A 60,150-nucleotide genomic window follows, 5' to 3' on the forward strand; every position below is an offset into this window, starting at 1 on the left:
GCGCCGTTAGCCAGCGGCTCGCACCCGGAGCAGCAGCTCGGTGCTGTCTGGACCACTGGCTGGCACCATAGAACAGCAGAGATTCAAGCTCCCCTGGGCCTCGGGCACCTGTAAAGCTCCCAACCTCCGTGGCCAAGACACAAAGGGCGAGTTGTTACCCTTGGTTACAGCTGGGGGGAAACTGAGGCGCAGGGTGCTATAGAGGATGGCCCCTTAGCTCAGTGCTTTTCAAACTTTTTTTCTGGTGACCCAGCTGAAGAAAATTGATGGCTATGACCCAACAGCGCTGGGGATGAGAGGTTTGAGGTGCAGAGGGGGCTCCACATTGGGGGAGGGGGTCAGGGCTCTGGGCTGGGGGTGCAGGCTCTGGGGTGGGGCCAGGGATAAGGAGTTTGGGGTGCGAGAAGGGGCTCTGGGTTTGGGTGGGGCAGGGGATTGGGGCGCAGGCTTAACTCCTGGTCAGCAGTGCAGCGGGGGTGCTAAAGCAGGGTTCCTGGCCCCGGGGACCACGCTGTTCCCCAGAAGCAGCCAGCAGCGGGTCCCGCTCCTAGGCAGTGGAGCGCAAGTGCCGTTCCCCCCCAGCTCCCATTGGCTGGTTCCTGGCCGATGGGGGTCTGGAGCCGCTGCTCGGGGTGGGGGCAGCGCGTGGAGCCCCGTGGCCCCCCTGCCTAGGAGCCGGACCTGCTGTTAGCCGCAGCGCGGTGTCAGAACAGGTAGGAACTAGCCAGCCTTAGCACCAGCGAGAGGACTTTCAATGGGCCGAGCGGTGGTGCGGACCAGAGCCGCTGTGAGCCAGTGCCCGCCGTTTAAAAACCGCTGCCTTCTATCATCTGCATGGCACCGTGTGGGGGCTTCCCCCCGCTCCCTCTGGGCCACATTTGGCTAAAGCGTCTCTGCCAGCCGGGATTCGAAGACCCCGAGAGACGAACCATCGGCCGCTTACCCGGCTCGTCGGTTCGGTGGCCTGTTGTCTGCCCAGCCCCGCCTGCCCCTCACCACCTCCCACGGGAGCCTCTGCTCAGCACAGGGTGGGGAGCTGCCCTCCGGTGCTCCGGCTGGTGACAGCCCTTTCCTGGCAGCGAGCTGGGGGTCCAGCTCGGTTCCCTCCCTCCCCACAGCTCCTGCACTGCCCCCCAAGCCTCATAAACCCTTTTATACATCCTGCAGCACATGGGCAAACAGCCAGGCCCAATTCCCAATGCATCCCTCACGCTGCAGCCGGCTCCGGGGCGGCCCTTGCTGAGTGCCGCCCATGCCCCACACGCCAGGGCTTTGTTCTTCGAAACCTCCCAGGGAGCTGCGCAGGGCAGCGGTTGGTGGTTGCTCAAGGCTGGGTGCCAAAGGGCGGGTGGGTGCTGGGCCGCCGGGGAAGTGAAACTGAATCGCGAGACTGAGGGGAAGAGGAAGAGACGGCAGCTGCGTGAAGCGCGCCGGGGCCGCCTGCCCTACAAGTCCCAGCCCGGGAGATGCTCGTGAGGGCGGCGTCCGAGTCCTGCAGAGGGGGTGCAAAATGAGGGGTCGGAGACCAGCCCCAGACCGCACGAAAGGCCTGGAGAACCTGCTGCCGGTGTGGGGTGACTTGATCCCGGCCTGTCAGTACCATCGATGGACCAATATTCACTACCGGGCTACCCAGAGCCGAGGGCTGCCCCAGCCCGCCAGGAACCATGGTGTCCATTTTTAACAGGGTCGTTCTTTCCCCAGGCTCGTGCTGTGGCCGAGTGGCTCCGCTCTAGGGCTGATTTCAGGGCCGTTCTCTAGCGGGTGAGAGCCAGAGGGTCAGGCTGGGTGCTCACTGTGGTCCCCTTGGCCCGGGGCTCCATGACCCCAGCGGCTCAAGAAAGCCCAGCTGCCCTGGGCCTTCCACCCCGGAGGCCTGAGGCCCCATTCTCCTGTTCTGGCCGCTGCTCCCGTCCCCTTTGCTGGCATAAGGTGTCAGAGCCGCTCTGGCTGCGGGCGGAAGGCCTTGCCCTGTTTTCTAGCCCCCTCCTCGGAACCATTCCTGGACATTAATGTAAAGGGATCACGGCGCCTGCAGGGAAGGGCAGGGACCCCAATGCTTAACAATTGGCTGCAGTAGATACGGGGGCAGACCCGGAGTCGCAGAGATCGGGGCCCGTCGGGCCGGGCGCTGCCCAGACACAGAGTCGCCGAGAGCGGAGCCCCGTCGGGCCGGGCGCTGCCCAGACACAGAGTCGCCGAGGTCGGGGCCCTGTTGCGCCGGGCACCACCTGGACAGACTCAGAGACTCTCAGTCTAAATAGGCAAAGTGGGGGAGGGGAAACTGAGGCACAGAGAGGGGCTGTGTCCTGCTAAAGATCACACAGCAAGTCAGTGGCAGCGTTGGGGTGAAAGCTGTTTTCCTGACTCCACCCCCCTCTAATCTCTAGACCCCACCCCCCTCCCAGACCAGCAGAGAGAACCCAGGAGTCCTGGGGACAGCCCCCCTCCCCCGGACATCCAGCTGTATGGAGGCGTGCAGGAGCGAAACAGGCACTGTCAGCATCTGGCTGTCATGTCCTGGGCTTGGAGCCACTGGGGGTGGGGGGCTCATGTGCTCTTTCCCCAGTGCCCCAGGCTGTGTCTTGCTGCCCTACACGCAGCCCCCCAAGGACAAGATGTGACTCTACAGGGGTCTGGCCAGCTTGAGGGGGCAGGGAATGGGGCACGGGGCCTTTCCCCTCCAGGGGGCGCCGGCTCCCATCTGGCACCAGGTGGGGGTCAATGGGATAGAGCCAAGGGCCATTTGGGCATCAGGACTCCTGGGTCCCGCAGGATGCCTGGGGTGCAGCTCCCCGCCCCGACAAGGCTCGCTGGCCTGTGGCCCCATGGCTTGGGGGTCCCTGGGTCCTTCGCCTAGCTGCAGTGGGGCGGCGCCAGGGGGGTCGCCAGGTTGGGGAGATTAGTGGGGTCACAGGGAGATGCACATTGGGGGGAGTATAAGGGGGATGAGCTCCCTGTTCCCCCAGCATCCCCTTTGGGCCCTCAAGCTGGGGGGGAGGGGCTCAGGCACCCCAATTCCTGCCCAAGGCACCCGATGGAGCCAGCTGGACACGGCGCCTGGGTTTAGTTTTCATCTGAGTGTGTGTGTGGCGGGGGGAGGGGACGGACAGATTGTCACAGTGGTTCCCCATTCCCCCCACAGGCCCCAAGTGATACCCCCATCCCCTGCCCCACTCACCCCCCACTGACTCCATCCCACACCCCACCAGCCTCCAACCTCTGCACTGATACCCCCATCCCCTGCCCCACTCATCTGCCCACTGACTCCACCCCACACCCCCAACCTCCGCACTGATACCCCCATCCCCTGCCACACTCACCCCCTCCATCCCACACTCCTCCAACCTCCCCACTGATACCCCCATCCCCTGCCCCACTCACCCCCCACTGACTCCATCCCACACCCCACGAGCCCCCAACCTCCCCATTGATACCCCACTCTCCCCCCACTGACTCCATCCCACACCCCTCCAATCTCCCCACTGATACCCCCATCCCCTGCCCCACTCACCCCCCACTGACTCCATCCCACACCCCACCAGCCCCCAACCTCCCCACTGATACCCCACTCTCCCCCCACTGACTCTGCCCCCACTTCACCAGCCCCCAACCTCCCCACTGATGCCCCATCCCCTGCCCCACTCACCCCCCACTGACTCCGCCCCACACCCCACCAGCCCCCAACCTCCCCACTGATACCCCCATCCCCATCCCCTGCCCCACTCACCCCCCACTGACTCCATCCCACACCCCACGAGCCCCCAACCTCCCCATTGATACCCCACTCTCCCCCCACTGACTCCATCCCACACCCCTCCAACCTCCCCACTGATACCCCCATCCCCTGCCCCACTCACCCCCCACTGACTCCATCCCACACCCCACCAGCCCCCAACCTCCTCACTGATACCCCACTCTCCCCCCACTGACTCCGCCCCCACTTCACCAGCCCCCAACCTCCCCACTGATGCCCCATCCCCTGCCCCACTCACCCCCCACTGACTGTGCCCTACACCCCACCAGCCCCCAACCTCCCCACTGATACCCCATCCCCTGCCCCACTCACCCCCCACTGACTCCGCCCCCACTCCACCAGCCCCCAACCTCCCCATTGATACCCCCATCCCCTCCCCCACTCACAAACCACTGACTCCACCCCACACCCCTCCAACCTCCCCACTGATACCCCCATCCCCTGCCCCACTCACCCCCCCACTGACTCCATCCCACACCCCTCCAACCTCCCCACTGATACCCCCATCCCCTGCCCCACTCTCCCCCCACTGACTCCGCCCCACACCCCACTAGTCCCCACCTCCCCACTGAGCCCCATAACCCCATCCCAGAGACCCCCGCCTCACCTCCCCCCCCGCTGCCCAGCGCGGCGTATTCGGCGTAGCGGAATCGAAACCGAACTGGGTCTGAGGAATCGAAACGGGGCGGGGCGAGCTGGGGGGGGGGGGGCGCTATAAAGCCAGAGAAGCGGCGGGGTCGCGCTCCTTCGCCGGGTCCCAGACCGTGCCCGGACCCGGACCCGGACCCGGCAGCACCGACCTACGCCGGCACCAGCCCAAGCGCGAGCGAGGTGGGAACCAGCCGGGCCCTGGGGGGGCAGGACGCCTGGGTTCCCTCCTGGCTCTGGGAGCGGAGTCGCGGTCTGGTGCTTCCAGCGGTGGGTGGGAGCCAGGACTCCTGGGTTCCCCCCTTGGCTTTCCCACTGTCCTCCTGGATGTCCTTACACAATCCCCTGCCCCGCCTCAGTTTCCCTTCCCCACCCGGGGCCCATTTCCATCGGGAGGGCGCTGGGGGCAGGGACCGGCTGTCGCCCTATGCCAGGGGATGGGGTTGGGTTTATGTCCACGTGTTTAATGCTCGGTTCTGTTTTCTGTTCTGCAGATTTACCCATGGCTGCCACAGAGCCGAAGAGGTGGGTGCTTGGGGGTGCTGGGCGTTTGGGTTGGGGGTGCTTTTGGGTAGTGGGTTGTTGGGGGGTGGGTGCTTTTGGGTAGGGGGGTGCTGGGCGTTTGGGTAGGGAGCAGAGGGGGCTGGAATATCCCAGATTTGGCCGCTCTCACTCAGTCTGGGGAAAGCCGGGACCCCTCAAGGGGACAGGGGGGCAGCTGGCCTGGCCTGCAGGGCTTGGCCCTGTGTGAGAGGTGGGATAACGAGCCAGGCAGATGGCACCTTTCTCCCTGGATGACGGCGCCTCCATCAGGACTGTGTGGGTAGCACCAGACTGGGATAAGGCCCCCAACCCTTCACCCTCTCTCGCCAGGGTCGCCCTTCCAGCAGAGACCAGACCCTGTCTGTGGGAAGACCTGCCTGAGGTAGAATCCCCGGGGCTCATAAGAACCACCAGACTGGGTCAGACCAAAGGTCCACCTAGCCCAGTATCCTGTCTGCCGACAGTGGCCAGTGCCAGGTGCTCCAGAGGGAATGAACAGAACAGGGAATCATCAAGTGATCCATCCCCTGTCACCCATCCCCAGCTTCTGGCAAACAGAGGTTAAGTCCATTAATGGCTTTAATAGCCATTGATGGACCTATTCTCCCTGAATTTATCTAGTTCTTTTTTGAACCCTGTTGTGGTCTTGGCTTTCACAACATCCTCTGGCAAGGAGTTCCACAGGTTGACAGTGTGTTGGGTGAAGAAATACTTCCTGTTGTTTGTTTTAAACCTGCTGCCTCGTTCGGTGATCCCTAGTTCTTGTGTTATGGGAAGGAATAAATAACACTTTCTGATTTACTTTCTCCACACCAGTCATGATTTTATAGACCTCAATCACATCTCCCTTTAGCCATCTCTTTTCTAAGCTGAAAAGTCCCAGTTTTATTAATCTCTCCTCAGACGGCTGCCGTTCCAGACCCCTCATCATTTTTGTTGCCCTTTTCTGAACCTTTTCCAATTCCAATATATCTTTTTTTGAGATGGGGTGACCACATCTGCACGCAGTATTCAAGGTGTGGGCGTCCCATGGGTTTATATAGAGCCCATATGATATTTTCTGTCTTAATATTTATCCCTTTCTTAATGGTTCCCAACATCCTGTTTGCTTTTTTGACTCCCGCTGCGCATTGAGTGGATGTTTTCAAAGAACTCTCTCGAGTGGTACCAGTTAATTGAGACCCCATCGTTGTATATGTAGAGTTGGAATTATGGCCCCTTGCGCAGCTCCCAGCATCAAGCCCCAGACTGAGCAGGGCCAGTTGGGGGGTGGGTGCTGGGCATTTGGGTTGGGGGGTGTTGTGGGTAGGGGGGGCTGGGCGTGTGGGTTGCGGGGGTGTTGTGGGTATGGTGGGGCTGGGCGGTGTTGGGGGGTGCTTTTGGGTAGGGGGTTGCTGGGCGTTTGGGTTGGGGGGTGCTTTTGGGTAGGGGGTGCTGGGCGTTTGGGTTGGGGCATTCTGGGCATTGTTGGGGAGAGCAGAGGGGGCTAGAATATCCCAGGTTTGGCTGATCTCACTCAGGCCAGGGAAAGCCGGGACCCCTTGAGGGGACAGGGGGGCAGCTGGCCTGGCCTGGGTTCTCTCCCGCACTCTGGGAGAGGAGTGGGGTCTAGTGGTTAGAGCGGGGGGAGCTGGGAGCCAGGACTCCTGGGTTCTCTCCCTGACTCTGGGAGGGGAGTGGAGTCTAGTGGTTAGAGCAGGGGGTCTGGGAGCCAGGACTCCTGGGTTCTCTCTGTGGCTTTGGGAGGAAAGTGGGGTCTAGTGCAGTGGTTCTCAATCAGGGGCACACATACCCCCAGGGGTACACAGAGGTCTTCCAGAGGTCATCTAGATATTTGCCAAGCTTTCCAACCGGCAAACTCCGTGTTCATACCGACAGTGACTTACTGCTCTCTATACAATATCAATGTTTCTCAGCCTGGGGGTGGGGGGTGTGATTTTATAATGATGTGGTGGAAATGCAGAAGTCAGCCATTCGTCAGTAACACTGTGGCTGTGACACTTCTGTCGTTTTATGGCTGAGTTTGTGAGCTAGTAGTTTTTAAGTGAGGTGAAACTTGGGGATATGCAAGACAAATCGGCCTCCTGAAAGGGGTACAGTACTCTGGAAAGTATCAGGGGGTAGCCGTGTTAGTCTGTATCTACAAAAACAACAAGGAGTCTGGTGGCACCTTAAAGACTAACAGATTTATTTGGGCATAAGCTTTTGTGAGTAAAAACCTCACTTCTTCGGATGCATAGAGTGAAAGTTACAGATGCAGGCATTATATACTGACACATGGAGAGCAGGGAGTTACTTTGCAAGTGGAGAACCAGTGTTGACAGGGCCAATTCAATCAGGGTAGAAGTAGTCCACTCCCAATGATAGATGAGGAGGTGTCAATTCCAGGAGAGGAAAAGCTGCTTCTGTAATGAGCCAGCCACTCCCAGTCCCTATTCAAGCCCAGATTAATGGTGTTGAATTTGCAAATGAATTTTAGTTCTGCTGTTTCTCTTTGAAGTCTGTTTCTGAAGTTTTTTTGTTCAATGACAGTGACTTTTAAATCTGTAATAGAATGACCAGGGAGATTGAAGTGTTCACTTACTGGCTTATGTATGTTACCATTCCTGATGTCCGATTTGTGTCCATTTATTCTTTTGCGGAGGGACTGTCCGGTTTGGCCAATGTACATGGCAGAGGGGCATTGCTGGCACATGATGGCATATATAACATTAGTGGATGTGCAGGTGAATGAGCCCTTGATGGTGTGGCTGATGTGGTTGGGTCCTCTGATGCTGTTGCCAGAGTAGATATGGGGACAGAGTAGGCAACGAGGTTTGCTACAGGGATAGGTTCCTGGGTTGGTGTTTCTGTGGTGTGGTGTGTAGTTGCTGGTGAGTATTTGCTTAAGGTTGGGGGGTTGTCTGTAAGCGAGGACTGGCCTGCCTCCCAAGGTCTGTGAGAGATAGGGATCATTTTCCAGGATAGGTTGTAGATCGTGGATAATGCGCTGGAGAGGTTTTAGCTGGGGGCTGTATGTGATGGCCAGTGGTGTTCTGTTATTGTCCTTGTTGGGCCTGTCCTGTAGTAGGTGATTTCTGGGTACCCGTCTTGCTCTGTCAATCTGTTTCCTCACTTCCCCAGGTGGGTATTGTAGTTTTACGAATGCTTGATAAAGATCTTGTAGGTGTTTGTCTCTGTCTGAGGGGTTGGAGCAAATTCGGTTGTATCTTAGGGCTTGGCTGTAGACAATGGATCGTGTGATGTGTCTTGGATGGAAGCTGGAGGCATGTAGGTACGTATAGCGATCAGTAGGTTTCCGGTATAGGGTGGTGTTTATGTGACCATCACTTATTTGTACTGTAGTGTCCAGGAAGTGGATCTCCTGTGTGGACTGGTCCAGGCTGAGGTTGATGGTGGGGTGGAAATTGTTGAAGTCCAGGTGGAATTCTTCAAGGGCCTCCTTTCCGTGGTTCCATATGATGAAGATGTCATCAATGTAGCGCAAGTAGAGGAGGGGCACTAGGGGACGAGAGCTGAGGAAGCGTTGTTCTAAGTCAGCCATAAAAATGTTGGCATACTGTGGGGCCATGCGGGTACCCATAGCAGTGCCACTGACTTGAAGGTATAAGTTGTCCCCAAATCTGAAGTGGTTGTGGGTGAGGACAAAGTCACAAAGCTCAGCCACCAGGCTTGCTGTGGCCTTATCAGGGATACTGTTCCTGACAGCTTGTAGTCCATCCTCATGTGGAATATTGGTATAAAGTGCTTCTACATCCATGGTGGCCAGGATGGTGTTTTCAGGAAGAACATCAATGCATTGTAGTTTCCTCAGGAAGTCGGTGGTGTCTTGAAGATAGCTGGGAGTGCTGGTAGCATAGGGTCTGAGGAGAGAGTCCAAATAGCCAGATAATCCTGCTGTCAGAGTGCCAATGCCTGAGATGATGGGCCGTCCAGGGTTTCCGGGTTTATGGATCTTGGGTAGCAGATAGAATACCCCTGGTCGGGGTTCTGGGGGTGTGTCCATGTAGATTTGTTCCCGTACTGTAGCTGGGAGTTTCTTGAGCAGATGGTGTAGTTTCTTTTGGTATTCCTCAGTGGGATCAGAGGATAGTGGCCGTCAGGAGGAGTCCACGCAGAGTTCTTCTTCTTGTAGTGTTGGTAGGAGGGTCGAAATGACAGACTGGACCTCTACATAGAGTGTTTTCGCAGACGTGCATAGGCTGAAATTGTGGACAAACAACATCACTTGTCCCATAACCTCAGCTGTACAGAACGCAATGCCATCCACAGCCTTAGAAACAACTCTGACATTATCATCAAAGGGGCTGACAAAGGAGGTGCTGTAGTCATAATGAACAGGTCAGATTATGAACAGGAGGCTGCCAGGCAACTCTCCAAGACCACATTCTACAGGCCACTATCCTCTGATCCCACTGAGGAATACCAAAAGAAACTACACCATCTGCTCAAGAAACTCCCAGCTCTATGCATCCGAAGAAGTGAGGTTTTTACTCAAGAAAGCTTATGCCCAAATAAATCTGTTAGTCTTTAAGGTGCCACCAGACTCCTTGTTGTTTTAGTACTCTGGAAAGGTTCTAGGCTGGGGTAGTGGGTTAGAGAGGAGGCTGGGAGCCAGGACTCTTATTCCCCCCTCCCCACACTCCATACACATGCAGAAGATGGTGCTGTGTAGTCCCCCCCATCTCTGTAACATGCCCCAGCCCCTCCCCGCCGCATTTGGAACAGGTCCCCGGTGTGGTGTTAGCACGGGCTGTTATACCAATAAAAACTAGCAGGATCTTATTAAAGGGGACAAGATAAAGATGCCACATTTATTATGATAACAATTTGATTTATGACCAATAACTAATATCTTAATTCTTATACACACACATTATACCTAATACACACACACACACACACACACACACACACACACACACACACACACACACACACACACACACACATCCATCAGATGTTCTGCAGCTGCTGCATAGTTACCAGTCCTGCTTGAGTCTGTGGCTTCAGTTTGCAGCTTGGGTTCGTAGCTTGTGGCGGTAACTGGCCAGGAAAGCCGGGCACAAGGACGAGCTGGGTCTCTGTTGGGTGCGCACCGATGCCCTTCCATGTTGGCAGCAGAATGTTACCCTCCTCCAAAGTTTTCCATCTCACCCATCCTTTTTTGTAGGCTTTAGTTTGAATCCAGAGTCTATAGGTCTTGCTGTGTCACGCTGCCTCTGGGTTTGGTGACTGATCACCCGTCAATTGCAGACATGACTTTTAGACAGGGACCGGGCTTTGATCTTCCTTTTATTGTACCTTTTCTTTTTAGGGTGGATTCTTCTTACTTTGTTAGGGCTCTTGTCTGCATCTTCAGCCCTTGGTGTTTGAACGCTATTTAATCAGGACAGGCTGGGGCTGGAGGTTGATTCCATCATCCATCCATACCTCATTCACACATCTAAACTAAACTAATAAGATTACAGCAGGGTTTGCAAAAATGAAGGTTGCAGCAAGCCCTTACAAAATGGAGTAAACGCTTTTAAAATGGGGTTTGAATTACAATATGGCAAACAGTGAACAGAAGTTACAATATAGACAAGTGTAGTGGATGGCAAACAGTGAAGAGAAGTTACACTGTAGGCAAGTGTAATAAATGGTGAACAGAAGTTCCAATACTGAAACAGTGCAAGTCTCGGTGATTTAAGCAGGAATTGGATTGATAGCGAAATTTACAAAGGCAGCTGACTGAACAGCTATGGCTCTGAACAAGCATCTTAACTGTTAATTAGCCAGTTATTGGGGTAACCGGTTTTATGAATGAATATTGTTTCATTCATAAAACTTTACTTATGAAGTTACATTAATAAAGTGAACAATTAAAAACAATTTCATTCATCAGTTCTACAGGGCACCTCTGCCATGCCAGAAAAGGCGGATCTCAGTCGGGGCTGGGTTACCAGCAGCGCCATAGGTCAGCGGTTCTCCGAGCTGCTCCCCAGTTCCACGTGCAGGACCAGTTAGACAGGCAGAACTGCAGGGTCTCAATGCGTGGATGAGACGATGGTGTAGGGAGGAGGGGTTTAGATTTATTAGGAACTGGGGAAACTTTTGGGAGAGGGGGAGCCTATACAGGAAGGATGGTCTCTATCTAAACCAAAATGGAACTAGATTGCTGGCACTTAACATTAAAAAGGTCGTAGAGCAGTTTTTAAACTAAGGGCTGGGGGAAGCCGACAGGTGCAGGGGTATGTGGTTTGGACAGAGACATTCCTTAGGGGAGGATCTACTGATGGAGATTCTCTGTGTCCTAGTAAGGAGGAGAAGATGGAAGATAAAATACAGGTAGGATCTGATGAGAAACAGTCAAATAAAAAAGAATCCCATTCAATTACATCAGGTAATGGCAGGCAGCTAAAAAGTGACAAGTTTTTAAAGTGCTTATATACCAATGCTAGAAGTCTAAATAATAAGATGGGTAAACTAGAGCGCCTCGTATTAAATGAAAATATTGATATAATGGGCATCACAGAAACTTTGTGGAATAAGGATAATCAACGGGACACAGTAAAACCAGGGTACAAAATATATCGGAAGGACAGAACAGGTCGTGCTGGTGGGGGAGTGGCACTAGATGTGAAAGAAAGCGTAGAATCAAATGAAGTAAAAATCTTAAATGAACCGAACTGTCCCACAGACTCTCCATGGATAGAAATTCCACGCTCTAACAATAAGAATATAGCAGTAGGAATATATTACCGCCCACCTGACCAGGATGGTGATAGTGACTGTGAAATGCTCAGGGAGATTAGAGAGGCTATTAAAATAAAAAAATCAGTAATAATAATGGGGGATTTCAACTATCCCCATATTGGCTGGGTACTTGTCACCTCAGGGCGGGATGCAGAGATAGTTTCTTGACATCTTAAATGACTGCTTCTTGGAGCAGCTGGTCCTGGAACCCACCAGAGGAGAGGCAGTTCTTGATTTAGTCCTAAGTGGAGCACAGGTTCAAGGGATGAATATACCTGGACCACTTGGTAATAGTGACCATAATATAATTAAATTTAACATCTGTGTGGCAGGAAAAACACCACAGCGGCCCAACACTGTAGTATTTCATTTCAGAAAGGTTACAAAAAATGTTAGTTAAACGGAAATTAAAGGGTACCGCGCCAAACATGAAATCCCTGCAAGCTACGTGGAAACTTTTTAAAGACCCCATAATAGAGGCTCAACTGAAATGTATCCCCCAAATTAAAAAACTTAGTCGGAGAACCAAAAAAGAGCCCCCGTGGCTAAACCACGAAGTAAAAGAAGCAGTGAGAGGGAAAAAGGCCTCCTTTAAAAAGTGGAAGTTAAATCCGAGTGAGGAAAATAGAAAGGCGCATAAACTCTGGCAAGTGAAGTGTAAAAATACAATTAGGAAGGCCAAAAAAGAATCTGAGGAAGCCAAAGACTCCAAAAGTAATAGCAAATTTTTAAAAAAATACATTAGAAGCAGAAAGCTGCTAAACGACCAGTGGGGCCACTGGACGACCGAGATGCTAAAGGAGCACTCAAAGACGATAAGGCCACTGCGGAGAAACTAAATGAATTCTTTGCATCGGTCTTCACGGCTGAGGATGTGAGGGAGATTCCCAAACCTGAGCCATTCTTTTTAGGTGACAGATCTGAGGAACTGTCCCAGATTGAGGTGTCATTAGAGGAGGTTTTGGAACAAATTGATAAATTAAACAGCAATAAGTCACCGGGACCAGATGGTTTTCACCCAAGAGTTCTAAAGGAACTCAAATGTGAAATTGCAGAACTACTAACTGTAGTCTGTAACCTATCATTTAAATCCGCTTCTGTACCAGATGACTGGAGGATAGCTAATGTGACGCCAGTTTTTAAAAAGGGCTCCAGAGGTGATCCCAGCAATTACAGGCCTGTAAGCCTGACTTCAGTACTGGGCAAACTGGTTGAAACTATAATAAAGAACAATATTGTCAGACATAGAGATGAATATAATTTGTTGAGGAAGAGTCAACATGGTTTTAGTAAAGGGAAATCACGCCTCACCAATCTACTAGAATTCTTTGAGGGGGTCAACAAGCATGTGGACAAGGGGGATCCAGTGGATATAGTGTACAGTACTTAGATTTTCAGAAAGCCTTTGACAAGGTCCCTCACCAAAGGTGCTTAAGCAAAGTAAGCTGCCATGGGATAAGAGGGAAGGTCCTCTCCTGGATTGGGAACTGGTTAAAAGATAGGAAACAAAGGTAGGAATAAATGGTCAGTTTTCGGAATGGAGAGAGGTTAATAGTGGTGTCCCCCAGGGGTCTGTTCTGGGACCAGTCCTATTCAACATATTCGTAAATGATCTGGAAAAAGGGGTAAACAGTGAGGTGGCAAAATTTGTAGATGATACAAAACTACTCAAGATAGTTAAGTCCCAGGCAGACTGCGAAGAGTTACAAAGGGATCTCACCAAACTGGGTGACTGGGCAACAAAATGGCAGATGAAATTCAGTGTTGATCAATGCAAAGTAATGCACATTGGAAAGCATAATCCAACTCTACATGTAAAATGATGGGGTCTAAATTAGCTGTTACCACTCAAGAAAGAGATCTTGGAGTCATTGTGGATAGTTCTCTGAAAACATCCACTCAATGTGCAGTGGCAGTCAAAAAAGCGAACAGAATGTTGGGAATAATTAAGAAAGTGATAGATAAGAAGACAGAAAATATCATGTTGCCTCTATATAAATCCATGGTACGCCCACATCATGAATACTGGGTGCAGGTGTGGTCACCCGATCTCAAAAAATATACATTGGAATTGGAAAAGGTTCAGAAAAGGGCAACAAAAATGATTAGGGGTATGGAACGGCTGCCGTATGAGGGGAGATTAATAAGACTGGGACTTTTCAGCTTGGAAAAGAGATGGCTAAGGGGGGATATGATTGAGGTCTATAAAATCATGACTGGTGTGAAGAAAGTAAAAAAGGAAGTGTTGTTTACTCCTCCTCATGACACAAGAACTAGGGGTCACCAAATGAAATTAATAGGCAGAAGGTTTAAAACAAACAAAAGGAAGTATTTCTTCACACAACACACAGACAATCTGTGGAACTCTTTGCCAGAGGATGTGGTGAAGGCCGAGACTATAACAGGGTTCAAAAAAGAACTGGATAAGTTCATGGAGGATCGCTCCATCAATGGCTATTAGCCAGGATGGGCAGGGATGGTGTCCCTAGCCTCTGTTTGCCAGAAGCTGGGAATGGGCGACAGGGGACGGATCACATGATGATTCCCTGTTCTGTTCATTCCCTCTGGGGCACCTGCCATTGGCTGCTGTAGGAAGACAGGACACTGGGCTAGATGGAGCCTTGGTCTGACCCAGTGTGGCTGTTCCTATGTGAAGACACGGGGATCGTTGTCCTGCTCTGCACGGCAGGGAGTCCGATCCCCCTCCCTAGGGCTGGCACATACCCCAGTCCCCCCAATTCCCTTTGTTCTACCTGCCCCACCTTGCAAGCCATGCAGGGCTCTCGTTCACCCCTGCAGGGAGGTCCCCTCCTCATCCCTCCCCCCCAGCCTGGAGCCTGGCCCGCCAGTCCCCCTTTCCCAGGGCTCGGCCACCCCCACCCGTCTTCCCCATAGGCTGTTAGGGGTCTGGAGGCAGGGAAGGGGGCGGTTGGTTCCTGAGGCAGTGCTGCCCTCTGGTGGCTGGCGAGGAGATCACATCCAAGCCTGGCCACCCCCTGGAGGGGTGTGGGGTGGGGGGGCGCTGATGGACCCAGGGACACCCATTGGTGGGAGGACAGACAGCAATTGGGGGCGGGGTGTGTTTATGATAAAGCAGAAGCCCCTGAGGAGGGCTCAGTGACCCCTCCCATCAGCAGGGGGTGGGAAACTGGGGTAGATGGACCCGTGGGGCTGATCCAGGGGGCAGGATACCGGGGTAGATGGGCCTGTGGGGCTGATCCAGAGAGCAGGAAGGGGGCGGGATACTGGGGTAGATGAGCCTGTGGGGCTGATCCAGGGGGCGGGATACTGGGGTAGATGGGCCTGTGTTGCAGGATGGATGTGAGATTTCTCCTGGTGAGTGATGCGTGTCTTTCTGCCCCCCTCTCCACAGGAGGGGGTTCCGGCAGAGGCCCCCCCCCTTCCTCAAATACCTGCAGAGCATCCTGCGCAAATACCCAGATGGGGGGCAGATTCTGAAGGTGAGTCCTGGGTTTGGGGGGTTCACAGCAGGACACCCCCCCACGCTCCAACCACTAGACCCCACTCCCCTCCCAGAGCCGGGGGTAGAACCCAGGCATCTTGGCTCCAGCCCCCGCTGCTCTAACCACTAGACCCCACTCCCCTCCCAGAGCCGGGGGGAGAACCCAGGCATCCTGGCTCCAGCCCCCGCTGCTCTAACCACTAGACCCCACTCCCCTCCCAGAGCTGGGGAGAGAACCCAGGAGTCCTAGTTCCCCTACTCAGTGGAGCCATGTGCCCAAGCTGGGGGGCTGGTAATGAGCCGGGGGTGGGTGGGATCTGTGCTGACGGGCGCTGTGCCTCCCACCCCACCCCCGCCAGGAGCTGATCCAGAACGCGGATGATGCGGGGGCCACGGAGGTGATCTTCCTGTGTGATGAGCGCCACTACGGGACCCAGAGCCTGGCCGCGGAGGGGCTGCAGCGAGCGCAGGGTACAAGGGGGCAGCAGCCGGGGGCAGGGGGGGGAGGCTGAGGTTGACAGATCTGGGGAAGGGATTTATGTTGGGTGATGGTGGGGAGCCCTGGGGGGCCTAGCAGGATTGAAGGGGTGTGTGTGAGGAGATGGGGGGCTCGGGGGTTGGGGAAGGGGAGCTAGAGAATCGGGGGTCCCACCTCTCATACACCTCCCACCTCTTTAGGGCGGCTGCGGGTCCTGTCCCTCACATAGTGTTGGGGGGGGTAGTTTAGGGGATCAGAGGATCAAAGTCCCACTTCATGTGGTGTCTGGAGGGGATCAGGGCCCTGCCCCTCACGCACTGTCTGCGGGGGTTGGGGGAATCAGGGCCCCGCCCCACACACAATGTCAGGGGGATCGGGGCCCCACCCCTCACGTGCTGTCTGGGGGGGTTGGGAGGATCGGGGCCCCGCCCCTCACGCAGTGTCTGCGGGGGAGGATGGGGGCCCCACCTATCCTTTGCTGTCTTGGAGGGGGTCAAGGCCCCGCCCCTCGTGTGCTGTCTGGGGCGGTTGGGGTATTGAGGCCCCACCCCTCACACACTATCTGGGGGGTTGGGGTTGGGGGTTGAGGCCCCGCCCCTCACGCACTGTCTGGGGGTGTGTGGGGAATCAAGGTCCTGCCTCTCACACACTGTGTGTGGGGGGTTGGGGGGAATCGAGGCCTCGCCCCTCACGTGCTGTCTGGGGGCGTCGGGGAATCAAGGCCCTGCCCCTCACATGCTGTCGGGGGAGGGTGCCTCTCACTCGCTCTCTTGGGGGGGGTGGTCGAGGCCCTGTCCCTCGTGCGCTGATTTGGGGGGGTTGGGGTTGAGGCCCCGCCCCTCACGCGCTGTCTGGGGGGTCGAGGCCCTGCCCCTTGTGTGCTGTCTGGGGGGGGGTTGGGGTGTGACGGTGCTGCCCGTGGGAGCCAGCTGAGGTCACTCAATCAGGGTGAACTGCAAACAAAACAGGGCAGACAAACCCCAAACGCTGTTAGTTATTCCAATACTTAGATTTACCAACCAGCCCAAAACAGCTTCTGTATTACCTCACTGGTTACTCAGAAGTCCAAACAACGCAGTTCCCTTAAAGTGCCCAGCCTCAGGCCTCCATCCAGACACACACGTCAGATATGATGATGATTAATGAAAATCTTATCTCATCATATAAAAGAAAAGGTTCTTCCAATCCCAAAGGAACTGCCAGATACTCAGATTCAATTATAACTTAGGTCCTACCCAAAATACACACTATAGCCAATTCTTATTAACTAAACTAAAATGTATTCAAAAAGAAAAGAGAGAGAGAGTTGGTTAAAAGATCAATCTACAGACAGACTTGAATTCAATTTGTGAGGTTCAGATGCATAGCAAAGGTGAGCTTGTAGTTGCCAAAAGTCCTTTTAGAAATAGTCCAGAGGTTATAGTCCAATGTCCATATTCAGGGTGGTTCCAGTCAGTGACTGGGGATCTCAATCCTTGTGGCTTAAGGTTTCCCCCTCTTGAAACCCAAAGCAGATCTGAGCTGAAGAAGGATCGTGTCCCAGGGTTCTTATACATTTCCAGCAGCCTTTCGGCCTGAGAAAACAATAGGCTTAACTCTCCTTCCAAACATCCTGGCAATTAGCACAGGGTAATTTATCCATTAAACAGTTCAGATACCGGTTACCACAACCTTCAAAGAGACAGAGACAATAATACTATTTCACTCAAGGATTATCATAAATGTTAATATTCCTTTTTGATCTTTGAATCAAAGCTAGAGCAATAGACAAGACTTGTTTGCTTACATCACTAGACCCGAGCAAACATCTCCCCTTCTACCTCTAACAATACAGACTTACATTTCAAAGCTCTATTCATTTACCTATCTTCCTAACCAGTTTCTACAGTTCACCCGTGGGTCAGGTCAGTCTGTGAGCTAATTAACTCTTTCTGGCCCTATCACCTTTCAATGAAATATTATTTTACACTCATAACATCAAACCCCCAACGCAAAATTGATGCAGGAAGGGATGACACAAACATCACTGATTGCATCCCCAAAACTCCCCATCCTTGGCTCTGTCTCATTACAGCTTGTACTGGGTTAGAAGCTGTATCAGGGTAGAACAGAAATGGCTTATTAAAGTCCTGTTCAATAACATGATTGAATCTCTTTATGAACTTACGGTAAAACTTGGTTAGCACCATAGTGGATTGGATCTTCTGTTGCAGCATGGTTCCTGTATGTCTCATGTGATCTTGCCCAGAGCTAAAGAACATAGCTACTTTATCCATACAAGCTCGGGCAAATGTTTGGAACCCAATTAACATCAAATCAACGTCGATGTTAATGTTGTTCACAGTGTAGGAATCTTGGCATTTAGCTGTGAAAGCAATCTGGTAGCGTGTCTCCGTTTCCCTTTTCATACAGCCCATCAAGTCTGGAATGTCTTTTCTCCTGTGAAAAGTTCTAATACTGTTTACAGGCAGTAACGGTGCAACATTAGCATTACAAGCCTTGTAACATAAGGTGTGTTCTTATGTATCACTTTCAACATGTTCAAGGGATTTTCCAATAGATTAGGCACATTGTACATTTTCACAGTTCTTGGTAATAGCAAAACCAAAATTACCATTAGCAACAACAACAAATTCATTGCAAGTGTCCATTTGCTATGCCACACCTTTGGCTCAGTACCATTGGGGTTTGGGCCTTTTAGGGTTACCCTGTGGTTTCCCTTTGCAAAAGTAAGTTTTCTCTTTCCTCCTTCTCCTGAAGGATTAAACCCGGATTTCTCTTGCTTAACAGAATTCACTGGCTGATTGGCTGGGCTCTCTGTGCTAACAGCTATTAGCAGTAATAGCTCAAATAAATTTGTTTGGGCTGGTCTACACTGGGGGCGGGATTGATCCCAGATACGCAATTTCAGCTACGCGAATAGCGTAGCTGAAGTCGAAGTATCTTGGATTGAATTACCTGGGGTCCAGACGGCGCGGGATCGATGGCCGCGGCTCCCCCATCAACTGCGCTACCGCCGCTCGCTCTGGTGGAGTTCCGGAGTCGACGGTGAGCGCGTTCGGGGATCAATATATCGCATCTTAGTGAGACGCAATATATCGATCCCAGGAAAAATCGATCACTACCTGCCGATATGGCGGGTAGTGAAGACGTACCCTTAGTCTCTAAGGTGCCACAAGTACTCCTGTTCTTTTAGCTATTAGCAAGTCTTTCTTCTCCCCATCAGCCAGGTAATTTGCATCAACACAGATGCTAGCGTTTAGCTGCTACCAATTCCAAGGCTGGACTCTGTCTTAGATACCACACAAATCCAAAGAGTCTGAGGGTGAGAGTTTGCTTGCTCTCCCGTGCAAACTGTTCTGCTTTGAAACACCAGTAACCAAATCTGTCCTCAGACCCTGAAGCACAGACTGCTCAATGAAAGAATTAGCATGGAGACAGTCCTGTCCCAACACCATTGTCTTTCCAACAAGCTGGCCACGCCCAGCCACTTGGTCATAGGGCTGTTTAAATTCCTTAACAGCTTTTACTCCATCTGAGACCTTCTCAAAGCTATCCACACTGGATCTCTCAAAAGGAAAGTCAGTGGATCCATTCACAACAGAAAATTTCTGGCTGTTAGGAACTGACGCTTCCTTGATTAAACCACTTTTACACCCTTCAGTTGTAGCAAACTGCTTGCACAGATTACCATGAGGATTTCTTTCCTTAGCAGCTTCTCAAGGCTATGTCTTCACTGGGGGGGAGGGCGGGGTGTCGATTTAAGATACGCAAATATGAGACACGATAAATCGATCCCCGAGAGATCGATTTCTACCCGCCGATTCAGGCGGGTAGTGAAGACGTAGCCTAAGCAGCAATTCACCCCTCACAGAAATTCTGCTCTTACCCTTTTCACCTAGGGCTTGCTCTAAATGAACACTTCCCTGAGCCACAACAGACTCTTTCTGGGTCTTACATCCATGATCATCTTTGGCCCATCAGGTGGATTTCCACACAATCCCCTTTCAGGCAAACTCATAGACTCACTAGATAAAAGGTTAGAGGTACTTGCCTTCCCTCTGCAACTTTCCTCATAGTCACTGGCAACCTGCAAGTTGTTAAGCTCAACACACACAAGTTTAGGAATCATTTTCTCCTTGTGGCAAGTTTCCACACCATCAGTGGGTAAAACAATTAAATTATCTTTCTGCTCTCCTTGTGCCCTGGCTAGGATATCACCCTGATCAGACAGTGCTACACCCTTTTCCAGCCACACATTGGCAACAGGCAAAATATAAGCACCAGAATTGTCTGGTCTCTGGGATTTTGCTAAGACACTAACTGGATGCAACCTAGTTACAGGACCGTTCTCCCCAGCACACACAAACTTAGGACCGTTCCCTTCCTGGGCTTTAGTTGAATTCAGAACCAACTCTGAGACAACTGCACTATTCTCAACCACCGCAGGCTGAAAGGCACCTTGTGTTTGCTCCAAAGCAGAGCTGAAAAAACCTTTCCCTTTAACAGACACAACTCGGGATTTCATTTCCCTTGTCCCAGCACACAGGGCTATTCACAGACACCGGCTTGGAGGCTGGGGTAGCTCCCTCCATAGGCAAGTCAATCCCCCTGACAGACACAGGCACATTTCCTTCACTGTCATTATTCTCCACACAGGAAACAGGTAAGGTCTAGGGACACTGTCACCTTTCAATGAAATATTTTACACTCATAACATCACATGGGGTATTGAGGCCCCGCCCCTGACGCTGTCTGGAGGGTCGAGGCCCCGCCCCTTGTGTGCTGTCTGGGGGGTCGAGGCTCCGCCCCTCGTGTGCTGTCTGTGGGGGTTGGGGTCGAGGCCCCGCCCCTCACACGCTGTCTGGGGGGTCGAGGCCCCGCCCCTCACACGCTGTCTGGGGGGGGTTGGGGTCGAGGCCCCGCCCCTCACACGCTGTCTGGGGGGTCGAGGCCCCGCCCCTCACACGCTGTCTGGGGGGGGTTGGGGTCGAGGCCCCGCCCCTCACACGCTGTCTGGGGGGTCGAGGCCCTGCCCCTGACTCGCTGTCCCTGGCTCCAGGCCCGGCGCTGGTGGCCTACAACGATGGGCTGTTCTCGGAGGCCGACTGGGACGGGATCCAGAGCACGGGCGACAGCCACAAGCTGCGCGACCCCGGCACCGTCGGCCGCTTCGGCCTGGGCTTCAACTCCGTCTATCACCTGACAGGTGAGCGCCCCGGGGGCAGGGACCTCACGTGGTGGGAAGCTCGGGGGGGGTGGGGGATTGGGTCACAACTGGGGGGGGTCCCTGGGGCAGCTCGGGAGGGTCTGCGTCATAGCTGGGGGGTCTCTGGGGGAGCCCAGGGGGTCTGGGTCACAGCCCTGGGGGGTCTCTGGGGGAGCCCTGGGGGGTCTCTGGGGGAGCTTAGGGGGTTTGGGGTCACAGCTAGGGGTCTCTGGGGGAGCCCTGGGGGGTTTGGGTCACAGCCAGGGAGTCTCTGTGGGAGCCCGGGGGGGTGGTCTGGGGGAGCTTAGGGGGTTTGGGGTCACAGCCAGGGGGTCTCTGGGGGGTTTTGGGGTCACAGCTGGGGCTCCCCATCTCTCATCCCCTCTCCCTGCAGACCTGCCGGCGGTGCTGAGTGGCCCCTGGCTGGGCGTGCTGGACCCGCAGCGGGTGGCGTTGGCGGACGGCGGGCAGCAGTGGCACCTGGAGGAGGCAGCGGAGCTGGCCGACCAGTTCACGCCCTTCTGGGGGGCGCTGGAGGTAATGGGGCACGGCGAGGGGTCCCCGGCGGCCGGCCGCTTCCCCGGGACCCTTTTCCGCTTCCCGCTGCGCCACGAACCCTCCGGCATCTCGGACAACCTGTACAGTCCCGAGCGCGTGCGTCAGCTCTTCCTGGCCTTCATCCACGACGCCCCCACCTGCCTCCTCTTCCTCCGCCACGTCCGGCGCCTGGCTCTGAAGATGGTGGATGCCCAGGGGGCCACGACGGAGCTGCTGGAGACCACAGCCGCCCCGCGCCCGCTCAACGGGCCGGGCTTGGTCCAGGACGACGTGGCCGCTGCGGCGCTGGCCACCGCAGCCTGCATCAAGGCCGTGGCTGCGCATGGCACGGCTGCTGACGGAGACGCAGAGCGCGAGTGGCTGGTGGTCTCGGCCGTGCCAACCGAAGGTGCCTTCCCGGAGCTGGCGGAGCTGGCGGGCGCGCTGGGGAGCTTGCCTGGCGTGGCTTTGGCGTACCCGCTGCGGGGCGGCTGTGCCGGGCATCTCTGCTGCTTTCTGCCGCTGCCAGCCACGGAGGAGAATGCCACAGGACTGCCCCTCCACATCAACGCCCCCTTCCACCTGACGGACGACCGGCGGCACGTCCAGTGGGTTGAAGAAGACTGCAGCCGGGACCACGCCGCCCGGTGGAACCAGCTGCTGACCGAGGTGGTGCTGCCGCTGGCCTACCGCCAGGCCGTCGTGGTGGCGGCGGCTTGTCCCGGCGACCCCTATGGCGCCTGGCCCGACCCGGAGCTGAGCCGGCACCAGCAGCGCTACCGGAGCCTGACGGAACGGATCTGCCAGCAGCTGTGGGGCATGGAAGCACTGGTGCCGGCCGGCCAACCCGGCACATGCCGGCTCCGAGCCACGGACGCCGTGTTCCTGCCGCAGAACGGGGCCGGCGAGGCCACGCTCCGGGTGCTGGAGGACGCCCTGGTGCAGGCGGGCGAGCCGCTGGCCACGGTGCCAGCCCATGTGCGCCGGGCGCTGGCCGCGGGCGGCCCGGCAGTGAAGGAGGCCACTCCGGCCTATGTGCGAAAGGTCCTGGGCCGTGTGGGGCCTGCCCGATACCCGGCCGACAAGCGGCTGCTGCTGGAGTACGTGGCCGGAGACAAGCGCTACGGGGGACTGGCGGGCCTGGAGCTGCTGCCACGTGCTGATGGGGGCTTTGCCTGCTTTGGGGGTGCCAGCGGCACGGTCTATGCTGACAGCGAGGCCTTCCCCAGGTAAGAGAGCCCCTGGCCCCTCCACCCGCCTCCCGGGCCAGAGGACACCTAGTGAGCGCGGCTTCGCCAGCCCGCGGCACCTGGGAAAAGCAGGTTCTGTTGGGAGCTGGGCTGAGACGCAGGGACCCGGGCCACGAATCAGCCCATGGAACGGGGATCCCACTGCCCCCGCCCAGCCAACCAGCCCCCTGGTGTGGGGCCAGATGGGAGCTGGTGCCTCCTAGAGGGGAAAGGCCCCATGTCCCATTCCCCACCCCCCTGAGCCAGCCAGTCCCTGCCCTGGGGCCAGATGGGAGCAAGCACCCCCTAGAGGGAACAGGCCCCATTCCCTGCCCCCCCCCCACCCCTCCCAGCCTACTGTCTTAACTCTCTGAATTCCTGGTTTCCAGGATTCTGCTCCCTGGCCTGGCTGACAGTTTTCTGCCGGAGGATCTGACACCCGCCCTGCTGAGTCACCTGCACCGGATCGCGGAGCAGGGTAAGTGGGAACCGTCCGTCCTTAGGTGCCCGTCTCTGCCCGGTGTGCCTGGGACAACATGAACGTTGCTGGGCCCCGTTACCCAGCCCCTGCACCCCATCCGAGAGGCAGCCGCATCTCAGTGCCGGGTGAGGGGTCCCCGTATAACTAGCCACCCGCACCCCACCCCAGAGGTGGCTGCATTTTCGGTGGACTGACTATATTACGCTGCTCTGGGTTTGCCTGCGGGACTGGGAGCCGACGTGGTTCTGGTCCGGCTGTGATCCCGGGTGTCTCTGGTTCTTGCAGGGCTGTTCAGGAACCTCGTCTCTCTGGACCTGGCTGTCATTAAGCAGAACCTGAAGGCCGCCCTCCCCGCAGACTGGTTCAAAGGCGGCTCTGCCCACGTCACTTGGTGCCCGGGCGACCACCCTCGCCAGCCTCCCCGCCAGTGGCTGGCTGCCTTCTGGGACTTCCTACAGCACCATGTCTGCTCCCTGGCGCTGTTTGAGGGCCACCCGCTCATCCCCCTCACCCCCCCGGGCAAGGGCGCCCGTAGCCTCCAGCTGGCGCGGCTCTCTCCCACGCCCACGCTGCTTTTCCGGAGCTGGGAGGGGCGCAGCCTTACTGAGGATGAATCTGGCGTCCTGGAGGCTCTGGGCTGCACGGTGATCCACAGTTGGGACCAAGCACTCTGGCACCGGCAGCTGATAGACTACGTCCTGGCGCCCACGGCCGGCAACGCGCTGAGAGCCTTCGACCACCTGGGCGTGGCGGGCGTGGCTGCCCGGCTGCGCTCCCTGCCCCCAGATCGCGGCAGAATCCTCTGCCAATTTCTCTCCCAGGCGCCCGCTTCCTCCCTCTCCAACCGGGAGGCCGTGGTGCTGGGCAGCTTGCCCATCTTCCAGAAGATGCCCTCCGTCGTGCCGCCTTGCCCGGCCGGGCTGGTGGCAGCCGGCAGTTACCAAGCTTTGGAGAGGAGCACGGTGCCGGCGGTGCCTGAAGACCTGGTGCTGCCAGAGCCGGTGCTGCGGTGCCGGGACGAGGCGGACCGCCGGCTTTTGCTGCAGAGCCGGGACAGGCTGCTTGGCGCGGCAGAGCTGGCGTTGCTGGCGGTGAGGGCGGTGAAGAAGGGGGTGTACGCCAAGCGGGCGCCGGACGCCGAGCGGCTCATGCTGTGGGTGCTGCGGCACGGGGACGCCCTCTTCGGGCACAGCAAGGAGCTGCAGGCGCTGTGCGAGGAGCTGGCCTTCATGGACCGCGGCGGGACCCTGGCACGTGCCAACGAGCTCTTCGACCCCCAAAACATGATTTTCCGGGCCTTGCTGGGCCCCCGTTGCTTCCCACCCATGGCTTTCCGGGAGGCGGCCGTGCTCCGGTCCCTCTGTGCCCTGGGGCTGAAGACTAGCGAGACAGCCATCACCCCAGACCACGTGCTAGCGGCAGCCCAGGAGGTGGGCCGGCTCCAGCAGGCCAGAGACGCCCCCGGGGCCACGGCCAAATCCCGAGCGTTGATCGACCTGTGCAACCAGACCTCCGTGCTACGCCGCTTCTGCCAGAAGAAACTGCAGCGGCTGCGGGACCTGCCCTGGGTGCCCGCCACCGACCCGACCGAGCGCCAGCCGAATGGACCTTTCCTTCCCCCGGAGAGGCTGCGATCAGCCCGTTACGCCGGCCTGGCGGGGCTGGCGATGCCGCTGACGGACGCCTTCAGAGAGCCGGCCGAGGAGAAGTTGGGGTTGAGCCGGCCGCCCCCCCCGGAGAAGGTGCTGGTGAACCTGCTGCTCCTGGCACAGGGGGACCAGCCCAAGGACACCAGGACGCTGCTGCCGAAGCTTCACGTCGTCTACCAGCACATGCAGCAGAATCTGAGGCAGTTTCAGGTGGCGTTGTCCCACGCTGTCGTCTGGACCGGCAATGGATTCTCCGTCCCAGCCAAGGTGGTGCTGGCCTACCCTGCCGGCCTGGACTTGAGCTGCCTGGTGCCGAGGGTCCCCCAGGAGCTACTGCCTTACCGCCGGCTCTTCCTGGCCTGGGGGGCGCGGGATACAGTGGGCGAGGAGGAGCTGAGCCAGGCCCTGTGCCGGCTGGGGAAGGAGATCGAGGGTCGCGCCGGAGGTGGCACCGAGGCAGAGCTGCGGCTGACCGTGGCCATCCTAGACTGGCTGAAAAGCAGAGGGCACCGAGGCGACAGAGACCTGCCAGTGCCGGTGCAGGCTCCGGGAGGATCCGGCTTCACTCTGCGTCCAGCCTCGTTGGCCCTGTATTGCGACATTGACCGGGCCAGCCTGGCAGATCTGGAAGGTGACGACGCAGAGTTGGCCGTGGTGCATGAGGCGGTGGCACCGGCTACGGCCACCTTCCTGGGGGTGGCGCTGCTGAGCACGCGGGTGCTGCAGCCGCAGCTGTTTGAGGCGTGGGGGCCCTCGGAGCCCATCACCACGCGGATCTGGAACATCCTGCGGGAGTATACGGAAGAGGCCGACCTCTTCAAAGAGCTGATCCAGAACGCGGAGGACGCCGGTGCCAGGGCATGCTCTTTCCTGCTGGATCTGCGGCGCCACGGTGGTGGCACGGCCGGGCTGCTGGATCCCGGCATGGCCCCCTGCCACGGCCCGGCCCTCTGGTCCTACAACGATGCAGCCTTCACCGAGGAAGACTTAGTCAACATCATCCGGGTGGGAGCCGCCACCAAGGAAGGGCAGGAGGGCAAGATCGGCAAGTTCGGTCTGGGCTTCAACACAGTCTACCACGTGACCGATGTGCCCTCTGTGCTGAGCGGCAGCAGCCTCTTGATCTTCGACCCCAACGTCACCCACCTGCGGAAGCACATCCCCAACCCGGCCTGCCCCGGCATCCGGCTGGACCTGCGCCAGCGCCCGGCCACGCTGACCACCTTCGCCGAGCAGTTCCGGCCTTACCGGGGCTTGTTTGGGTTCCAAACGAAGGAGCCGTTCGACTTCCCGGGGACGCTCTTCCGCCTGCCTTTCCGCACCGAGGAGGAGGCCCGGGAGTCGCGGATCAGCCAGGTGGCTTTCAGCGTCGACCGGGTCGAGAGGCTCCAGAGTGGCTTCCGGGACTTTTGCCACCTCTTGCTGCTCTTCCTACGTGGGGTGCGGGAGGTGTCGCTGAAGCGCCTTCCCAACCAGGCCCCCTCCCCAGAAGCCACCCAGTCCCTGGCCACGCTGTGCCGGGAGCAGATCAAGTGCCTTGAGAATGCTGGAGATTCCAGGATGGGCCAGTCCAGCATCGAACAACTGACGGTACAGTGGGAGTCGGACATCACCATCAGCCACTACCTGGTACACACCGCCCAGGGCACCGGAGAGTCCTTGGTTCTGTTTCAGCAGGGGATGCGTGACGGGACCCGGCCCTCGCCCCCCAGCGCTGGAGTGGCTCTGCCGCTCGCCCCCACTGAGCCGGGGAAGTGGGCTCCACATCTGGACGGCTTTGATGGGCGCGTCTTCTGCTTCCTGCCCCTGCCCATTGCCTCCGGCCTCCCGGTTCACCTCCACGGGGCCTTCGCCGTCCTCTCCAATCGCAAAGGACTCTGGGATGCCACAGCCAAGGGCGAGTGGAACTGGGCGCTGCTGCGCGACGCGGTGCCGGCTGCCTGGCTCCAAGCACTGAGCCTGCTCCGAGACATGCACCGGGAGGGTGACCTGGAGGACTACGAATACCACACCTTTTGGCCGGATGCCGGCAAAGCCAGGCATCCCTTCACCGAGGCCGTGAAGGCCTTCTACCACGCGCTGGCCGATGGGCGGGACCTGGCGCTGTTCTCCGACGGCCGGCGATGGTGCACCATGAACAACGCCCGCTTCCTGGACTCCACCATCACCCGTAACACGCAGGTGGGGCAAACGGCCGCCAGGGTCTTTGCCAACTTGCTGCCCGAGCCCCTCCTGGCCGTGCAGCTGCCGAACTGGGTGAGATCTGGGTTCCAGGCCAGTGGCCAGGAGGACACCCTGCTGCCCAACACCTATGACTGGGTGAGGTTCTACCAGAAGATCGTGTTTGCCAACATGGGCACGCTGGACGCACCCGACCGTGACGCCTTGATTCTTCACGCCCTGGACATGAGCGATGCCATGGTAGACCAGCTGCTGGCCTCTGTGTCCTGCATCCCTACCACCCCCCGAGGGCAGCTGCAGCCCATCAGGAAGCTGGTGCACCCCCGGGGCAGAGCCGCCCCGCTGTACGACCCCCAGGACGGGCGCTTCCCCACTGGGACTGGCTTCCTGGCGCCGAAGAGACTGCTGCGGCTGGAGGAGCTGGGCATGGCCAAGGACGTGGTGCCGATGAAGGAGCTGCTGGAGCGGGCCCGCACCGTGCAGCCTCTCTGGCAGCGTGACCAGCGGCAGGGCTGTCAGAGAACCTGCTGCATCCTGGAGCTGCTGGAGCAGCTGTTGGAACAGGGTTTGGACAACACTGCCCAGGTGGCCTTCCGTGCCGTCCCCTTCCTGCCGGCTGCCTTGCCTGGTGCCCGCCATGAGCTCTGCCGGCCCACCGACCTCTACCACCACAAGCACAGGAGCCTGGTGGGGCTGATCCAACCCGTCTTGGCCAACAAGGACCTGGGAGGGGACTTCAGGTTCTCCAAGGCGCTCCAAGATTTCCTGGGGCTGAGCCGCAAGCCGCCGGCCGGCATGGTGCTGCAGCAGCTGGTGGAGGCGTGCCAGGGCTCCAACGCCCTGCCCAAGCCGGAGCTGCAGGAGACCGCGCGGCAGTGTTACGCCTACCTGGACAAGCTGCTGAGCAAGCAGCCCACATGCAAGAAGGAGGTAGCTGAGAAGGCTGCAGCATTCTCCTTTGTCCTGGTGGGGGCGCAGTTTGTGTCGGTGAAGGCAGTGGCCCGGGTGCTGTCATTCGAGGCCTCCCCGTATCTCCACCAGCTGCCGCAAGAGTACTGGGGGTTCAAGGCGCTGTGGGGGTGCGTGGGGCTGCAGGAGACCTTCGCCTTGGAGAACTACACGTGGGTGCTCCGGGACCTGGCCGGGAAGACAGCTGGGCGGAGTCTGTCCCCAGAGGAGCTGCAGTTGGTGCTGAGGCTAGTGACCATCGGGCTGATGGAGGACTCGCCGGATCGGCAGCCGGTGGGCGCTTACGAAACTCAGGGCATCTTCTTCCCGGATCAGCAGGGTGTCCTGCGCCCGGTGGCCAAGTTGCACTTCGATGACACACCCTGGCTGCCCCGGGAGGAGGGGACGCCCTTGTGCCACGGCCGGATCCCCCGGGAGGTGGCACTGCGCTACGGCGTGCCCACCACCAGGCACCGGGCGCTGGCCCAGGGGAAGATCCGGGGGCTGGAGCTGGCACCGTGGGCGTCGGAGTTCGGCGCCCGGGAGGAGCTGACCGTGCGGCTGCGGAACATCCTGCGGGAATACTCCTCGTCCTCCCGCGACGTGCTGAAGGAGCTGCTGCAGAACGCCGACGACGCCGGCGCCAGTCGGATCCACTTCGTCTGGGACCGGCGCCACCACCCCACCCAGCGCGTCATCTCCGAGGAGTGGGGCGGCCTGCAAGGCCCCGCCCTCTGCGTCTACAACGACAAGCCCCTGACGCAGGAGGACATCGAGGGCATCCAGCGACTGGGCGTGGGGGGCAAAGGTGGGCGGCAGGACAAGACGGGCAAGTACGGACTGGGTTTTAACGCCGTCTTCCACCTGACGGACTGCCCCGCCTTCATGACGGGCGACAGCGCCCTGGGCGTCTTCGATCCCCATCTCCGCTACGTGCCCACGGCCAGCGAGCACTACCCGGGCGCCATGTTCAGCGTCAACGGGGACTTCAAGAAGACCTTCCCCGACGTCTACACCACCTTCCTGCCCAACCTCTTCGACCTGAGCCAGGGCGTGCTCTTCCGCCTGCCACTGCGGACGGCGGAGGGCGCGGCTGGCTCGCGGGTGTGCCAGCGGGTTATCCATGAAGAGGTCCTGGAGGCGATGCAGGAGGCGCTGGTGCAGGAGGCAGAGAGCTTGGTGCTGTTCCTTCGCCATCTGAGGACAGTCGTCTTCTCCGAGATCACCGAGGGCAGGGCGCAGCCGCGGGAGCTGCTGCGGGTGGAGACGGAGATGGAGGAAGGCAACCTAGCACTGCGAAGGGCGTTCCAGGAGCGGCTGAGCCAAATGGCTGTCTCGGGCAGCGAGGAGGCCACGCCGGTGAGGGTTGTCTACACGATGAAAGTCAGTCACGGCCGCTCTCGGCCTCCCACCAGCTGGGGAGTGGTGTGGCAGGCCGGGGTAGACGACGCAGCCAAGAAGGAGTCTCCGGACCCAGAGCGCCTACCGTACGGCGCCGTGGCCGCCTGCCTGGACGCAGTCCTGCCTGGCAGGGCCTTCTGCACCCTGCCGCTGCCGCTGGAGACCGGCCTGCCCGTCCACATCAACGGCAACTTCTCGGTGGACTCAGCTCGCCGCGACCTGCACAAAGAGGACGGTGGGAGCCGGAACACAGCCTGGAATGGCTTCCTGATGCAGCGGCTGCTGGCCCCGCTCTATTGCCGGCTGCTGGATTGGCTGAGGAAGAAGCTGGGGGAGGCGCTGTGCTTCACGACACTGCAGGCCTGCTTGAAGATGCTGGAGCCAAAATATCTCCGATACTTCCCAGCCGTGAAGGAGCGCGTGGCCCCGCCCTGGCACCAGCTGGTCAAACAGGTCTACGAGCTCATTGCGGAGATGCAGCAGCCCCTGATACCCGTTTACCAGACGGAGACCATCCGCCGCCATGTGCACAGTGTGGAGATGGTGAGAATCACATGGACTGCGACCGGTGAGGGCCACCTGCTCCAGGAGCCCTTCTTCCTGCAGGAGGAGGCCTGTGACTCCATGAGCCGTGTCCTCCAAAGACTTGAGATGAAGCTCGTCCCGGCCTTCCGCAGCCTCCGACAGATCCACGCCGAGTTCACCAGGGCGGGCGTGAAGGTCCTGACCTTGAATCCTGGATCTCTCCGCTGCTTTCTCAAAGCGCTGCCTCTGGACCCGCCCTGCCGGGTCTCGGAGACGCCCCTGAAGGACCAGTCCAGCTGCCTTCTCCTGCTGGAGTTCTGCCTGAAGGAGCTGCGGAAAGGGGACGTCAGGGACCTGGAGGGGCTGCCACTCTCCGTGACCCACGACGGCATGCTGCGGCCGTTCAGCACCCGGGAGCCGGTGTTCCAGAGCACAGCCCACTGCCTCTTCCCGCGGCAGCATCACCAATTCCTTGCCTACTACGTCAGCCACAAGCCGCTGCTGCTCCAGGCCGGCTTCCTGAAGGCATTCACCCTGAAGGAGGCGGCCATGTTCATTCAGGAGGTGCTGGGGCAGCCGGACTGGGAGGCCCAGTCAGCAGAGTCCCGGAAGTGGCTGAAAGAGGTGTGGAAGCTCTTAAACCACATGATCTGTGAGGACAGTGAACGCAAGGAAGAAGCCATGAGCAAGGCCTTCAAAGAGTTGGTCTCCCTCTTCGAGTACTCGGCCATCCTCCCCATCTGCAGCGACCAGCCTGGAGACGAGCGCCTGGTTCCTCTGGTCTCCCTGCCCAGCATCATCCATGGGTACACCAGCGAGGTGGAAATCTCTCTGGGCAAGCTTGGCTTTGCCAAGCTGGATATCCTGATGATCCCCCATGATATCCGCTTCCACTGCATCCGCCCACGCCTGCTGCAGACACACGACCCCGTTTCGGTGCTGAAGCAGCTGTCCGCTAGGCCTGGTCTCTGTTGGGATGAGCTAAAGTCCTATGAGACCATCGGGCTGTTGAGGTTCCTCACGCAAAAGGTGGAGGAGCTGGCGCACGACCTGCTGGCTCAGCTCCAGTCCCTGCCCTTGTTCCAGACGCATCAGGGGACGTGGGTGGCGCTGGCCTTTTACCACAACGTCTACATCCTAGAGACCAAGATCCCCAAGCTCTCGAAGGACTTCCAGGCCTTGTACGAACTGGACCAGCAGACTGTCTTGCTCCAGGACAACGATCTCCATCGGGGGCTCTCCAAACGTCTTGGCATTGGCGTCTTGAATGATCTGCAGCAATTCATCCGCCATCTCCTGCCCCGTCTGCCCCGTCTCCCAGAATCCCAGCTGCTTGAGGCCTTACGGCTGCTCTTCACCATCCAAAAGCAGTACGGGGAGGAGTACCAGGCGGAGAAGAAGACCATCGTCTCGGCCTTCGGGCCCGTCAGCTTCATCCGGGACAAGCAGGGGGTCCTGCACCCAGCTTCCTACTTCTACGACGGAGAGATGCTGCTCTTCCAGACGCTGCGGCTCGACGCCAGGTTCGTGCCCGACGCGTTCTTCCAGGAGGTGAGGATGGAGAAGTTCATGGTGAACTCCTTCCTGCGGGATGTGGGCATGAAGCGGGAGATCTCGGAGGACGACTTTGTGGAGTTTGCCACGCAGATCGAGCGTCAGGCGGGGCAGGAAGGTGTGGCGGCCGGCAACCTCCCCGACCAGCGGAAGGCGCTTCTGTCGCATTTGCTGTCCCAGCCCAGTGACTCCCTGTCGGACCGCTTCCTGGAGAGAGTCTCGTCCATCCGTTTCCTCACTCCACGGAGTGTGTCGGACAATCTGAGGAATTTCCATCCACCCTGCATCCTTCATACACAGCCCGTGGCCCTCAAGGGTGCTCTGGTGGTGCCACGGAAGGAGGATGTGGCCCTGGTTTGGACGTCCGCTGTGATCCTTGCCCTGCCCTTTGTCCCTTGCATGAAGAACGCCTGGTCCGTGCTGGAGCGTCTGGGAGTGCTGCAGGCTGTGCCAGCCCTGGTGGTCCTGGACAACCTGAAGAACGTGTGTCAAGCACGGTGTGAGACCAAGGAAGGGCGGGAAACCCGGACCCATGTCTTCATGCAGACATACGGCTACCTGGAGCGCGACTTGAGGGGCTTCAACGCTGACTGCCTGGCGGGGCTGCCGGTGGTACTGGTGAAGGAGATGCAGGTGGCGGAGGCCAGCCAGGTGGTCTTCTCCTTGCGGCATGAGCAGGAGCTTCGGCCTTATCTCTACACCGTGCCCCCGTTGGTGGCTGTCTACAGCGAGCTGCTGCAGAAGCTGGGCGTGGAGCAGGAGCCCTCCGTCCGGCACTATGCCCGGGTGCTGCGCCGGATCCACCAGGAGACCCAAGACAAGGAAACCCTGCAGCCCAACCTCACCAAGACCGTCCTGCGGGCCACCCAGCATCTCTTCCAGCTGCTCAGCCAAGGGAAAGCGGACTTTTCTGGGGTGGAAGAGCTCCATCTGCCTTGCACCGATGGGAAGCTCTACCGCTCCAATACCCTGGTCTTCAGTGACTGTGCCCCTGCCGATGTTAGCCAAGCCTTGGGGAGCACCTTCCATTTCCTGGTGGACCTCTCCAGATGCCACCTGCCCTCTCCAGAATACGACCCCTGGAAGCTGGTGCGGCAACTGCCCCAGCCCCTGAGGCCCCAGCTCCTGTCAGAGATCACGGAGCTGCAGCTGGAGGAGGACTCTCTAGAGCTGTGCCCTTACGGTGAGTTCTGCGAGAGACAGAACCAGCTCCACGGCATCCTGGTGTCTCCCGAATTCCGGGAGGGCTTGGCGGCGCTGCTGAGGTGGCAGAGACGGGACGAGGAAGAAGAGGCGGAGACGGCCAGGAGGGAGCGGGAGGTGGCTTTCTCTGCCGAGCGGCTGGAGGTGGTGTGCTGTGAGAAGATCCAGACGACGATGATGCACCGCGGGAAGCGGCTGGAGGGGAGCCAAGTCTCCCAGGTTGTCCATGTGGTCCTGCATGCCGATGGGAGGCGCCGGGTCTACCTGCTGCACCAGGAGAGGATGGTGGATCTGGGCCAGTCAGTCCAGATTCTGAGCAGCTTGACCCAGGAGGTGGCCAGTATTATAGGAGGGATGTTGCGTTGGAAATCCATGTCAATCCTCATGCAGATGTTGGCCAGCACGGACCCCGGCCAAGTGCTCAGCATGCTGGAGAGGCACGGGGTGCCCTTGCAACCCAGCGCCTACACCGACGCCTACACCCTGCCCAGCCCTGGTACGGAGATCACCCAGGAGTGGTACGACAGCCTGGACATGAGCATCCTCAACACCTTCGCCCCGGGTGACTACGTGGGTTACCTGGACCCGGCGGCACCCAAGGAGCGCTACCAGTACGCCGTGGTGCTGGAAGTCCTGCCGGATGGCGCGGTGCCCATGTACCGCATCGACCTGGGAGCTGGGCGCCAGGAGGAGGTGAGCGCCAACGACCTGTATCAGTTCAAGAGGATCCAGGTGGATGGCCGTGGTCGGGCACTGGTGCTGGTGCCGGACCAGCAGCGGCAGCAGGAGAGGCGGGAAGCGTGGTACCGCCAGTCGCTGGGGCAGGTGAAGGAGGAGGTGGACACCTGCCTGGCCAAGATCTGGGAGCTGCCCGAGGGGGAGCGGCAGAAGGCGATCCGGCGGCTCTACCTTCGCTATCACCCCGACAAGAACATGGGGCAGGAGGAAATGGCCAACGAGGTCTGCAAGTACCTGCGGGAGAGGCTCCAGGAGCTGGAGGAGGGCAGGAAGCCCCGGGCAGCGGGCAATCCCCGCAGCCCCCAGGCCTCGGGCGGCAGGCACCATCCCAGTAGCCACCGGGGCTTCTCAGCCTCGTGGGACAAATGGGATGGGGAGGCCAGGCACCACAGACAGAGCCGCAGGGAGTTCACCGGCCAAAAGGACCATGGTTTCCACTACGATTTCTGGTCGTACCACCGGGCCCAGGCCGGCCGGCGTCCCCAGGCCAAGGAGGCCGGGCGCTGGCTCCGGCAGGCCCAGAGCGACCTGCGGGCGGCTGGCCACGATGTGGGGCAGCGCTGCACCAACTGGGTCTTCTACAAGGTCCACCGTGCGGTGGAGAAGGCCCTGGCGGCTGTCGTGTACGATCGGGGGGAGCGCTTTGAGCGGGAGCAGACGCTGGCCTCGCTGGCGCAGAAGGTGGCAGCCTACGACCCCGGGCTGGAGGGGCTGCCGGCACAAGTGGCTGAACTGCGCCGGCATGGCGTGGACGACAAGACCACGCAGTATCCCATGTACCACCCCCCGCCCACCATTCCCAACGAGGCCTTTCCGGCCGGAGAGGAGCAGGAGGTGCTGCGGCTGGTGCAGGGTCTGCTGGATGTGGTGCAGGCGCACGTGGCCAGGCACTGAGGACGGTGCCACAGGGATGGTGCTACTCAGGGCAGTGAGAGCACCCCCTGGGGGAGGCACCGGGGGCTGCACCAGAGGGACCTGCGCCTACTACTGTTAGCAGCAAGGCAACCCCCAATCAGGGATTGTGCCATGGAGACCTGGCTTTTCTAGAGTGACAGTGCCTCCGGGGGGAGCAACTGGGGACTGCACCATAGGGACCAGCACCCCCTTGGGGTAGCCACTGGGGACTGCACCATAGGGACCAGCGCCTACTACTGGTAGTAGCAAGGGCAACCCCCTACCAGAGCCTGTGCCATGGAAACCCGGCTTCTTCAGCAGTGACCGTACCTGTGGCAGGGGTGGGGGCACTGGCTCCAAGCTGCTGTCACTGTGGGTGCAGGGGGATGCGGGGGGGACAGGGGCCTTTGTGGGCAGGGGGTTAGCGTAAGGTTGATGCTGTGATGGCTTGTATGGGGCTGCCCCAAAGGCGGCTTGACCCTCTCCCCCTGGCCCTGCTGTTTGCCTCGTCTCTGCTCCCGCACTGGCTGGCTTTTGTACTAGGAGGAATAAACCCAGTTACTTCAGTAACCCAGTGTCCTTGAAGTCATGGTGTCAGCCCTTCGCTCCCGGACAGTCCTTTCTTGGGGGGAGGGTCCTGCCCCCTGCTGGAGGGGATGAGCCCTGCTTTCTGGGGGTGGGTGGGTTCCGGCTGCCCATCCCCCTCCCGCCAAGGTCCCTTCCCTGAGGCTGGCAGTGATAGAGCTGGGCACACCCCCCCAACACACACAAACACACACATGCTGTCAAGGGCTGGGGCCCTGCCCAACTCAGAACAGGCGCTGGAGGGCAGGGGGATTCCATCTTTAGGGTGGGTCAAAGATGACCCAGAACTCGTGTGGCCAGGGGGCAGGGAATAAGGCACAGAGGGCACTGACTCCCATCTGGCCCCAGGGGGGGTCTGGCTGGCTCGCTCAGGGGGGGCAGGGAATGGGGTCTGGGGCCTTTCCCCTCTAGGGGGCACTGGCTCCCATCTGGCCCCAGGGCAGAGACTGGCTGGCTCGGGGATGGGGAATGGGGCCTTCCCCCTCTAGGGGGCGCTGGCTCCCATCTGGCCCCAGGGCAGAGACAGGCTGGCTCGGGGATGGGGAATGGGGCCTTCCCCCTCTGTGGCTAGCTGTGGTTTCCAGCTGTTGTGTGGCCCCTGCCTGAAATGGGTTCACTGGGTCTCAGCCCAATTCCTCGTGGGATGGGCCTCGGAGCCGGAGCCCTGCTCTGCCCCCTAGCGGCGGGTCCCCCAGGGGGGGAGGTGGCTGTGGGGACAGGGGCTCATGCTGCCATTGGGTTCTGGGGGCTGCTGCCTGTGAGGCCTGGGGCCCAGCCCCTCTCAGGGTGTCTACCCTGGGGCCCTGCCCTGTCCTGGGGGCCTTGCTGGAATGGACCATGCTCCAGTTCATTGGGGACCTGCACTGAGTTGAGGCCTGCCCCCAGCTCCATAGGCTGGGCACTCCTCCACCATGCCCTGCAGTCAGTATGGGCCAGAGAGACCCTACAATAACAGTGGGTGCAACGCTGTTATGCCAGAGAGACCCTACAATAACACAGTGATGGTGGCAGCCCCATTACCCCAGAAAGACCCTACAATAAAAAACTAGGACTCAGCCTCCATTTCTCCCAAGAGACCCTACAATAACAAATCAATACACAGTCCCACCACTCATGAGAGACCCTACAACAACAAAGCAGCATATACATCCCCATTGTTCATGAGATACCCTATAATAACAAACCAGTGGATGTAACCCTGGTGTGTGTGTGTTTGGGGGGCTTTTGCAGTCATTTCCTGTGTTGCCTGTTCTGCCCCTGTCTTTGGCCTGGTGGGGGGGGGTCGCACTGCTGTTGGGGGGCTGGAGGTCATCACACATGAACCCGATGCACGGATGGGTCAAATGGATCATCTCATCGGGTCAAGCGATCATCGCATCGGGTTAAGGGGCATTGGACCGGGCCAAAGAGTCATCTGACAGGGTCAAGAGGCCATCAGGTATGGATGCATTGGTGATGGTTCCTAGAGATGGATGCTGCTTTAGTGAGATGCCTCGCAGGCAGAGGAGGACTTCAGGGACCGCGGGAGCATGTCGAAGCAGAAGAATAGCCAAGCAATCTTATCCGAGATTGTTCCCGTCCCACAAGCAAAGGGAAACAGAAGGCTGTAGAGTGTGGAAGTGAACCACTGGCGAGGTGAGCAGGGACTGGTTGAACATTGGGCCACTTTCTGTGTGAAGAGGGGGATGTACAAGTTGCATGGTCTCCACCTCAGGAAAAGGGGCACCAATCTCCTTATGGACAAGCTGGCTAGAGTAGCTGGTGTGTGTGTTAACCAGTGGTTCTCAAACTAGGGCCGCTGCTTGTTCAGGGAAAGCCCCTGGCGGGCCAGGCCGGTTTGTTTACCTCCCGCGTCCACAGGTTCGGCCAATGGGGCTGCAGGAAAGGGCGGCCAGCACATCCCTAGGCCTTAGCATAATGAGCAGGCAGAAAGAGGGAAGAAACTAACACGCCGCACAAAATTGAGATGCTGAGAAGCAAATTAATGAAGGAACCGAAGGGCACGAAGAGAAGAAATTCTTGAATTGCCTGTGCACCAATGCTGGCAGCCTGGGGGAACAAAGAGGAGGAAGTAAAATTGCTCATTTGTGAGCATAAATGCAATCTAGTTGGTATCACTGAAACCTGGCGGGATGATTTGCACGACTGGATTGTTAAAATGAATGGTTATACACCTATTTAGGAAGGAGCAAGAGGGCTTTTTAAGTTCTTGGCTTTGCTTATTAAATGGACGCCACGCTTCAGCTGCTAGGTTCTGTTGAAATGCAGAAAAGGCAGAAGTACAGTCTGTTCTGGTTTGGGAGAAAAAACAGATGATATCGTCTCATCGTATGGTGATGAGAACACTCTTGCCATTCCATCTCTGGAGGATGTTAAACAGAAGCTACTAAAGTTAGACATTTTAAAAGCACCAGGTCCAGATAACTTGCATCCAGGAGTTTTAAAAGAGCTGGCCGAGGAGCTCTCTAACCTGTTAGTGTTTTTCAATAAGTTGTGGCACACGGGGGAAGTTCCAGAAGACTGAAATAAAGCTAATGTTGGGCCAATATGTAAAAAGTGTAAAAGAGATGACCTGAGTAATTATAGACCTGTCATCCTGATGTCGATCCAGTGGCTGATATAGGTCAATTAATAAAGAATTAAAGGAGAGTAATGTAATTAATGCCAATCAACAAGGGCTTATGGAAAATAGATCCTGTCAAACTAACTTGATATCATTATTACAAGTTTGGTTCATGAAGGTAGTAGCATTGACGCAATATACTTAGACTTCTGAGAAGGTGTTTGACTTGGTACCGCGTAACATTTTGATGACAGAACTAGAACGATTAGGGTGACCAGCTGTCCCGATTTTATAGGGACAGTCCTGATTTTTGGGTCTTTTTCTTATATAGGCTCCTATTACTCCCCCACCCCCATCCCAATTTTTCACACTTGCTGTCTGGTCACCCTAAGAACGATAGAATATGAACATTGCCCACATTCAATGGATTAAAAACTGGCTAACTGATAGGTCTTAGAACAGGGGTTGGCAAACTTTCAGCAGTGGTGTGCCGAATCTTCATTTATACACTCTAATTTAAGGCTTCGCGTGCCGGTAATACATTTTAACGCTTTTTAGAAGGTCTCTCTATAAGTCTATAATATATAACCAAACTACTGTTATATATAAAGGGTGGCCTGCTGGGACTCTAGGCCCGAAAGCAGGATGTGCAAGGGCTGGAAACCAAGATTGGCAGCTGAGGTGAGTGGAGTAGGTGGCTGGTAGGCCTGAGCAGGGCTGGAGGCCTGGACCCTGTCTGCAAGAGAGCCTCCAACCGGAAGCAAGGTGAGTGGAGCTGTGCGGTAGAGACCCCTGCTGGCGAGGGGCCAGCAGCCAGAACCCCAGAGCAGCGACTGGCTCGGCCTGCTGCCACTCTGGGGTTTCTGCCCCCAGCTCCTGCTCGCTGCCAGCCTGGGGTTCCTTAACCCAGGCCGGCAGCGGGTGCTGAGTGGGACCTGCGGGGACCCCGGCTGGCAGGAGCCAGCAGCGGGAACTCCAGAGCGGGGTGGGCTGAGGCCGCGTGTCAGGAAAAATCGGTTTGTGTGCCAGCTTTGGCACGCGTGCCGTAGGTTGCCGACCCCTGTCTTAGAATGTAAATGTAAATGCGGAATCGTCATCAAGCAGCTGTGCTTTCAGTGGGATCCCGCAGAGAGCGGTTCTTGGACATAAGCTATTTAATGTTTTTATCAATGACTTGGAAGAAAATATAAAGAAGAGCAACAAGAATGATTAAAGGTCTTGAGAACATGACCTATGAAGGAAGGCTGAAAGAATTGGGTTTGTTTAGTTTGGAAAAGAGAAGACTGAGAGGGGACATGATAGCAGTTTTCAGGTATATAAAAGGGTGTCATAAGGAGGAGGGAGAGAACTTGTTCACCTTAGCCTCTAAGGATAGAACCAGAAACAATGGGTTTAAACTGCAGCAAGGGAGGTCTAGATTGGACATTAGGAAAAAGTTCCTAACTGTCAGGGTGGTTAAACACTGGAACAAATTGCCTAGGGAGGTTGTGGAATCTCCGTCTCTGGAGATATTTAAGGGTAGGTTAGATAAATGTCTACTAGGGATGGTCTAGGCAGTATTTGGTCCTGCCATGCGGGCAGGGGACTGGACTCGATGACCTCTCGAGGTCCCTTCCAGTCCTAGAATCTATGAATAAAGTCGGCATTGATCACGTGTGCACATGACACAAAGAGGGTGGAGTGGTAAATAACGAGCACACGTCACTGCTACAAAGCGATCTCGAGTGCTTGATAAGCTGGGCACAAGCAATTTCATTTTAATACAGCTACATGTAAATGTATCCGCCTAGGAACACAGAATGTTGACATGCAGATGGGGACTCTATCTGGGGAAGGAGTGGCTCCGAGACAGATTGGGGGGTCGTGGTGGCCAATCAGCTGAACATGAGCTCCCAGTGTGACACTGTAGCCGAAAGAGCTAATGCGATGCATCAATGGGGAATCTTGAGTAGGAGCAGAGAGGTTCTTTTTCCTCTGTGTTTGGCACTGCTGGAATCCTGTGTCCCGTTCTGGTGCCATTCAGGAAGGATGTTGATAAACTGGAGAAGGTTCAGAGAAGAGCCCCGAGAATGATTAAAGGATTAGAAAACCTGCCTAAACGTGACAGACTTAAGGAGCTCAATCTATTTAACTTAACAAAGAGAAGGTCCCGGGGTGACTTGATCCCAGTCTGTAAGTACCTACACGGAGACTAAACGTGGAACAACGGGTTCTTCAATCTAGCAGAGAAACGTCTCCCACGATCCAACGTCTGGAAAGTAAAGCTCGACCCCTTCCGAGTGGAAACGAGCCGTACGTTTTTAGCGGTAATGAACCCTTGGCACAAACTGGCACGGGTCACGGGGGAGTCTCCAGCCCTGGGACTGTTGAACAGCGGGGCGGGGTGTTTTCCGAAACGCTCTGGGATGGTGTTGAGGGGGGTCTCAGGCCGGTGCCAGGGGGGTCAGACGAGACGATCACAAGGGGCCCGTCTGGCCCTGCACCCTGGGCGTCCAGGCCCGGGCGAGGAGCCGGGTACGGGGCCAGGGCGCCGCCACGACACGGCCGGTCACGGGGATGTGGCAGGGGGTCATGTGGGGGTCAAAGGGTCATGTGGGGGTCAAGGGGTCACGGCACTGGGTCAAGGGTCACCAAGCTGGGGGTCACTGGGGCGGGGCAAGGGGCGCACATCCCGCCCCAGCGCTGCCCCCGGGGCGGGGGACGAGGCGCGGAGCTGCCGCTCGGGCTTCGCGTCTCTGTGGGCGCGGCCGGAAGTGACGCCACGGCGAGGGCGGAAGCCCGGCGCTGCGGAGGGAGGAGGAGGGCGGAAGTGGGGCCGGGCGGGCGGCGACTTCCGCTTCCGGTGCGGAGGGTCCAGCAGCCGCGGCCGCCCCAGCCCAGCGCCGAGCGGGGACGCGGAGCCTCCGGGGCCCATAGAGACGGGCCAGAGCGGCCCCCCCCCCGCGTGCGCGCGCGTCAGCCAACGGGGCGGGGCCAGAGCTCCAGACCCCCCCCCCGCCCCAGGGACCCCCCCCCCACCCAGGGGTCCCCCACAGCTCCCCGCCCCCCACAGCTCCACCCCCAGGCCCGGAAATCCCCGCCCCCAGGGGCCCCCATAGGGAGGGGCCCAGCCCCCCACCTCCTCCAGCTCTCAGAGACCCCCCCCCGCCCAGGGGAGGGGAACCCCCCCCCCCAGTCAGAGCGAAACAGCCCCAGAGGCCCCCCCAACACAGGGGCAAAGGGGGCATCTTCCTCCCCCCCCCCCCGCATAGGGGCCCCAGACATGCCCCCCCTGGGGCCCCGCTCAGCCCAGCTGTAGGGGGCGGATCAGAGGTGGTAAGGGGTGGGGGTGGGTAGGTGGGCGAGAGACCCCCTCCCTGCCCCTGAGACCCCCACCCAAGGCAGGGCAGCGGGGGGGCTCGACATCTCCAGGGGGACGCTTCTGCCTCCCCCCTGCCCGCCCGGCGCGGGCCTGAATCCAGACAGGAGGTGCCCACGGGAGCTCAGGCCGGCCCAAGGCCCCGGTAACGGGGAGAGGTGCCAGGAGGGGACGCCAGCCTCCCCACCCTACTGCAGACTGGGTGCGGCTTGAAGCGGACCCAGGAGTCCGGGTGACCTGAGAGGCTTCCACCCCACCCCCAACGGGAGACGTGAGGTGAGTTCTCGACTAGGTGAAGCCTGCGGGGTGAGTCTTGTCTCTGGCATTACTGTCAGCTCTCCTGGGAGCAGGGTCTAGCAGTTAGAGCAGGGCGGCTGGGAGCCAGGACTCCTGGGTTCTCTCCTTGGCTCTGGGAGGGGAGTGAGGTGGAGCCAGGACTCCTGGGTTCTCTACTCGGCTCTGGGAGGGGAGTGGTGTCTAGTATTTAGAGCAGACGGGCTTGGGAGTCCAGACTCCTGGGTTTAACTCCTGGCTTTGTTGCTGTGAATTTAAAGGCAAGTCACTACTCTTCTCTGTCTCCGTTTCCCCACCTGTGAAACAGGGCTTGTACCACCCCCCCCCGCCCTCGCTGCATGTTGGCCGGGTGCTTCGGGATCCTCCTGTGGAAGGCTCTGGGCCTGGGCACTGCCCCTTGCCAGTGATCAGGGATGGGGACAGGGTGTCCCTGTGCTCTGATTGCTTTTTTGCAGGCAGGGGAGAGCAGGAGGAGGGAGCCCATCATTGTGAGCCAGCTGCCTGTCACCCCTTTGCTGGGCCCATAGCGCAGCGCGCACGGTGCTGTCCAGAGTTCACAGGAGGGCCGGGCTGGGAGAGGAGGTTGGGCCGGTGCCTTTGGCTCAGGGCGGGGGGCAGCCTGCTGAGGGCAGGGAAGAGGCCGGTGCTACCTGCTGTTGGGGGATCCGGGCCCCAGTCATTGTGGAGGGGCAGGCTCTCGCGCCCCCACCAGCTTTGCAAGGTGTGGGATGGCTGCAGTGGGGGAAGGAGGAGGCCGTGGGGGGAATCCAGAAGAGGCCAGTCTTGTGCCCAGGTTGGGGTGGGAGGGCATCTTGCTCGGACACTGCAGCCCCCTTAGGGGGTGGACTGGAGTCACTTGCTCAGACCAGCTCCAGGCCTGGGGGCAGCTGGTCCGTGGGGCCCTGGAGAGGGAGTGCTCAGAAGTAGGGAGGAATTGGCCTGCAGGGCGTCCTGGGGACACAGTGCTGTGAGGGAGTGGAGCTGGCCCTGGGCAGGGAGATCCCAAAGATGGAGAAATGGGGCTGGCCTGGGGGTGTCCTGGGCAGGGAGATCCCAGGGATGGAGAAGTGGGGCTAGCCTGGGGGTGTCCTGGGCAGGGAGATCCTGGGGAGAGCGCGGGGAGGGGGGCTGTCCTGGGGGTGCCCTAGGCAGGTGGATCACTGTGGGGGAGGAGTGGGGCTGGCCCTGGGGTACCCTGGACAGGGAAATCCCCAGGCAGCGAGGGAGTGGGGCTGGCCTTGGGGCGCCCTGGGCAGGGAGATTCTGGGGAGGGGGAAGTGGGGCTGGCCCAGGGAGATCCCGCCGGTGGGGGTGCGGGGGAGTGGGGCTGGCCTGGGAATGCCCTGGCTGGGAGATCCTTGGGGGGCGAGAGAGTGGGGCTGGCCCGGGACAGCGGTGTTGACCAGCACAGGGAGTGGTTCTAATCCCCCAGCCCAGCACTGTGCCTCTGATGGTTCCTTGTCCGTGCTCTGTCCAGATCCTCCCCGTCTGGCTCTCGGGTGACAGCCCAGGGTAGGGGTGTGTGTGTGTGGCCCTGATACGTGCCGCTGGCACTGCAGCGGGGCCAGCTGCTCCGTGGGGTGATATAAGGCCTGGATGATTTATTGCATCCTCTCCCCCTCCCCCCCACCTCCCCGCGAGTGCATCCTGGAAGTGTCTTTGTGCTGGCGTGTATCCACCTGCTCCCACCCCATCCAGAGAGCGATCTGGCCGCAGCCACCTGGGGGCTGCGGGCAGCTGGCGGGGTACAGAGGGGACTGGGGCAGGGCTGGACATACCTCGGCTCGCGTCTCATGAGCTGCTGCTGTCTCCGTCGCTCCCACCCCTCGCCGGGCGTGGGGCACAAGGTACTTGCCCCTGCCCCAGAGGGGCAGGGGCAGTCGCTGCCTCTGTAGGGGTCGTGGCAGAGCTGGGAGGGGGGTTACTTCTAAACCAGCCACGTCAGGGCCTTAAATCTGAGCAGGCACCTGGTAGCCACAGCGCTCGCCCTGCCAGCTGGTGCTGGGAGTTCCCTCAGGTGCAGCTTTAGGGCGCCCATCTGGCCCGTGGGCCTCTGGCTAGCGAGGGTCTGATGTGAGCAGCCAGGCTGGCTAGTGGGGAGGTCTCTCCTGCCTCCCCCCAGCCTGTATCAGTCGTCCTTGCGCCCGCCGCCCCGGTCAATTTCACAGCTGCCCCGAAACTGACCAGAGCCTGTTTGGCTCCTCGGTGCGCATCCTGGATGGGCAACGGGTGGGGTTCCTGCTCCCCAGAGCTGGGTGGGGGTTGGATCTGGCACCAGAGACCCCTGGGGTTGGCCTGGTGGTGCACGGGTCAGGGAAGAGCTGAGACAAGACCTCCCAGCAGTGTGTGGTTATAGTTGTTTTCAGGCTGGGGTGGTCCAGTGGGTAGGAGGCCTAGGGTGATCTCAGTGACTCTGTGTCCGGGCACGACAGGGCCCCGATCTCGGCGACTCTTTGTCTGGGTAGCGGCCGGCCCGACGGGGCCCCGATCTCGGCGACTCTGTATCCGGGCAGCACCGGCACGACGGGGCCCCGATCTCGACGACTCTGTGTCTGGGCAGTGCCCAGGCCGACGGGGCCCCGATCTCGGGGACTCTGGATCTGGGCAGCGCTCGGCGCGATGGGGCCCCGATTTCGGTGACTCTGTGTCTGGGCAGCACCTGGCAGGACAGGGCCCCGATCTTCATTAGGATCTCAAGTCACTACCAGAATATAAACAACAAGCTCTAGGAATGGGATGCGGGGGTGTTTTCTGAACTGAACCCTGTGGGGCTTAGTAGGGGAGGGCCTGGCTTGTCACTTGGGGCCACCTTAACATGGGGAGCCCCTGTCCTTTGAACTGACCCCCGCCTACCCCGTCCCTTCAACGGCCACAGGGATGCGCTCGCCTGTCTGTTCCGCCGTCAGCACTCAGCGTTTGACTTGCCTTCCCCGACTTGCCGTGCAGTCTGGTGGTTAGAGCAGGGAGACAGGCCGCCTGGATCCCTGGCCCCTCTCAATGCAGACAGGTGCATCAGTGGCTGCAGCTCCCAGCCCAGAGAGCTGCCCTGCCTCAGGCAGCAGTGGGGTGGGGGTGCTGCACAGGAACACGGAGAGGGGTCCCCTGGTTCATTGGCCCCTCAGCCCAGTCCCAGGAGCACCGCTGGGTCATTGTGCCGGCTCTGATGGAGGGGGGGGGTCACCTGAATTCCTCCCCCTGATGGTCTACAGCCCCACGGGTCTTCTCGTCCCAGCCGGGAGCAGCCAGAGGGGAAGGAAGTGAGGCCTTCTGCATTTCTGAGACGTGAGTCATGGCGCCAGGACGCCCGGAGATTTCCTTCCTCCCCTCCGCTGCGCCACACTCTGCTTGGTGCCGCGGCCACCGTCCCCGGGCGCTCCGCAGGGCATGGAGATGCGGCTGCCTCTGGGGTGGGGCGTGGAGGCTGGTTATCTGGGGACCCCTTGCCTGGCACAAAGATGCAGCTCCTCTGGGGTGGGGCTGGGGCTGGTTATACGGGGACACGTCGCCCGGCGCTGGGACACGGCCCCTCTGGGGTTGGGGCTGGTTATCTGGGCACCTCCTGCCGCAGGCTGTGACGCGGCTGGTTACCTGCCGACCCCTTTTGCCAGCAGCTGGGAATGGGCGACGGGATGGATCACTCGATTCCCTGTTCTGTTCATTCCCTCTCGTGCACTTGGCATCGGCCACTGGGCTAGATGGGCCTTTGGTGTGACCCAGCCTGGCCGCTCTTATGCCCCAGCACTGACTGGAGGGTGGAGCTCTGCAGCCCGGCACCCCTAGACCCGCCGTGTCCCTTCCTTTCTCAGGGCCTTTCAATGGGGGTCCATTGCCCGTCCCCAAAGGGGCTGAATTCCGGCTGCCCTTGGCACCCCTCTACTGGGGGCGCTAGAGGTTGGCAGCTGGCTCTTCCTGCTGTCTGGGGGGTCATCTCCCGTCGGGCAGCTGGGCATGTTCTCTCTGGGGTCGGTCCCTCCCCGCCAGCCCTCCCTCCATACGCGCTCCCTGCGAGGAGGGACCGATGTCAGAATTCTGGCTCCCAGCCCCCCTGCTCTAACCACCAGCCACCACACTCCTCCCAGAGCTGAGGAGAGAACCCAGGAGTCCTGGCTCCCAGCTCCTCTGCTCTAACTAGACCCCACTCCCCTCCCAGAGCTGGGGAGAGAACTCAGGAGTCCTGGCTCCCAGCCCCCCTGCTCTTAACTAGACCCCACTCCCCTCCCAGAGCCAGGGAGAGAACCCAGGAGTCCTGGCTCCCAGCCCCCCTGCTCTGACCACTAGACCCCACTCCCCTTCCAGAGTCAGGAAGAGAACCCAGGAGTCCTGGCTCCCAGCCCCTCTTGCTGCATCTCATGCCGGCCTCAGGCCCTGCTCTGGGTGTTTTGAATCACTGATCTCGCTCTCTCTGTCTTGCAGATGTGGCTCAGGCCCGGCTCACCCGTGCCGTCCCGGGCACAGATAGCAGCCTGACCACCTCCCTGTCGCCCGCTGGTGCCAGCTCCACCCCATTGCACAGACACAGGGGGTTTCCTGCCCCCCCAGGACTGGGATCCGGGGCCCCCCATTGCACAGACACGGGCTTTTCTGCCCAGACTGGGATCAGGGTCCCCCCTCATTGCACAGACACAGGGAGCTTTCACGCCCCCCCCAGGACTGGGATCAGAAGCCGCCCCACTGCCGGGCCGCTCCCCCGTCCCACCCCCGCCATGTCAACCTCATCGCTGCGGCGCCAGATGAAAAACATCGTCCACAACTACTCGGAGGCGGAGATCAAGGTGCGGGAGGCCACGTCCAACGACCCCTGGGGCCCGTCCAGCTCGCTCATGTCGGAGATTGCCGACCTCACCTACAACGTGGTGGCCTTCTCCGAGATTATGAGTATGATCTGGAAACGGCTCAACGACCACGGCAAGAACTGGCGCCACGTCTACAAGGTGCTGCCCCCAGGGCCCTGGCTCCCACCCCTTGCTCTAACCACTGGCCCCCCACCCCCCAGAGCCAGGGAGCAAACACAGGAGTCCTGGCTCCCAGCCCCCTGCTCTAACCACTGGCCCCACCTCTAATCCCCAGAGCTGGGGATAGAACCCAGCCCCCCTGTTCTAACCACTGGCCCCCCACCCCCCAGAGCCGGGGAGCAAACCCAGGAGTCCTGGCTCCCAGCCCCCCCTGTTCTAACCACTGACCCCACACCCCCAGAGCTGGGGAATGAACCCAGGAGTCCTGGCTTCCAGCCCCCTGCTCTAACCACTAGCCCCCACTCCTCTCATGTGTGCCCTTTGCCTGGGAAGGGGTGGAGTATGAGGAGCGCCTCTGTGACTTGGTAGGCAGGTGGGCTGTGGGTGTGGGGTGTTTGGGTGGATGTGTGGGAGCTGTGTGGTGTATTTGGGGACTGCGGTTGTAGGGGAGGGCTGGGTGGAGGCGGACAGAGGGGCCGTGGGTGGCAGGGCGGGGGGGGGAGGGCGGTGAGTGGGCTGCGTGGCTGAGGCTGGCCTGCCCCCCCAGGCCATGACGCTGATGGAGTACCTCATCAAGACGGGCTCGGAGCGTGTGGCCCAGCAGTGCAAGGAGAACATCTACGCCATCCAGACGCTGAAGGATTTCCAGTACGTCGACCGCGATGGCAAGGACCAGGGTGTCAACGTGCGGGAGAAGGCCAAGCAGCTGGTGGCCCTGCTCCGGGACGACGAGCGGCTCAAGGAGGAGCGGGCCCATGCCCTCAAGACCAAGGAGAAGCTGGCGCAGACCTCCACGGGTGAGCCGGGGCTGGTGGGCGGTCCCTGCTCTGTCCCCCATCTTGGTGCCTTTTCCCCCAGGACCTCGCTCAGATCCTGGCTTGGCTGGAGCTGGGGTCCTCCCTCGCTTCCTGTCCTAAACCGGGCCTTGCTTGCCCCGGGGCCCCACCCGCCCTTCAGCTCTGAGGTTTGGGCACTTGGGGGGCAGTTCAGAGGTAGGGTGGTGGCTGTGAGGTAGGGGGGAGGTGGCTCTGAGGATTGGGGTGGCTGGTGACTTCTGTGGGGCTGGGGGGGGCTCTGAGGTTATGGGGGGCTTGTGACTGTTGGGGGGCTGGCGACAGCTGTGGGGTTCAGGAGGCAGCTTGGGGGCTGGTGATGGTTGGGGGGCTCTGGGGAGCGGGTGAAAGCTGTGGGGCTCGGGGGGCGACTCTGAGGTTCGGGGGGCAGGTCATGGCTGTGGGGCTCGGGAGGGTGGCTCAGGTTCAGGAGGGCTGGGTGACGGCTGTGGGGCTCACGGGGGTGGCCTGGGGGGGGGCAGGTGACAGCTGTGGGGCTTGGGGGGGGATCTGAGGCTCTGGGTGGTGGCTGTGGGGCACAGGTGCGGTTCCGGTGGGGGGATGGACGGACTGTGTGTAGGGCCCCCTCTGCCCTCCACTGGCCCAGGCAGCTTCGGGTTCCCTGCCCAGCGGCTGAACCCCCCAGCTCTGCCCCGGTCACTGCCCACAGGGTTCGCCCTGGGGCGCCGGAGCCTGCGAGTGGGGTGGGGGGGGCTGATCTTGCCCCAACTGGAGGAGATGGCGCTGTGCCCCACCCTGAGGGGGGTGGGACATGTAGGGTGCAGACAGGCAAGGTCTGGAGCCAATCAGAGGCTGTGCCATCCTCTGCCCATCTGCTGAACTTTCACCCCTGCTGGCTCCGCCCCCTGCTTCCCACATGGCACCCCTCCCAGCCAGCACAGCAGCTGACTGAGCCCCTCCCCCCCAGCCCTGCCGGTGCCCCTCACTCCCGACCCGCAGCCCCCTGCTCGCTCAGCCCGCAGTGGGTAGCAGCCAAGGGGTGAACACACGTGTCCCTTCCCCCAGGCCCTGCCCCACGGGCTCTTATCGGGGCTGAGCTGCCAGCGACCTTCGTGCCCCTCTGCCAGCCAGCGCTGATAAGGGCGGGGAGGGGAACGGCCAGCCCTTAAAGAGACAGTAACACCATTCTGTCCCCCTTGATGGCTCCTGGTGCTCCTTCCCCCGTCCAGCCCTACAGCCAGGGCCCCCCGTCACGTCCCCCTCGGTCCGCTCCTCTGCGTTCGTCATCCCTCTGTGGGGTATGTGGCTCTGCCCCCCCAGCAGAGCTGCCCCCTCTGTTTCTCAGTCCTCCCTCTCCCCCCCCCGATCAGTTCACTGGCCTGGGGGTAGTCGGCTCATTGGGGCAGATCTCGGGGCAGACCCGGGCACCTCCCCCCGGGGGCGCAGGCTTCACGCGAGGGAGAGCGTCCGTTCAGCAGGGCGGCTAACCAGGGCTGACAGCTGGTGCCAGGGTGTCTGCGGGGGAGGGGAGCCTGCCTGTCCCTTGGCACTGCCGTGACCCCCCTCCCCAGCACCGGTTGGGGGCGGGGCTCAGGCGGTGGCACCGGGGTCTCGAGCCAGCCCTGGTAGGGGGACGGGCGGGGGATGAGGGCCGGGCCGAGGTGTGAGCTGGGTTTGTGGGTGAGAGAGCAGGTGCTACAACCCCCCCCCCATGCAACCCGTGCCCCCCCCCATATGCGCACACACACCCCGCACCACCCCACGCACCCCCCTATACACACATACACACACCCCTGCACCCACCTCCCTCCCACATGGTCCATGGCGCTAATAACAATAACATATATTTGGAGTCAAGCCCCTCACTCCCGACCCACAGCCCCTGGAATAACTGTGGGGGGGGGGAGGGGGGGCTGTTGATTGGAATAGGTGGGGGACAGCAGGTGGGGGGGTCTGCGTGTGGGGGGATGGGAGGGCGGGGGTTCTGGGGGGATGGGAGGGCGGGGGTTCTGGGGGGATGGGAGTGAGGAATGGGAGCGAGGGGGTTCTGGGGGAGATGGGAGCGAGGGGGTTCTGGGGGGGATGGGAGGGCGGGGGTTCTGGGGGGATGGGAGTGAGGAATGGGAGCGAGGGGGTTCTGGGGGGGATGGGAGTAGGGGGCGGGGATTCGGTGGGGGATGGGAGTGGGGCGGGAGTCTGTGTGGGGGGATGAGGGGGATTGTACCCCTGACCCAGCGTCCCCTCCCTCCCACTGGACCGTTGCTGGTCAGTGGGTTGTTTGGCTGCCCTGGGGAGCCTATGGCCAGGAGCCAGCGCAGACGCCAGCTGGTCCCCCGGCTGTTTGTTTACCAGCCAGGCCAGGCCAGCTGCTTCCTGGGCCCCACGGCCCTGCCCCAGCCCCACGGCCCTGCCCCAGCCCCACGGCCCTGCCCCAGCCCCACGGTGTCCGTGCTTCGCTCGGAGAATAAAAATAAAGCCCCAGGGCTGGTTTTCCTGGTGCTCCTTCCCACACCCTCGGGCCTCCTCTTCTCTCCCTGGGCTGGGTCCCCGTATACCCAGGCCCCGTGCCCCACCCCAGAGGGGCCGCGTCCCAGCACCAGGCGAGGGGTCCCCGGGCCCCCAGCCCCCGGGCCCCACCCCAGAGGGGCCGCATTGCTCTGAGCCCTTGGCTAACAGTTTAACCCTTTCTCCCCCACAGCCTCCTCGGCCTCAGCCGCTAGTGCCCCGGCAGAGGCGGAGCAGGCCTGGCCGCAGAGCAGCGGCGAGGAGGAGCTGCAGCTGCAGCTGGCGCTGGCCATGAGCAAGGAAGAAGCGGAGCAGGTAAGGAGCAAGGTAAATCTGGAGCGGCGGCTGCGGGGCACGGGGGGGGAGGGGGGTTGGCGCGGCTGGGGCTGAGACGCCGATCGAGATGGGGCCCCCGTGGCGGCTCCACGGGGCGTTGGTCGGGCCGGGACCGGCTGCGATTGTTCCCCCCCCCCCCCCCCCCACCGAGGGCGTCTGCTCCCAGGGTGGCGTCCAGCCCTTGGCCTCCCTGCTGCCATCCTGGGGGGAGGCCCGTTAGCCCCTGATCGTGGCCAGGCTGCCTCTGACACTGGGTGCAAGGCTGGGACCGGCCCAGCTCGTCTCACTGATGGCAGGGATTGGTTCGGTGCTGCCAGAGCGGGGCTGACATCTCCTATTGGGGAGAGGCCCTGTGCCCCATTTCTCGTCCACCTGAGCCAGCCACTCCCTGCCCTGGGACCAGATCATGGCTGGCACCCACTAGAGGGGAAAGACCCTATGCCCCGTTCCCTGCCCCCCCAAGCCAGCCAGTCCCCCACAGAGGAGCAAGCCTGTATTTGCTCAGAGTATCGGTGGGGCTGAATTCTGGCCCTTCCCCTGCACAGGTGTTGGGGCAGGGGAGGGCAGGTACAGTGGGGTGGGGGCCAGGGAAAGCCGGCTGGGTGAGGAGGGTTGTTCATAGCATCTCAGCTGGAGCGTGTCTCTTTGTGGCCTGGGTTATCTGAGATCCTGGGCTGCTTTAGGTACACAGGTCTTGGGAGACATCTGCACACAGTGGGGGTACGGTCCCCAGGCCCTCCAATAAACTTCCACAGTGCTGCGGGGCAAAGGACCAGAGCCTGTTCAAAGCTACGTTCACTCCCCCCCAGCAGGGGCTGTAGATGGGGAGGGTCGGCCCCCTGATCCTCTCTGCATCAGCCAGGGTCCTGTACAGCCCCCCCTCATTCACCCCGGCTCAGCCTCCTCCCCATCTCCTTACGAGCCGATTCGCTCCCCTGGACCAGGCCGCGACTTGTCTGCTTAGAGGGGCTCTCCCAAAATAGAGCCAGCCATCCCCTTCCTGCACCTCCACTGCCGTGTCTGCCTGCGCCCCCATCCTCTGCCCCCCACCCACTGCCCTGCCTGCCTGGGCCCGGCACCATGGGCCCCCCCCCCACGCCCCTTCCCCATCTGCTGCCCTTTCTTTCTCACCTCCCCTGCATTTCCCCCTTTGTTTGTGCATCTAGCTCCCCAGGGGGACATTGGGGGGTGTCACAGGCCCACCCAGTCCTGTCTGCTTTCCTATCCAAGGACCAAGCCTCGCCTCGCCCCTCTCCTGTCCTCCCCCCCCCCCCCCCCGGTGTGGGTGTGTGCCCTGCTACGCCTTCATTCTCTGCTCTCTCCGCCCCCGCCAGCCCCCCGTCGCCGTCGCTGAAGAGGACCTGCAGCTCCAGCTTGCTCTTAGCTTGAGCAAAGAGGAGCACGACAAGGTTAGAGCCGACCCCGGAGGATCTAACACCCTCCCCCCGAGGGGAGCGGGGGCCGGCCTTCCCCCTCCCCCACTGCACTAACCCCCACCCCTGACTAGATCAGCGCTAACTCCACTCACTGCTCGCCATCGCCTCGAAGGGCTTTTCTCTCCTCCAGGGAAAGGATGCTTTTAAAAGGGGGTGAACTTTCCAGTCAGTTTCGCTCCTGGTCAATTTCAGTCACTCTGAGCACCAGGGTTGGTTTTGCTCCTGATCAGTTTCAGTCCCCCTGGGTACCCAGGTCAGTTTCGCTCCTGGTCAGTTTCAGTCCCTCTGCATGGGCGGGTCAGTTTCACTCCTGGCCAGTTTCAGTCCCACTGAGAGCCAGGGTTGGTTTCACTCGTGCTCTGTAGCACCTCCTGGGTGCTGTTGGGTGGTCTCCTGGTTGCGTGCCCCCCTCGCATGCACTTGGAAGTACTTAGCAGGTGAGCTCCTCAGCTTTCCCCTGTTAGGGGCATGAACCCTGGTGGCTGGGCCCAATCCCAGCTTGGATCATCCCCTTTCCCCTCCCTAAATCCACACGCTCTCCACCAGTTCCCCCATCACTTCCTGTCCCAAATGGCCGTTAAACACCTGCCTCACCCCAACCTGCAGCTTTTAGTGGTGGATGGAGCAATTTGAGCATCAAGCTTTGGTTCTGTCCAGAGCTCTGGAAGGGGAGTGGGGTCTAGTGGTCAGAGCAGGGGGGCTGGGAGCCAGGACTCCTGGGTTCTCTCCCCGGCTCTGGAAGGGGAGTGGGATCTAGTGGTCAGAGCAGGGGGGGTCAGAGCCAGGACTCCTGGGTTCTCGCCCTGGGTGCTGGCTGGCCTACCAGGCAGTGTTGCCAAATGGACCTACCCAGCCCCTTCTCCCAAACTCGACCCCCACCCTCCCCTCTAGTTTGAAATGTCCCTGATGCCTGGCCTCTTCGGGGGGCTGCTCGGGCTCCCCCAGGGCCCCTCGTTGCTTCTCTGCACCTTGTTTAATTCCGGGGCACGATGCCAGGACCCCCCCGGTCGCACCCAGATCCCGTCCCCCCCCCGAACGGAGGCAGCGGAAGGTTCTGAAAGGTTCTGGCCGGGTCTCTCTGGGTCGTTTGGGTCTCTCCGCGGCCGCTGTGCTCTAACCCCCCTCCCCCCATTAATCCTCACTCTGATTCACACCCAGCGCTAATCTCTGTCTGTCCTTCCTCCACCACCCAGCTTTTGCTCTGGTTAATTGCCACCTCGGGGTCCCTGATTCGGGGCGGGGGCCAGTGCTGATATGGGGATCTCGTCAGGGCTCCGTGTTTCATTTGGTGTGTCTGGAGTTGGGAGGGGCGGGGGCTGCCGCTGGCATGGCAGGGAGGGCGTTTGTACTTGGTTTCTGGGGGGTGGGACAGAGCTGAAAAATTTAGGGGAGCTGGGGGGGCCATGCCTGGGGGGATCGGGACTGCACCAGGTCGGCGGGGGGGGGGCTGCTGCAGGCTCAGGAGTCGAGACCTCAGTGGGGGGCTGTTTTTATACAGTCTCTGTAGGGCATGGATGAGGGATGGGGGCCGTGTCTCCGACTGCAGCTGAGGGGAGAGAATCGAGGACCCCCCCCCCCAGTGGATCCAGGTTAAACCCCATCCCCTGCCTAGCCCCCTCTAGTCCCCAGGGAGCAGCGCTATGTGGGGCAGGCCGCAGAGCCCATAGCGAGTGGAGTAGGGGCATGGGCCAGCTGCACAGGGTGCAGATCAGGGACGTGGCCAGGGCGCTGTGCTGTTCCCTGCCCCCCAGGGCCCATAGGGGGCGGCTCGGGCTTTGCTGCTACAGCCGTACCGGCAAAGCCCTGTGGTTGTGGCCACCGGTCCCCCTGGCCGTGCCGGGAAACCCCCCCTGGTGGAGTTTCTACCCGCAGAGTCCTTTGGCCAGCAGAGAAAACCCGGTCCCCTGGTCCGAGAACTGCCTTGCTGGGGGCACTCCCTGGAGATTGGGGAGTTGCCGGCCCGGCTGAACCGGCAAATCTCCTCCAAAAGTGGCGTTGCCCCGGCCGGTGTCTGCGCCGGGCGGTTTGGCCGGTTGCGTTTGTGCCGGGCGCTAGAGCACGGGCTGCCTTTGCCAGCTCCCCCCGCCCCGGCACACACAGGGTGCCCCGCGTGTAAACGTCCCTGCGCCTGCCCTCTGGCACATTTCCACAACGTGTGGTGGGATCCTGGTGCCCTCAGGGAATTGTGGGAGCTGGGGGTCACGTTCCCCCACTTCCCTTCGCCCTGTCCTGCTGCCAGCTCTTCTCGGGCAGGGATACGGCTTATACCGGACCAGCCGCGTAACGCTGCCCACCGCGAGCGAAACCCGCTGCGCCGGTAACAGCCATGCAGAGCCAGGACACCTGGGTTCTGTCCTCAGCTCTGGGAGAGGAGCGGGGTCTGAGGGGGCTGGGAGCCAGGACTCCTGGGTTCTCTCCCTGGCTCTGGACGGGACTTGATCTGTTAACGCTGTAGATGCCAGTCAGTAGCGATGCCACAGCCCGCTCTGCGTTGCCAGGGAATTATGGGATAGAGTCGGGCTGGGGGCAGGCAGCGACCTCCCTGGCTATAAGGAGCCCCGGCCGGGAACGCTGCCAGGCCAGCCGTAGGTGAGTACTCCAGCTCCCCTCCCCCGCCCCCCGATCGGGGCTGGGCCGCCCCTCCCCGCTGACACCCCCCCATTTCCCTTGCCTCCCCCCAGGAGGAGCGGATCCGGCGCGGGGACGACCTGCGCCTACAGATGGCCATCGAGGAGAGCAAGAAGGAGGCGGTGCCGGCCAAGGGCGAGGAGGTAACCCCTCCCTCTGGGGCTAACTAGGGGGAGGGGATGACATGGGAGTGGAGCCCGGGGCAGGGAGCAGGGTCTACCTGGCTGGGGCGGGGCCCAGCTTGGGTTCGGGGGTCTGAGTTGGGGGTGGAGACGGGGTGGGGTTTAGCAGGGGGCTCTGACTTGAGGGTGGGGTCTGATTGGGGGCGGAGCCTCTTGCAGGGGCTGGGGGCTAGCAGGGGGCCCAGTTTCAGGGACAGAGCCTGGGCTGATGTCGAGCTCAGTGGTGGGCAAACTACGGTCCGGGGGCGCATCCGGCCCTCGAGCTCTCGCCGGGGAGCGGGGTCGGGGGCTCAGCATGTCACCCCTCCGGCTCCTATGCGTAGGGGCAGCCAAGGGGCTCCATATGGTGCCCCCGCCCCAAGCGCCGCCCCCGCAGCTCCCATTGGCTGGGAACCACGGCCAATGGGAGCTGCAGGGCGGTGCCTGCAGACGGGGCAGGGCGCAGAGCCGCTTGGCCGCGCCTCTGCATAGGAGACGGAGGGGGGGACGTGCCGCTGCTTCCGGGGGTTGGTTCAGGTAAGCGCCGGCCAAAGCCTGCACCCCTGAGCCCCTCCCGTGCCCCAACCCCCTGCCCCAGTCCTGATCCCCTTCCCGCTCTTCGAACCCTTCAGTCCCAGCCTGGAGCACCCTCCTGCACCCCCACCCAAGAGCCCGCACCCCATCCCGCACCCCAACCCCCAATTTCATGAGCATTCAAGGCCTGCCATACAATTTCCATACCCAGATGTGGCCCTCGGGCCAAAAAGTTTGCCCACCCCTGATCTAGGTATTTGGGATCTGACTTGGGGGCGGGATCTGTGGCAGGGGGCGGGGTCTAGGCCTAGATTTGGGGGCGGAGCCTAGGTGTCGGGGTGTATCTGGGGTGACCAGCTGCCCTGTCTCACCACGTTTCTCCCCCGCAGTCGTCGCTGATGGACCTGGCCGATGTCTTCACCTCGCCGGCCCCCCCTGCTGCTGGGGACCCATGGGGTCCCCCCGCCCCCACCGACCCATGGGGTGCCTCTGTGCCCGCTCCTGCGGGGCCGCCTGCCCCTGACCCCTGGGGAGGGACTCCTGGGGGCGTGGCTTCCACTGGTGACCCATGGGGGGCATCCGCCTCTGTCACGGCCCCGGGAGACCCCTGGGGGGGGCCCCCGGCCGTCGCCAGCTCCGACCCCTGGAACCCTGAGGGGACGGGCCCTTCCCCACTCCCTGGTACGTCTCTGCATCGTGCGCATCACTCCAGTCCCTGGGCGCCGGCTCCTCTGGCCCCCTCCTGCCTTTGTCACTAAAAAATGCTGGGTCCCAGTGCGTGGGGGTGGGGGGAGTTCGGTGGCCCCATCCCTGTGCAAGGGGGGGCAAATCTGTGTCCCCCACTGAACACAATGGAGCGTGAGGGGAGCTATCAAAGCTCTTGCCACAGCAGGGTGGTATCCGCGTCCCTGATGGGGAAACTGAGGCACCGAGGGAGGCCATGGCAGGGCCAGAAACAGAACCCAGGTCGGCTGAATCCTGGCTCTCCCCATAGGGCCGCGGTGCTGGGGAAGCAGCCCTCTGGCTAGGATCAGCCCCAAGGGCCCCACAGCGGGGAGATGGTGACCCCCAGGCCAAGTCCCCTCCAGATCTTGGAGGCGGGTGGGCTGGAAGCAGGAGGTTGTGTGTTGCGGGGGGATTCTGAGCTGTGCCCGTGACGCTCCTCGGCCCGTCCCTGGGGATAGTCCGTGCCAGTCCTGGAGCAGAGGTGGTCAAACAACCCTGCCTGCTGGGGAGAGTGCCCCCGCCGAGCCCCCCGGCGCTCCCTGCTGAGCTCCCTGCAGCACTGTGCCCCATAGCACCATCACAGGGCATCGGGGCCAGCACTGTGGGCTGGGGAGAGTGCCCACACCCCGCTCCCCACAGCACAGAACCCCCTGCTGAGCCCCACTCCTCGCAGTCAGGCACTCCCTGCTGAGCCCCCTGCAGCCTAGCGCCACCTCGGGGCATTGGGGCCAGCACTGCCTGCCAGGGGAGAGCCCCCTGCTGATACCCTGCCCCACGGCCTGCAGTGCATTGTGGGTGTATGGGGGGGGGGAGGGTACTGGAGCCACTGGCCCCGGCTGCTAACTGCTCTTCTCTCCTCCAGCTGGGGGCGTTGCAGTGAGCGGAGCGGCCCCTGCCGGTGACCCGTGGTCGTCAGACCCAGCCGCAGCCCCCCAGGGAAAACCCGCGGCCGACCCCTGGGCCCCCGCGCAGACCTTCCCCGACCGCTGGGGAGGGTCACCTTCGAGAGCCAGCACCAACGGCACCGCAGGTAGGTGGGCCATGGGTCGCAGGGAGCCTGGACGCCTGGGTTCTCTCCTTGCCTCTGGGTTGGGACTGGGGGCTACTGGTCAGAGCAGGGGGGGGCTGGGACTCAGGACACCTGGGTTCTCTCTCCTGCTCTGGGAGGGGAGTGGGGTCCAGTGGATAGAGCGGTGGGGGGCTGGGAGCCAGGACGCCTGGGTTGTCTCCCGTGTGTGGACTCCCCCTCGCTCCCCGTAACTCACCTCTTCCCCCCCCTCCAGCCGGTGGCGCCTTTGAGCCGGACGAGTTCTTGGATTTCGACAGCCTACGCCCGGCGCTGCCCAAGTCAGGGAGTAGCACAGGTGGGCTTGGGGGGCCCCCGACTGCCTCCCCCTCCCCCCATTGCCTTCCCTCCCCCGTTTGTACTTCACTGCCCTGAGGGTGTGCCGGGCTGCTGGGAAATTGGGGGCGGGGGGCACTGAATACATTCTCCCTGATGGGAGCCTGTGCCCCATTCCCTGCCCCCCTGAGCCAGCCAGTCCCTGCCCTGGGGCCGGATGGGAGCTGGTGCTTGGGGGATGTGGGGGAGGGGGGTGGGTTTAACCCCTTGTCCGGAGGTTGGGTTATGGGGTTATCAGTGGGTCGCTGCCTGACCAGGAAGGTGTCTGCAGTGGGTCCCGCCGGGACCAGTCAGTATTTTCCCCAGCGATTGGGCTTGCGGCGATTGGGCTGGGCGGGTGTCTGAGCCCCTCTGTCTCTGCCCCCCAGGGGAGCTGGACCTGCTGGCCGGGGAGGTGCCGGTGTCGCGCTCGGCCGGCGCCCGGAGCCCCAGCACCTTCGACATGGCGGCTGTCGGGGGCTCGCTGGCCGAGGCCTCCAAACCCACCCGCAAGACCCCCGAGTCCTTCCTGGGCCCCAACGCCGCCCTGGTGGACCTGGACTCGCTGCTCAGCAAACCCCACGCGCCCCCCACCATCAAGACCTCCAACCCCTTCCTGGCCACAGGTGAGCGCCCGGCCGGACGCCTGGGTTCTTCTGCTCTGGGACGGGGGTGGGGTCTAGTGTTGGCGGGGGGGCGCTGGGAGCCAGGACACCTGGTTTCTCTCCCGGCTCTGGGAGGGGGGTGGGGTCTAGCAGTTGGGGGGACTCCTGGGTTCTCTCCTGGTGTGTGGCTGGTCTCTCACCCTTCTCCCCTCCGTTCCAGGGCCGGCGCCCGCGCCCGTGGTGTCGGCACCGGGAGCAGCCGCCGGTGCCTCGGCCACCAACCCATTCCAGCCGGCCCAGCCCGCCTCGCTGACCCTCAACCAGCTCCGCGTCAGCCCCGTCATGGGGCTGTGCCCCCCCGCTGCCCCCTTCGCCCCCCCCATGGTCTCAGTCACCCCCCTGGGGCCAGTCGTGCCCCTGGCCTCTGTCTCCCCCATGGTTGGGGTCCCGCCCCCTGGCCTATCCCCCATGGCCATGCCCCCCATGATGCCCCCCCAGCCTGTCGTACCCACCAGCGCCTCTGTCCAGTCCATGGGCAACACAAACCCCTTCCTGCTATAAGGGGGCTGGCCCGGGGGTGGGGGGCATGAGGGGAGCCCCCCAAGGGGCTGCTGGGGGGAGGGGGAAGGGAGCCCTGGGGCAGCCCATGCCATGGGGGGGGCAGGTGGGAGGGGCTGCTGGGTGTGGCATCAGATTCTCCCCTTCATGGGCAGTACCCCCCCGTTACCTGAGAATTCATAAGTGGGGGCAGTGTTAAACCCCTCTCCCTGCATAGCTCCACCCCCATTGAGGCCATGCCTCACCCTAAGCTCCGCCTCCAAGTCCTGCCCCATCTCTCGGAAGTGGGGGTGCTCCTGCACCTTTAAGTTATAGCTGCCCCCCCCCCGGGACATGCGGGGGCCCTGCTGCTGGGGGGCAGGCAGTGATGGCTGCCATGACACCCCCCCCCCCCCCACGCCAGCATCTCCTCTGGAGCCACCTGGGTGGGGCCACTGGACACCCCCCCCGAGGGACTTGCAGTCGGGGGGGGGCTGCCTTAATCACCCCCCCACCCCCCCAAAAAGCTCACGGAGCAGGGCCAGCCAGGCCGGCAGTAGGATAAACCTAGGACTGGACCCCGCCGGGGCTCTGCTGCCGGCCTGTGGACTGAAGTGTGTGTGTGGGGGGCAGTTCTGAGCCGCACATGCCCCCGTCCCTGCCCAGGATGTGCCGCATCGACAGCGCCCCCTGCTGGCCGTGTGGTCATAAACCCTGATCTCCCCCCCCCCTCCCCCGCAGCATGATCCCTGCCCTCCGGGGGGGCAGGGGGCTCGCGTGAGTGGCTGTGATGTTGTGAACCCGGCTCCCCACCCCACAGACTCAACCCCCCCTGCCCCCCCGATTTCCCCCCAAACCTGTGTATGAATTCTCCTAGTTGTGCCCCCCACCCCCTTCACCAATCAACTGCAGTGGGGTGGGGGCTGATCCTTAAGCCTGACCCTCTGCTGGGGGGAGGGGTCCCCCATCTGATTTCTGCCCCCCCGTTTGTGTCCCCCCCCTCCTCCCCCCGGTGTATGCAGAATGTGCTAAAATGAATTAATAATAAAGTGAGATTCTTCTAAGGCACCAATGGGGCGTCTGTGGGCGGCTGCTCTGGGGGGGGGGGGCACGGGGGTGTATGGGGGGGTCACGAGATATGAGTATGTGGGGGAGGGAGAGGCTGGGGGGGGTCAGCTGGGGGAGGGTCTTAATTAATCTTATGTAATGGCTGGGTTTCAGGGTGAGCCCTGCAGTCAGGGAGGGTGTTTGCCAGCAGGGGTGTGATATCAAGGGGAGCGGGATACTGGGGTAGAGGGGCCCATGGGGTTGTGGGAGGCGGGATACCAGGGGAGAGGGACCCGTGGGGCTGAGGGAGGTGGGATACCAAGGTAGAAGGGCCCGTCGGGTTGTGGGGCTGGGGGAGGGTGAGATGCTGGGGGAGGTGGGATACTGGGGTATAGGGACGCTGGATACCAGGGTAGAGGGGCCCGTGGGGAGGCAGGGTACCAGGGTAGAGGAGCCCATGGGGAGGCGAGATACCAGGGTAGAGGAGCCCGTGGGGCTGGAGGGAGGCGGGGTAGAGGGGCCCGTGGGGCTGGAGGGAGGCGGGGTAGAGGGGCCCGTGGGGCTGGGGGAGACGGGATTCCGGGGTAGAGGGGCCCGTCACCTGGGGATTTTGGTTGGGGGAGCAGTTCAGTTACATTCTCCAGAAAAGCCGGGATGGGAAAAGACACCAACATTTAATGAGTCACAGCCCCGGCCCCATGCTCCGCGGGAGCCCCATTCCCCATGTCTGTGGGGGTCCCGGCCCCTTGCTCTGCGGGAGCCCCATTCCCCATGTCTGTGGGGGTCCCGGCTCCTTGCTCCGCGGGGGCCCCATTCCCCAGCTCTGTGGGGGTCCCGGCTCCTTGCTCCACGGGGGCCCTATTCCCCAGCTCTGTGGGGGCCCCGGCCCCTTGCTCCGCGGGGGCCCCATTCCCCAGGTCCGCGGGGGGCTCCGTCCTGCCTGCCGCCGGCCTTGCTCGCCGCCTATAACAAAGGAAGGCCCTGTCCCCGGGCCGGGGTCTCAGGCTGGTGCCTCCCAGCCAACCCCACGCCCCCTCCGCCCCTGCCCAGAGCCAGTGCCCCCTAGAGGAGTGGCTCCATCCCACCCCCGCAGCCAGCCAGGCCCCACCGCTCCAGACCGGAACCAGTGCCCCCTAGATGGGAGTGGCCGCATTCCCCATCCCTCTCCCTCCCAGCCAGCCCCCAGCCCTAGAGTTGGATCGGGGCCCATCTCCATTCTCTTCTCAAGGACGCCTGGGTCCCACTTCCCTCTCTGCCGCCCGCCTCTGTCTGATCCCCACTCACCCCACTGCGGCTCCCAGCACCAGCCCCCCCAGGGTCAGCCCCACAGCCAGGATCACGGCAGCGCCTGGGGGGAGAGAGGGGGCAGAAGTTAGGGGGCTGGGCTGGGTGTGGGGCGGGAAGGGGGCTGTGGGTTGGGGGGTCGTGGAGGGGGATGAATGGTTTGGGAGGGTGATGGGGAGAGTTCAGGGGGGTGCTGAGGTTTGGGGGCTGGAGGGAGATGGAACTAGAAGAGGCCATGGGGGGTACTA

General features: G+C 60.7%; 2 protein-coding genes across 5 annotated transcripts; both read left to right on the forward strand.

Moving 5' to 3' along the window:
* The first annotated feature begins 4,511 nt into the window (after positions 1-4,511).
* On the forward strand, positions 4,512-34,746 carry LOC128826550 (sacsin-like). Its single transcript, XM_054009891.1, has 8 exons — positions 4,512-4,588; positions 4,900-4,930; positions 15,060-15,147; positions 15,509-15,620; positions 20,690-20,836; positions 21,231-22,602; positions 22,992-23,080; positions 23,369-34,746. Exons 2-8 carry the CDS (start codon positions 4,908-4,910, stop codon positions 34,174-34,176), a joined length of 12,639 nt encoding a protein of 4,212 aa, XP_053865866.1. The 5' UTR covers positions 4,512-4,588; positions 4,900-4,907; the 3' UTR covers positions 34,177-34,746.
* Positions 34,747-40,400: 5,654 nt separating this feature from the next.
* EPN1 (epsin 1) lies at positions 40,401-58,639 on the forward strand. 4 transcript variants are annotated; one of them, XM_054009897.1, is made up of 11 exons: positions 40,401-40,958; positions 45,390-45,907; positions 46,476-46,725; positions 49,421-49,554; positions 50,898-50,972; positions 53,681-53,770; positions 54,712-55,003; positions 55,911-56,078; positions 56,332-56,412; positions 56,819-57,055; positions 57,255-58,639. In XM_054009897.1, the coding sequence occupies exons 2-11, from the start codon at positions 45,680-45,682 to the stop codon at positions 57,593-57,595; spliced, it is 1,896 nt and encodes a 631-aa protein (XP_053865872.1). In that variant the 5' UTR covers positions 40,401-40,958; positions 45,390-45,679; the 3' UTR covers positions 57,596-58,639. The 4 variants fall into 4 exon arrangements, with proteins under 4 accessions (XP_053865872.1, XP_053865874.1, XP_053865876.1 ...); XM_054009899.1 differs by having other exon boundaries at positions 49,421-49,542; XM_054009901.1 differs by lacking the exon at positions 50,898-50,972 and having other exon boundaries at positions 49,421-49,542.
* The last annotated feature ends 1,511 nt before the right edge of the window (positions 58,640-60,150 follow it).

The sequence above is a fragment of the Malaclemys terrapin genome, chromosome 20 (genome assembly GCF_027887155.1).
Source record: "Malaclemys terrapin pileata isolate rMalTer1 chromosome 20, rMalTer1.hap1, whole genome shotgun sequence".
Classification (NCBI taxonomy): domain Eukaryota; kingdom Metazoa; phylum Chordata; order Testudines; family Emydidae; genus Malaclemys; species Malaclemys terrapin.

Excerpts from the sequence above, each read along its gene's own strand:
- EPN1 (XM_054009897.1), top strand. The coding sequence starts at position 45,680 with ATGTCAACCTCATCGCTGCGGCGCCAGATGAAAAACATCGTCCACAAC. Across the intron at positions 46,726-49,420 it reads GCTGGCGCAGACCTCCACGG|CCTCCTCGGCCTCAGCCGCT; the intron begins GTGAGCCGGGGC and ends TCTCCCCCACAG. Across the intron at positions 56,079-56,331 it reads CAGCACCAACGGCACCGCAG|CCGGTGGCGCCTTTGAGCCG; the intron begins GTAGGTGGGCCA and ends CCCCCCCTCCAG.
- LOC128826550 (XM_054009891.1), top strand. The coding sequence starts at position 4,908 with ATGGCTGCCACAGAGCCGAAGAG. Across the intron at positions 4,931-15,059 it reads GCTGCCACAGAGCCGAAGAG|GAGGGGGTTCCGGCAGAGGC; the intron begins GTGGGTGCTTGG and ends CCCTCTCCACAG. Across the intron at positions 15,148-15,508 it reads ATGGGGGGCAGATTCTGAAG|GAGCTGATCCAGAACGCGGA; the intron begins GTGAGTCCTGGG and ends CACCCCCGCCAG.